Source organism: Oryza glaberrima, chromosome 10 (assembly GCF_000147395.1).
Source record: "Oryza glaberrima chromosome 10, OglaRS2, whole genome shotgun sequence".
Classification (NCBI taxonomy): domain Eukaryota; kingdom Viridiplantae; phylum Streptophyta; class Magnoliopsida; order Poales; family Poaceae; genus Oryza; species Oryza glaberrima.
In genome coordinates, this window is record NC_068335.1 from 17,332,370 (window position 1) to 17,403,420 (window position 71,051).

At 38.2% G+C, this 71,051-nt stretch overlaps 6 protein-coding genes and 1 non-coding gene across 10 annotated transcripts in view; 3 read left to right on the top strand and 4 right to left on the bottom strand.

Moving 5' to 3' along the window:
• Positions 1-4,005: 4,005 nt before the first annotated feature.
• LOC127785988 (protein CUP-SHAPED COTYLEDON 1-like) lies at positions 4,006-6,311 on the top strand. The gene is made up of 3 exons (XM_052313308.1): positions 4,006-4,359; positions 5,032-5,297; positions 5,430-6,311. The coding sequence occupies exons 1-3, from the start codon at positions 4,188-4,190 to the stop codon at positions 5,964-5,966; spliced, it is 975 nt and encodes a 324-aa protein (XP_052169268.1). The 5' UTR covers positions 4,006-4,187; the 3' UTR covers positions 5,967-6,311.
• Positions 6,312-7,536: 1,225 nt separating this feature from the next.
• Positions 7,537-7,610, bottom strand: TRNAN-GUU (transfer RNA asparagine (anticodon GUU)). The gene has a single exon. It is a non-coding gene; the product is annotated as a tRNA-Asn (tRNA).
• Positions 7,611-12,791: 5,181 nt separating this feature from the next.
• Positions 12,792-27,347, top strand: LOC127786350 (transportin MOS14). Its single transcript, XM_052313728.1, has 27 exons — positions 12,792-13,181; positions 14,125-14,202; positions 14,305-14,367; positions 14,629-14,676; positions 14,996-15,142; positions 16,057-16,188; positions 16,698-16,738; positions 16,892-16,983; positions 18,762-18,889; positions 19,713-19,788; positions 19,905-20,025; positions 20,094-20,193; positions 20,287-20,368; positions 20,460-20,542; positions 21,777-21,887; positions 22,059-22,110; positions 22,504-22,659; positions 22,930-23,053; positions 23,148-23,229; positions 23,307-23,395; positions 23,470-23,544; positions 23,640-23,694; positions 24,279-24,398; positions 24,473-24,565; positions 24,673-24,818; positions 24,956-25,133; positions 26,680-27,347. Exons 1-27 carry the CDS (start codon positions 13,053-13,055, stop codon positions 26,965-26,967), a joined length of 2,889 nt encoding a protein of 962 aa, XP_052169688.1. The 5' UTR covers positions 12,792-13,052; the 3' UTR covers positions 26,968-27,347.
• Positions 27,348-27,963: 616 nt separating this feature from the next.
• LOC127786352 (anthocyanidin reductase ((2S)-flavan-3-ol-forming)-like) lies at positions 27,964-32,492 on the bottom strand. Its single transcript, XM_052313729.1, has 6 exons — positions 32,357-32,492; positions 31,434-31,600; positions 30,534-30,764; positions 29,786-29,951; positions 29,448-29,679; positions 27,964-28,369 (listed from the first exon to the last, which is right to left on the bottom strand). The coding sequence occupies exons 1-6, from the start codon at positions 32,487-32,489 to the stop codon at positions 28,225-28,227; spliced, it is 1,074 nt and encodes a 357-aa protein (XP_052169689.1). The 5' UTR covers positions 32,490-32,492; the 3' UTR covers positions 27,964-28,224.
• An 11,232-nt stretch (positions 32,493-43,724) lies between these two features.
• Positions 43,725-45,435, bottom strand: LOC127753530 (protein G1-like5). Its single transcript, XM_052279016.1, has 2 exons — positions 45,133-45,435; positions 43,725-44,809 (listed from the first exon to the last, which is right to left on the bottom strand). Exon 2 carries the CDS (start codon positions 44,800-44,802, stop codon positions 44,176-44,178), a length of 627 nt encoding a protein of 208 aa, XP_052134976.1. The 5' UTR covers positions 44,803-44,809; positions 45,133-45,435; the 3' UTR covers positions 43,725-44,175.
• Positions 45,436-58,576: 13,141 nt separating this feature from the next.
• On the bottom strand, positions 58,577-66,077 carry LOC127753474 (protein CHLOROPLAST J-LIKE DOMAIN 1, chloroplastic-like). 4 transcript variants are annotated; one of them, XR_008012565.1, is made up of 12 exons: positions 65,809-66,074; positions 65,522-65,636; positions 65,290-65,394; positions 65,126-65,203; positions 64,471-64,526; positions 64,032-64,089; positions 63,606-63,731; positions 62,462-62,557; positions 62,273-62,344; positions 61,287-61,645; positions 60,244-60,461; positions 58,577-59,856 (listed from the first exon to the last, which is right to left on the bottom strand). XR_008012565.1 is itself a non-coding variant. In XM_052278958.1 (10 exons), exons 1-10 carry the CDS (start codon positions 65,940-65,942, stop codon positions 61,673-61,675), a joined length of 849 nt encoding a protein of 282 aa, XP_052134918.1. In that variant the 5' UTR covers positions 65,943-66,077; the 3' UTR covers positions 60,490-61,672. The 4 variants fall into 4 exon arrangements, 3 of the variants coding, with proteins under 3 accessions (XP_052134918.1, XP_052134915.1, XP_052134917.1); XM_052278958.1 differs by lacking the exons at positions 58,577-59,856; positions 60,244-60,461 and having other exon boundaries at positions 60,490-61,681; positions 65,809-66,077; XM_052278955.1 differs by lacking the exons at positions 58,577-59,856; positions 60,244-60,461 and having other exon boundaries at positions 60,504-61,645.
• A 3,067-nt stretch (positions 66,078-69,144) lies between these two features.
• Positions 69,145-71,051, top strand: part of LOC127752469 (malate dehydrogenase, cytoplasmic) — a 3,946-nt gene continuing 2,039 nt past the window's right edge. Inside the window, exon 1 of the mRNA XM_052277849.1 lies at positions 69,145-69,302. Within this exon, the coding sequence (XP_052133809.1) occupies positions 69,260-69,302 (43 nt within the window). The 5' untranslated portion in view covers positions 69,145-69,259. The remainder of the gene's footprint in view (positions 69,303-71,051) is intronic.

The window sequence follows — 71,051 nt, forward strand, 5'->3', positions numbered from 1 at the left end:
TTACACTGTAACTTGCATATAACTACAGTGTAACTTGTACGTAAGTTTCACGTAATTTTGAATCGTTAGATCTATTACAAGATTTGTTCTGGTGAGGAAAAAATCACAGCACACACATATGTGAAAGGATTTGTTCCCACGATCTCTATTTTACTGAAATAACATATTACCGAGAGATTCTTGAAAGTTACATACAAGTTACATTATAGTTACAGTATAATTACACTACGATTGTATTGTAATTACATTTGACAAATTTTTAGAGGAAAATTTATCAACAAATATATAGCAAATTCGACATATAAATACAGTACAACTCGAATATACAGTATATATATATACATGCTTATATTTAAGTAATGGACTCCAAAAAATCCTGGAGAAGTAAAATATTGGTTCAAATAAAGCTACGTACGCACGAAACCGTATGCATATATAATTCCTGCCAAATTAATAACGCATGAGAGTATGTAGTTTTCATGTATGTTCCAAAGTGCCCCTTAATTTAATGGTAATCCATGGATGCACTTGACAGGAACACACACACGATTACGATATTAACCACACATAAATCCAACAGCAGCATGCATTTGCAAGAGCTACTAATCAATTGCATTAACAGCTAGCTGAGTGTAGCATTAGCTAATCTCTTGCAATGTCGCCATCCAGAGTAATTAAGGAGAAGAAATTGCAATTAATTAACGCGCTAAAAAATCGATCGATCGATCAGCTAGGCAGCAGCTAGCTGCTTGATCGATCGACACAGGACCTTTGCCTGATGGGCATGGATTTGGACAGACGTAGAGCGCTATCTGATCGACGAGATTCCCCTTCCCTTTTCTAATTAATCCCGTCCTAATCACCCTCTTTATTGCTAATCGCAATCGCGACGTGTTGTTAACTACTGGAGCACTGCATATATGCATGTCTCGTGATTATCGAGCACACGTACTATTGGCTTCTTATGTTTGTGTGTGTAGTGTGTATTCGTATGTGCAATATATATAAATATGTGTGTGTGATTCTAGCTAATTGTTGATTAATTAAGATGATCTTAGTTTGTGAGACGTTTTTAATTAGTTTCTTCCTTCTTTTTTTCGTGTTTTGTTTTGCATAGCCGTGTCGCTTAGAAGCTTAAAAATCGTACCAAAGCTGACAAGAGTCCAACAACCTGAGATCATGTGGAAGTTTGCTATTGCAGTGTTTTGTGTGTTGCTTAATGGGAACTAGCTAGTCAGCTGTTATGGCAATATCATTGTCACGTGAGTAAGATTTTGTTGTTTGTTGTTTGAAAGAAGCTATAATTAACCATCCAAAAAATAGAAAAACTAGGGCACATATATATAGACAACATAGAACAAATTAAGTTATTGAGTTAGCTAGGTTAGGTTAAGTATAGTTTTGCAGCTAGCAAAACTTCTTTATATTGAACAAAGCTAGCCAGGTATGTAAGCATGACTGTCAATTGGCAATGCAGACAGTAGTACTATAGGGGCATGAGGATTATTAAGGAGCATATGCAAAGCTCAATTGTGTCTTCGTATGTTTTCGCATTAATTTAAAACAGCTAACATGTGCTTAGAGGCGGAACCAGATCGAATTTGTCCATGGACTATTGTAATTTCAATAATTTAGCCTATATTTTTTAAAATAAGTTTTGAATTGTAATTTTTCAATGGGTATTTAAGCTGAGTATGTAGGGCTCCTGCCATAACTATCCTACTCCTGTCTCCGCTCATGATCATGTATTGATGAATTAGGACATGCTCCAAGAAAAAAAATATGATATTAAATCTCTTTTTTTTTACTTATGTAGCTAGCTTTTTAAAATTTCAAGTTCACGTAGATTTTGACCACGTTCATCAAACTATATAAGTATGTTTAGTGTATAAAAATATTTATTTTATATTGCTTTCACATAATATATACTGTACTATATATAAGAAATTGTTGTCTCAAGCTCACGGTTCGTATAAATAGTTGCAGTGATGTGAATGTATTGGTTCATAGTTTGTGAACTTAGAGATCAACCTTCATATCACTAATGGTTGATTGCTTCCCCAGTGAGATCTCAAACAGCCGGATTTTTTTAAAAAAAAATGAGATATCGGTGAGAGTTTTTATATTTTAGGATGAACACGAAAAGTTGTTACTATATTATTCTGGAACGGAGGGACTACATGTAGTGCCACTAGGGGATCGAGCACAAATTAAGGTGACCAGCCAGCATGCAAGGAAGAAGGTATCAAGGGTGAAGCTATCTAGCATATATGGTCAGGCATATTTACACACTTGGCAGAAGACGACGGAGATGTGGGGTTTTAGTCTTCTTTCTATATTCTAATTGGTAAACTGCTCATCACTTAGGGCATGTTTAGTTTCCAAACAATTTTTTTTACGATATCACATCGAATATTTGGACACATGCATAGAGTATTAAATGTAGCTAAAAAAACCAATTACACAGTTCGCCTCGAAATTGTGAGACGAATCTTTTAAGCCTAGTTGCACCATGATTTGACAATGTGGTGCTACAGTAAACATTTGCTAATAACCAATTAATTAGGCTTAATAAATTCGTCCTGCAGTTTACTGGCGAAATCTATAATTTATTTTGTTATTAGACTACATTTAATACTTTAAACGTGTGTCCGTATATCCGATGTAACATGCAAGATAGAAAAAATTTCGCCAACTAAACAGGCCGTTATAGCTTGTCCCAAAATTTGCCCGGCCCGTGACAAAGTCCTCACGTGCCATGTAACATTGTCACACACGTAACGACCCTAAAATTTGAGAAAGTATACACACATACGTATGTACATATATATATCGGATTTGGTTTTAATCATCATTTGGTGTGACAAGCTTCCACGTCTCCTGAAGTCTCGTCACTTTCTCGTCTCTTCTCCCTTCATTTATAGCTAGCGTCCGTCCTCGAAATCGAATATATATATTGCTATAGACAAAATCTATTAGTTCCCCGCTTACATTTAGCAGGTTTGGATAATAGTATGTTTTGATCGCTACGTAATTATATTAGTAATACCCCGTGGGTTAATGCTGAAATATAGTAATGGTAGTAGGTGTGTATAAGATGGAGCTTGTGTTGTTAGATGACGTAACTTACTTTAATTAATTTGCACAATGTGCAAACTTCGATCAGTTGGCCAAAAGATTAGAAATAATTGAAATTAAATGATGTGGTTTATGAAAATTTTAATTGGACCTTAATTTGGTTGGTTATCATAGACCATATAGAAAATTAAAATTATCTGCCTAGAGATTCGTGAGAGGAAAAATGGAAAGGAAATAGCCAGTTTGTGTCATAAATTAACCATCTAAGAATAAAAAAACAATTAACCATCTAAGAATTAAAAACAATTAACGTGGTATGTCTTGTTTTTGGTGCATGAAAAGAGAAACTAAAGCATATTTATTATTATTATTATTAGGGAAAAGGCATATATATTATGATCTCTGCTGGTTGCAGAAATAATTTAGACATTTATTTTTCCTAGAAAAAACACGAATATTAGAAAATGATCTAATATCAAATAAATAGAATGGGTGAGACTTCAAACCCAGACCGGCTAGCCCGCCACCTTGTGGAGTTAGCCGGAAGATCCCGGGACATTTCTCTCTATTTTTCCTAGCAGATAAACGCAATGTATATAATTAGATCGATCGATCGATCCCTTGTGAGGAGTGGGCCTGTGCGTGCAGCTAAGCTCAAGCTAAGCTAGCCACCAGCAGCAGCAGCAGCCTCTGACAAATCCCACAAGCGTGATAGCTCAGCTGATCATCGATATGATATAGCTAGCTCAGCTCAGCTCATCAGGCGAGCATCTTTTGGGCCAGATGGCGACGCCGTCGTCGTCCTCGACAGAGACCATTTCAATCTAATTCTATCCCCTCACCCCCAAATCATCCCAAAATCTTAATTATCTAACTAATTAACAAACCCCCGTGCTAGCTAGCCCCCTCTCCCCTCTATATAAGCCCCTCCATTGCTTCGCCTCCCAAGAAGAAGAAGAGATCATATTTAGCTATATCTCTAGCTAGCTGCGTCTCGTCTTCTCCAAGCTATTGTTACTTAGCTAGCTTTAGCTAGGAGAGTAAAAGATCGAGTGATCATTAGTGAGTTTGATTAGTTGATTTTGTTGGGGCTGAGATCGAAGAGATCGATGGCCGGGCTGAGGGAGATGGAGTCGACGCTGCCGCCGGGGTTCAGATTCTGCCCCAGCGACGAGGAGCTCGTCTGCTTCTACCTCCGCAACAAGGTCGCCAACCACCGCGTCGCCTCCGGCACCCTCGTCGACGTCGACCTCCACGCCCGCGAGCCATGGGAGCTTCCCGGTAACCTTACCCTACAAACCTACTTTGTCCAGACACATAGTCAGAAGTACTGTATTTTTTTTTTTACAATGAATTGAGATCGGGTGCGAAATTTCACTGTACACAAGAGAGATACAGTGTTGGTGCATTGATAATTGTTTGATAATTAGTTAATCATTTGGGGTTCCTTGGAGCACAAGCATATAGCTATAGGTGTAGATAGATAGATACAGAATGTGCACGAGATGATCATCAGCTAGCTATTATAGCTTGCAAGCAATCATAAAATTAGCGGCAATAATTTCGTGATGGTTCCTTGGCTAGCTAGCTCACAAGTCACAAGACTCCAAGTCTCGCAAGCTAGAGACCAATAACGACCTGTTTATATGTCCACTTCTAGCTAGCTAGGGCCACTCAGAGAATTATAAAAACGTCACTGTTTGCCAGTAACAGTGACCGCTGTAACACTTCACGTGCAAGCGTATCCAATCCCTCTCTCATGATCTCACGTACCTAGCTCTACAGTGTAGGTACAGATACATCTGAACAGTTAATTAGTATCTCTAATGTATATTATTATTAACTTTGATGCTTTAATGAAGGGTGTAACATAGCACTAAATGGTTATTAATTAGCTGATGATTGGATGCATATGAGAGCTTAATTAGTTTTTATTTTGTTATTTTTTTTCAGAGGTGGCTAAGCTCACTGCGGAGGAGTGGTACTTCTTCAGCTTCAGAGACCGGAAATACGCGACAGGGTCACGGACGAACCGTGCGACCAAGACAGGTTACTGGAAGGCCACGGGGAAGGACCGGATTGTCCATGAGGGTACAACACGAGCGGTGGTCGGGATGAGGAAGACGCTAGTTTTTTACCTCGGCCGTGCCCCTAATGGGCAAAAGACGACATGGGTCATGCATGAGTTCCGCCTTGAAACACCTAACTCCCAACCTAAGGTGTGTGCCTTAGCTCTATATTACCTTTCTCGTAGAAATATTTTTCAATAGCTAAGCACTACTACTTAATTTGGTGTGCTCAGATTCACATAATAATTAATCATGGTTTATATATTCTTTTGTGTCAAGCAGGAGGATTGGGTGCTATGTAGGGTGTTTGACAAGAAGAAGCCATCGACAATAGAAGCCGAGGGTGGCGGAAGCAGTGGCAGCGACCTTTTCATTCCCGGTGCCACCGATGGCTCTACTGACCCCTCCTCGCCGACGACGATGGCACCTCTCCTTGGCTCATCGCCCGATCCGACAGTGGTGGACAGGTTCGACCACCGGTCAGCGGCGGTGCCACCATTAATGGTACTCATGCAAGGTGGTGAGGACCAAATGATCAGTGGTAGCGGTGTCCACTGCAGCAACAACGACAACTCCGGTAGTAGCAGCGCACTGCTTAACCTGACGATGCTGCAATACAGCTTCCTAGAACATCGGCCAACTGGTGACGACATGGCGGTGGGGGCCCACTTTGGAACATGCCAGGGTGGCAACAACGATGCCACGATGGCACTTGGGATGGGGTTTGAGGAGCATGGCATGGGAGAGATCATAGAGATGGAACCAGCATGGCGCCAAGGTGGTAGCAACTGCGTGTACAGGGACGAGCTCTACTTCTAGCAGAAGTAGTACAATGGATTAATATTAATGATTTGCATGTGTTAGAGTTCAGTTAAATTCAGAAAATATGTAGAGCTTAGAAGAGGTTTGCTAGTTTGTGATTAGAGTGTGATTATTAATTAAGGTGGAGTTGAATTAAGGGGTCGATTAGTTCGAGTGGTCGTGATATGCAAATATTTGTGTAATTACTCAGTTTGTAGGTGAGCCATATATCAAACAACTTTAGGGAAAGGGGATGATCAAGAATTCAGAACCAGGATGAATTTGATATTCTTGTACTTTAAAATTGTAATGATGGGAATAATATTTAAATCTGATTGAGCCAAGCTCTTCAGGAAGAGAGAATATATTTTCTGCCACTGAGTTCACTTTGTTCAATGACTTGCGAATTTCCTCCTTATATACTAGACCATGAGTTTGTGAGTCATTTTTCACTCTGTACCATTGGACCAGATGGCTTTTTAGGAAATACCCAGACTGCCTTTATTAAAGAAAAAAAGAGTAACATTCAAAGCCCCCTTGCACAAAATAGATGTTTGGGTTGATTTTTACATTTTTTTTTAATATGGTATTACCAATTATATGATATACATGATATATTTCTGCAGTTTAACGTAAATTATTTTGTTTGTGCCATTTTATTTTGTGTAAATGATTCCTCTTTCATTTCACCCAAAAAAAAAGTATTTTCTTTCAATAAAATTGGGAATATTTTTAAATGATATGCTGTACATATTTTTTTATCTAGTTTTTGTTTATACTTATAAATCTTCTTTCATATGCTACCCAAAATATTTTTGCTCTTTAATGTAAGTTACTTCTCTTTCATATGCTGCACAAGAAAGTTAAAGGATGTCTTGTCTCTGATACATAGATTTCCATCTGTTTAATTTGCAATAAAACCACGCAAAGAATTTTATAAATTTTATAAATCTACAGTGGGGCAAATTAGCTGTCAACCATTTCTTTCAAGTTAATAAGAGGAATTTTATAATGTAAGTAGTCCAATCATATAGAATAGAATAATTATCAAACTCAGTATATATAGATGTTACAGAAGAGAGCAAATTGGATGACAGATTGTTGAACTTGTGTAGTTGCATGGAACAGATATTCTCCAGGGGAAAAAAAGTTGTGTTTGTGTAATTTCATCGGACTTCGGGAGCGCATGCATTAGGGCCGGCCTTCAAAAAACAGATTGGACTAGGCCTGATAAGAAGAAAATATTTTTGGACTAAAGAAAGATACGTAGTAGGAATTAGCCAAGAAAAAGGTAGAAGACCTAATATGTGGCAAAATAGAATGGACTTAAGGCCGGCCTTGAAAATAAAAATATGGGCTAGGTTGGGAGGTAAGAAGCCCAATATGTTGGGCCAGAAACAAAAATAAACGAAAAATATGTTGGACCAGAAAATAAAAAGTGGGCTAGGTTGGGCCAGTAGAGGTAAGAGGCCCAATAAACCTAGCCCAATAGAGGTAAGAGGCCCAATAAAAATTACGCGAGAAGGAGGGCTTGAACTGGGCCAGAAACAAAAATTCTATTGGCCCAATAAAAATAACCGAGAAATAACGCTAGAAGGAGGGCTTGAACCTCCGACCTTGTGGTTAACAGCCACACGCTCTAACCAACTGAGCTATTCCAGCTAGGTGGTGAATTTTCTCATTTCAAGTTTAAATATTGTTTCTCCACCAACCCCCCACCAAATTTACACGTCTTACAAAGTCCTTTATATTTTCTAATATTATATAATATTTAAATATGTATTTGAAACAAGTAAATAATATATATATATATATATATAAATAAGTGTGTGCATTATTTTATACCATAAGCAAAGCATCAAGCATGGACATTTTGCTAGTAAAAAATGAGTGCAGCTTTCTAGCCTTCTACAGGAGTGGACAGAATAAGACCGAGAAACTCGGTTAGTAGTTCGGCCTCAGCCATCAACAGACCAAAAAATTTTCGAGCAATTCGGTCATTAGTTTCAGTTAACCGAATTAACCGAGAAAACCGAATTAACCGAGAAAACCGAATTGTGATCCAATAGACCTAGGAGGCCTAACAAGCTCAGTAAAAACACCAAACCCTATAGGGCATCAGGGAGGGAGTAAGTCAACCTCACACCGCCCTAACCAGCGCTGCCTCCAATCCAACCCATCCATCACGCCGCCGCCGCCGCCGCCTCCATCGCACCACTGCCGCCTCTGTCTCCACTCTCCAAACCTTCGTCTCCACTTTCCCATTGTTGCTTGCATAGAGTCTTTGCTACTTGTCAAATTCAGTCAAACCGAGACCGAGACCGAATTTACTGGTCCTGAGTTTTTTTTACGAAATTCGGTCATGAGTTTCCAAAACCGAAATGACCGAAAACCAAGACCAAATTTTTCGGTCTGACCAAATGCCCACCCCTAGCCTTCTAGGCCTCCTTCCAATTGTAGGAAAAAGAAGGAATTTTGTTCTTATGGATTGGATCACTGTAGTTTTATATTTGCGTTTGGCTATATTTAAGTTAAGAACATTGTAATGAATGATTGTAGCTTTTTGATAAAGTAAAGACCAGATTATCTGTTTAGAAAAATGGATTAGATTGCTGTAACTTTAATTGGATTGAAAATTTGGTCACATGCAGTACAAATGATTTTTTTTTCCTCCTCTGGCGATTCCATAGGAAACGTACGGGAAACAAACCCATTCAGTCTGAACTTATGTTACTTTCCTGGATGAAGAAGGAGCCAATCAAGCATATAATGACAACACTATGGAAATAAGTCGCACAGTCATTGACTAATAAAGTTGTTTGATTAAAAAATATAAGCAAAGCTTTGTAGCAGTGGACCTATAATTTTCCTTGACCTCATCTAAATAGCTGTTTACATAGAATTTCTATGTTTCTAATCCTCTATTTTACATGCCTACCATATTGGAGTATTGTAATTCTGTCTATCCCTACATTTTGTAATCCTGTATTTCAAAGTAGCCCTTAGGTATGGAAAAAATAGAGGAAAGCAAAATTTCCAAGACGCTGAATTTTCCTTTCTTTCCATTTGAAAGAAATTTGCAGGACATTGGATCCTCTAAGAATCTTACGACAATCCCCCATTCTAAGGGCATCACCAATATATATGGCAAAGTGATCCATATAGATAAGACCCACATAAATAGTTTATCCATATGGCAATCTCCACAATATATATGGATACAGGGTATCATTAGGAGAAGAGAGAAGAGTAGAGATAGATAATATAATTTATTCCATATGGGTACTCCATATGCATATGGGTAGTCCATATGCATATGGGTATCTTTTGCTATTTTTTCTATATGGACTAGTTGAACAGTGGTAATAGGTGGCTGAATGGAATATTCTATTACTTACAGACTACTTTTACACCACATTGTGGATGCCCTAAGACCTCATTTGGATTGTAGGATATATTTCAAATCATTTGGGGAAAAGATCGGCATTCTTCCTTCGTTTTGTATGTAGGAAAAACAGAGGATATTTTCTTTGTCTTCAACTATACAAGAATTTGAACACAATTTGAACATCCATCTTGACATCTTTTTTCTTTCCTTCGCTAAGTCCAAGCAAATTGTGTCATATAACACCAAATGACTTTAAGTTGAGCACATATTGACTACTAATATAATTAGTTAGCCAAATTTTGTGTTCCAAACTTCCTATATTTTGAAATTATTTGTTTTACATGTGCATTACTTCATATTCCTCTGAATTTCTAAATTAATTTTTCTTATTACGCATTCCACAGGAGCCCTAAATGGAGATTTAATCTGTCCATTTTGGCTTTTGAAAATAACTAGCCTTTTCAAATGGGCGGGAATGGTCCTTTTATTTTGATTGGAACAACATTTTTCACTCTTTAGATGATGGCTTATGGCACACTGAGGAGACAAAACACAATTGGTGATGAGGAAGGAGTTGAGGTCCTCGAGGTGAAAAGTTCTAAAGAAAGAAAGATTTACCTGGCAGTCATTGTATTTATGGGGATGGTTAGATATGGGTGTAAAGTTTTGGTGTGTCACATTATATATACGGACACACATTTGAAGTATTAAACATAGACTAATAATAAAATAAATTGCATAATCCGCATGTAAACTGCTAGACGAATTTTTTAAGCTTAATTAATCCATCATTAGCAAATGTTTACTGTAGCACCACATTGTCAGATCATGTCGCAATTAGGCTTAAAAGATTCGTCTCGTAATTTACACGCAAACTGTGTAATTAGTTTTTTTATCAATATTTAATACTCCGTACATATGTTCAAACGTTCGATGTGACCTGGAAAAAAAAATTTGCCGGTGGTTCTAAACAAGGCCTTTGTAGCATATCTTGATAATTGTGCATTGATTTGTGATTTCGATCCGTTCTTGTAAGGGGGTGGATGGTAGCCAAGGACGACATTAAGGCTTTTGTTTGGTTTGCAAGCATACCAAAATATTGATAATGCCAAAACATAGGTAAGTTTTTGCCAATGCCAATATTTTTTGACAATATCTACGTGGTGTTTGCAAGTATTGGTAGCAAGCCAAATATTACTAGAATTACTATTAAAAATGCCAATATTTGTATGGCAAGTTTTAGCTTCAAACCAAATCAGCCCATAATCATCATCTCATATGTGACCCTGACCCGCAAAGAGTCAAAGATAAACTTATGGTGCACAATCATGCCTTATTCCACATTCATCTCATATGTTCAATGTTACATGCATACTCTCATTCACCTTCACGCATGAAGCCCCAATTTATTTTTGCAAACCAAATTAACGTACAATCTCCAATATTACCTGATCTGAATTGATGGGCTGCACAAGTCCTACATTTGCACATCATGCTTCATGTGGCTGTCCGCAGAGGATAGTGTGGAGTCCGTCGATGATGGAGGTTGTTTGCTATTTTTCTTTCACTCGTCGTCTCTATGACACGAACGATAATGTTTTTGCATTTTCTTCGTGCTTACTATATAATGGATGGCTGCTACCACGCAACGTCGAGCTCACCTCTATACCACGCCGCTACATCCTTCCATGATTCCATCGTCGATTACTGCTAATCACCCGGTTGCCCTCTTCAGCACCAGTCACAAGACATAAACCAACCTCTCCATCCTTATAGCAAGATCCAACAAAGCCACCAGGATCCCAACTTCACGATGGATTTTTGGCTGAATCATTTTTTTTCTTTTCTAGTTTGATTCACTTGTGAGTAATTTTATCACTCGTGTGTGATTGAGCCTGTATTTTTTTCATTCGTATGAACATTTTATAATACAGATTAACAATACTCTTAGTGTCAATTTTTACTCTTATATTGTGTATTGAACATATCAGTAAACAGTAAACATATTACTACACGGTGGCTACAATATTGTGGGCTATATCGAGAGGAAGGTGGTAATTGTTTTACTCGCAGATCACAAAGTCTGAACAATATTCATAACACTAGTAAAAGAATTAATAGCGTTATAAGCTGGTAGTAATTCCTTTACGACCATTTAGGAATTATGCAGTACGATATGGGGGCATTCATGCAAGTAAATTTGTTACTTTTGAAGGGAGCATTTATGCGAGTAAATTTGTTACTTTTGAATGAGTAGATGTGGAAAGCTGGGAGTAAATGGAAAACTCACTTTAGTAAATTCGTTACTTTTGAAACGCGGAAAGATACTAAAATACAAAAACTCGGAAAGAAAAACTAGACGGTACTAAAATGCAAAAAACAGAAACTGGAGAGAAGGAATGAGAAGGGAAAAAATCTGGATGGTTAATATTTTACCGGGCCTTTTGATGAAGCATGGATAAGATGGAAAATAGAAAAAATAAACACGAGGTGATGTGGTAAAAAAAGAAAAGAAAAACGGACGGAGGGAAGGTGTGATGCGGAGGAATGGTGGTGTGGTAAAAAGGGAGAAAAGCATATGGAAAAGAGAAAAAATAAACACGGAAGGTGAGGTGGTAAAAAAGAAAAGAAAAACGGACGGAGGAAAGGTGAGATGCGGATGAATGGTGGTGTGGTAAACAAGAGAAAAGCAGAAGAAGAAAGCGTTGTGCGGTGCTCAAACTAATATTTTAGCGCTACCGTTAATTTGATGCTATAATTATTGTTATATTTTTATTAAACATAGTCAAACTATTAATAAATTTGACTTAAAAATTAAAACAACTTATAATATAAAACGGATGGAGCACATGCTATGAACCTATGAGAAAAGATGTTAACGGTTATGTTGTGTGCCATCGAGCAGATGATAAATCAATCAAGGTGCTAGATGATTGGTTGCCACCGAATCATTGCTAGACCAAGTCATGATTGTAAAGAGTATCCTTTTTATCCACTTGATCTGTTAATTTTTTTCTCTTTAGAGAAAAAGAGCAATTACAAACCTTACGGCATTTTAACTTCAACAGCCCAACCCACGGTAGCTCTTTTAGGTGGTGTTTTAGATAGATCAAAATAAAAATAAAGTTAGCGTATTCAACCATTAGCCTATAATTAATTTTATAGTATTTAGTTATTACATACTTAAAAATAGATCTATTATATTCAAAGCAACTTTTATATTTAAAAACGTTTTACAAGAAACACATCATTAAAAGAAATGTACTACGTTAATTAAGAAAAACCGGGGACTTAATAATCTCCTAATATTTGATCATCCGGGCCCACGTGCACAGAGACACCCCAGCTCACGCCCAGCGAAGCTCCACTGCCCCAATCTCCCGCAAAAGCCAAAAATAAAACCAGATTTTAATTCGGAGTACTAATAAAAAACAAAAAGAAAACTTAAACAAACTCCTCTCCATCTCCGTCTCCGTCTCGTGTCTTCTCGTCTCGACCCATCCATCCATCCCATCCATCGAAATCCTTCTGCCGCGTTTCAAATTTCTTTCTCTCCTCCGCTCTAAAACCCTACCCACCCCCACCCGCCGGCAGATCCAGCGAACTCGCCGGAGATCGCATCGGCGGCGGCGGCGAGGGTAGGGTTCTGGTGGTGGTGCTAGTGTGTGTGGGTGTGGGAGGAGGGGCTCCCCGCGCCGCGCGTGTGGGGGGGACATATGGAGGCGCAGGCCACGGCGGCGGTGAAGGAGGCGCTGGCGGCGCTGTACCACCACCCCGACGACGCCACGCGCACCGCCGCCGACCGGTGGCTGCAGCAGTTCCAGCACACGCTCGACGCGTGGCAGGTCTGGGCCCCTTCCCCCTTCCCCTTCCTCGAGCCGAATCGTCTCGATCTCGCACCTGTTTGGGGTTCGTTAGTTGTGTTGGTCCTGATGAGATTTTGGCTGCGGTCGTGCTGATTCCGCAGCGGGGTTGTTGTGGAGGGGGCGTTCTCTGGCCCTTGTTGTGTGTGTGTTGGGGGGTGGGAGGGGGCATTGCGATCTGATATTTGTTGGAGCGGACTTCTGTTCCGCTGGTTAGGTGACTGATTGCACATTGTATTTGGTTCCTACGTTTGAGGCTACGGTTGATGCATTAACAGTCTGGTGAACTTAGGGTTAGAGCTTAACCAGCAGCTTTATTAGTATGTTGAATCATGAAGTACCTTTCAAACTAGATTTTATTTTGGATACCGAGCGTAGATCGTGGCATATTTGCTGGGAAATCGAGTTCAGCATCGTGGACTTTTATGCAAGTTGGATGAGTTAAAGCTTGCTAGTGTTTGATGCAAACTTAGGTTCGTTCTCAGTTCTCACCATTGGGTTGTGCTATGATGTGTGGCTTACCAATGTGGCTACACAAGCTTATGGACTGGCTGCCGAAGTGAAACATGGAGGATGATGAAATCAGCATATAGATTTTCGGCGCATGGATGTGTATATTTGTGACTCGAAGAGAATTCCTTAGAATTTTTATGCTCCCACTCACCTTTTTAATTTTGTGTTATTAAATTTTATCATATTCCTTATTTAACTGTTTTACTGTAGGTGTAGTGCGTAACTGTGTACTCCTAGTAAATTTAGAGGCCCCCCTTTAAAACTCTCTTCTCTTCAGTGTTTGGCAGATCCCTGTTTCCCCCTGTTACAGTGACATCTTGTTTGTGTTTGCGGATGCTGTTCTTTTAGTAAATTTATGGATGCTAGTTAACTTGATGACATCCAAATATATTTTTCTATTTTTAATTTGCAGGTAGCTGACAGCTTACTTCATGATGAAAGTAGTAATATGGAGACTCAAATCTTCTGCTCTCAAACCCTCAGAAGCAAGGTAAATAAATTGATATGTATCACTGCTTCTCTTCTAATTATTTAAAAAACTCTGAAATTGGTCTAATTCTTCCTGTTGTCTTTTAAATTATCCCAATACCAGGTACAAAGGGACTTTGAAGAATTACCTTCAGAAGCTTTCCGTCCGTTACAAGATTCTCTATATGTAAGCACCAGTTTTTGAAGTTCTTGTTTTTCTTTTCTTATTAGCATATTATAATCAGTTCAACTAAATGTTGTATCAAGTAGAATCAGTCTTCTATTTGGCTGCCATTTCTGTTTGATAATAGGCGTTATTTCACTTGCTCAAAATAAAATAAAACCAATTTTTCAAAGTTATGTCATGTCATGTTCAGTGATGGATTTGTTTACCTTTACTAGTAAGATTTGGATAATCTTGTGAAGATCTTGTTTTGTTTCACTGCAGGCATTGCTGAAAAAATTTAGTAAAGGACCACAAAAAGTTAGAACACAGGTAATCTATACTACCTCCATTCCTTTGTACTTGTTATTTAGGATATTGATACAATCACCAGTACACAATTTTGACTTATACCTTTTGTAATTATATACTCACAGCATACTAAAAATATAATCATATTAGTAGCAAAAAAAAATATTAGTAGCAAAAAAATCTTAATACGGTCGTGTATATTACTAGCAAAAAAAAATATATCAAAGTTTGATTGCACACATTCTAAGACCACATTTATTTGAGTATATAGCTTGTAATTAAGCAATCAATTTTGTATTTCACAGTTATAATGGCAAACTACCTTTTGTGCCATCTTCAGATTTGCATTGCAATGGCTGCTCTTGCGGTGCATGTACCTGTAGAGGACTGGGGAGGTGGTGGGATTGTGAATTGGCTAAGTGATGAAATGAACTCCCAACAAGACTTTATCCCAAGCTTCCTTGAGCTGCTAACTGTTTTGCCACAGGTACATACATGTCTAGCCTCATATGGACTCCTATCATATACCCTATTGTTTCCATGTCGCTGAGTTCATCCTATCTTTATAATCCTATATAGGAGTGAACAGTTTTACTTCAAGTCTGTCCTGTAGTTTGGTTAACTCATATAGAAGTACCATGAATCCTTCTGACACTGAAGGATTTGCGTTAAAGAAAGCTGAAATATGATCTCAATGCCTTGTAAAATGTGTGCTATTATATTTTGTGCACAGGAAGCACCAAAGTAGTACCATTTTTGTGGTTATTGTCTTGAGTAAAAGAAAATGAGTTGAAGTAAAACAATTCATTTTTTTATTGTCCTTTTGCCATTTCCAAAAAAAAGAGAGATATTTTAGTAATAGTAGATTGTACATGCTGATTGATTCTATTTCTGAATAATAAGTTAGAATTTTGATGAATCACATTAATGACTTTTGACATATTTTCTAAATATTATGAACCTGTAGCCAGATATCTATTTTAAATCACATAAGTACTATTATGCTTGTAATTTTGCCATGTGCATATATGATCATGCTTGAATTTAGAGTTATGTACACCAGCTACCATGGTTCAAGTAGGCGCTAGTCATTAGAGGGTCAGTGAGGCCGGTGCCTAACGGTAGGAGCGTCTAGTTGCTGCCGCCAAGGCGCACCTAGGTCCCAGGACCAACTTGGCTAGGGACTTTGAAGCAGTTAGTGAGCATATATGACATAAAAGAAAGACTGTTCACCATTTATATTGCAAAACTAGATCCCCCAATGCAGAGCAGCTGCATAATGCACCATCAAATGCCAAATTGCTGCGGCTACCTGGTGCCTAGAGCCAATTTTTAGGACACTGCCAGCTACTCAGATTTCTATAGCATATTCTTCATTTTTCTTCAATGATGTCCTTTCAGGAATGTTCTAGTCATAAAATAGCAGCTCGTCCTGAAAGGCGCCGACAGTTTGAGAATGACCTTCGTTCATCAGCCGAAGTTGCACTTAGTCTATTGACTGCTTGCTTGGGTATTGATCAACTGAAAGAACAGGTCAATTTCCTTCTCTTCAAGATTGTTTTTCATTGGCACCTTAGGAGCTTAAGTGGCAAAGAAAATATTTTAAGTTTGCATGTTAGGATAAATATTTTAAGCTTGCATGTTAGGATCTCTTCAGAGATAACAGGCAGTTTATTCACTGCAAAGTTATTCATAACTCATCTCCTGTGAAGCATCTATTACCACATTTCATTGGTTATATTATGACAGATGACATCCTAGGCTAATAGAAAGGTTTGACTGGAGGGCTGGTTTATAATGTGCTATTCTCATTATCTTGGTATATGAGAATGGTGCTATTTTATGTTTCATGTCAATTTCATATTCCACTTTAATATACTTAGATGGTGAGAAACATTCAGCCTTTCCAGACAGCAATATCACATTCAGGCATGCTTTAATATGCTTGATCTCAACCCAAAAATGCATAAAATCTGCAATCTGTAAACATAAATCAATTTATGTGAGGTTTATCTGTAGCTAACCTGATTGTTCCTTTTCAGGTTCTGGAGGGTTTTGCTTCTTGGCTTCGTTTTTGTCATGGGTATGCTTATTGGACTTTAATCTAATAGCACTCTATTCCTTTATAATGTAGCTTTTGTAGTACATTGAGCATTTTCTATTCTTAGTAAATATTAAACAACTGCTTCATGACAGTATTGGCCTCAGGAATTTACTGAGTTATTCTTTCTGCCAGAATCTCCGCATCTAATCTTGCTTCGCTTCCTTTGGTCTATACGGCACTTTCTTCGTTGAACTCTGACCAATTTTTGGAGGCAGCTGTAAATGGTACTGATTGTATATGATCAAAATTTCATTGTATTTTACTTACCCATCATCCGTTAGTTTATTATCACTTTCTCTTCATGTTCTTTTCAATTGTTCAGTTTTTAGTACATTATTGTTACGATAGTTATGTTGATCTCAGTAACATTTTTAGATTTTGTTTCTGTTCACTTGCTGCAGAATTGAGTCTATGCAGGCCAATTTGCAGTGATGTTGTGTAATTCTTGACAATTCTGATGTCAAATTCGTAGATAGTTTAAGTTCAGGAATAAGGAATATTGTATACTCACATTTGGATGTTAACCAGCAATTAACTCTGGTATAACTCATAAAAAGGGAGCTTTCACAGCACAGTACAAAAAGCGTACCAGATTTCAGGTTTTGACATGTTAGTGTTCATGTTTCATGCTTCAATAGGTTCTATAAAAACAAAGTGCAGGTTCCAGGTGTTGACCATAGACAATGCGAGAGGCTTTATTAGGCTTCAACAAGAGTTTCCAAAATTTCAATGTAGTTCTGAACAAGGTCTAATAAAAAGATCAAATCCTGGTGCAGACTTCTAGAGGGTAGTGTAAATGGGTTGGTGTTAGTGCATGCTTAGGCGCTATGGCGATGGGGCCAATGGCGGTGACATGTGTCAACCCAGCTATAGGTGGCAGTAATGTTGTTTGGAGGGAGGTGGTGACAGTTGGGGTTTGATGTGCACTGTGTCTTTGATGCAGCACCAATCCATACGGGGGGCTGCCATACTGGCCTGAGGGTCCATGTTCTCCTTGTCATCGCATGCTGTTGCAGAGCACAACCTTGCGGACTGCTTCAGCACCGCCCTCTTCTTGTCCTTTATGATCTGCAATGCCACCTCTGTGCACTCATTAAGGATAGATTTGTGGATCTACCCCACCCTCGTCTAGCACTGCTCATCATGGAGGTTGCGAAGAACAACTGAGTGTGTATGTAATAGATAGAGCTTGAGCTGTGGCTTCTGTGCTAATTTCAATGATCAACAAGCTTGGTCAAAAGATGGATCTTTTCCAGCTTTAAGTCAGATTCTGAAGCTGAAGCTATCTTCTTTTGGAAAAGCGATCTGCCGAAAATCCAGCTCTTTCAGTTTCTCCATTAGGCCTTCCATGCCCTGTGCGTCCTCCTCGCTCTCTCTCGCTGTGATATCTCACGGCGCATTGAAGAATTCAGGATTTAAAGTGGCAAGTGTGTCTTCACTGCTTTTGCTTCCTGTCGTCAAGTTTGTGGCTTCTGCATTGGCTGTCATCAATCCAGAGCTCATACTCTGTTGCTACTGACATACGTCGTTGCTGCCAAGATCTGGGTTGGCATGCTACTGTGCTGCTGTTTATCTTCAATAAAGCATCCTATTGGCAACGGTAGGCATAGTTAATTTGGTGTTTTCTAAATGATTTGATTCATAGAGTTCTATTAGAGATCAGATGAAAGCTGAGCATGGTTAGGTAATGTAACCTTGTCATTGCTTTCTAGTGGTAGAAATATGCTTTCTAGTGGTAGAAATCTTTGAACTGTTATCCTTATGGTGTCAAACTTCTTCCAAGCAATTTTTTAAGCTCATCACTTATATTGAAATGAAATTTTGGGCTTATAAGCTAAGAAGCTGAAAAAGGATGGCTTATTGAATCAATTAAGCTAGTTTAAAGGACCTCTGGTATTCTATACTCACTGTAATTGGTCGCAGGTAGTTACGTTCAAGATAACTGTTTTTACACCCATGTTTTTGTTGGAAGCTCACTAATTCATTTTATTTAAACTGACAGTTACTTCCGAATTGATACATTTTACGGTATCTCGAGAATCTAATGGCATCACCGAACAGCTTCCACTGATTCAAGTTCTCATTCCTTATGTTATGGGTCTTAAGGAGCAACTCAAAGATTCATCGAAGGTTTGAAATTTCCTACCAATTTTACATGAACATCTGATTTCTCTATTTGCGAAACTTCTCTTGTTCATATATTTCAATGGTTTGGGTGATACAATACATTAGCAAAGCAGTAAAATTTGAATAACTCTATTTTGATTTACAGGATTCAATAGTGATTATTTTTGTTGCCTTCATGTTACCTAAATTATTCTTTTATCCTATAATGGTTTTGTTGATTTTTTATTCCAAGCAACCCACAACAAACCATCTTTTAAAATGAACCTTTGAATTTGTGTAAAGCAGAAACTTTGCGATAATTATGGTGACATTTGTCACCTGTTTGTGCTCATTATCCTCTGGCCATATAATTTGATTTAGATAACAATTAAAAGTTGCGAACTAATGAGGGTGCTGAGCCTTTCAAATAACCCAATGAGTTTAAGGAGAATCTAAATTTTGAAACACACGCTACACTAGTTGATTGTTGCCACATATATTTGATTTCACTTGTGATTGAACTTCATCTTTCTTTTGTTTTCTCTTTGAAATGTCACTTAGTATTATGGGACACAAATTCAAAAGTTTTCTGAAACGCACATTGAACAATGTATAATATTATGTTTGGCATTTCCCTAGTTGGCTAGTTGGACCTATCAAATTTGCTCGTAGTAGACTTTATGTTGATTTTTTTGAGAAAGTTTTATTTCCTATGTATCACTTTCACAATTTTGTGTTGCCCTTTGTATCATTATATTGTTCCTTTTAACTTTTTGTGCCATGAGAATGTGATAAATATATTTTTCATTACTTTACTGTCTATAGTAATTCATTTCTACATTACTAGGATGAAGAAGATGTAAAAGCTATTGCCCGTTTGTTGGCAGACATGGGTGATTCTTATGTTGAGTTGATTGCAGCAGGTAAAGCTTCATGGATGATGCTTACTGTTGTATATCCTGAGATTCATGTTTGAACAAAGTTTATTGTGATCATTTAAGTATGAGGGTATTGTGTTTATTTTTTTATCTTTCTACAGGTTCTGATGATGCCATGCAGATAGTGAATGCATTACTGGAAGTTACTTCTCATTCAGAATTTGACATTTCCTCCATGACATTTAATTTCTGGCATCATCTTATGCGTAACCTGACCGATAGGTACCACTTTACTAAATGATAACTTGTTTTTCACAAGAAACAACCCATTCAATGCTTACACATCTTAGGGGTTCGTACGCATCATATGGATCTGAGGTCTCAATCAACACTGAGAGGAATAGAAGATTGCAGCTATTTCGTCAACCTTTTGAAATTCTTGTTTCTCTGGTATGTTTTTGAGAGGGTGAGGTTTATTAGTATAACTGTCCTCTGTGTATGATGTGTCGTGTAAAAATAAACTTGTCATGCTAACTGAATCAGGTAAGTTTCCGAGTTGAATATCCTGAGCTCTACCACACCTTTTCGGAGGAAGACCAAAGGGATTTCAGACATTCCAGATATGGTATGGTACAGTGTTTCTTTTAACCCAGTTGCTCTTGCAATGTTGGCCTTTTCATACAACTTGTCAAGTAATTGGATCCATTTTTCTTCAGCGGTTAGTGATGTATTACTTGACGCAACTGATGTTCTTGGAGGTGATCCGACGCTGAAAATACTTTTCACGAAGCTGATTCAGGTGAACTTAGCTTTTGACCTGTTCTTGCTTTAAATTTATCTACGGTTCCAAAATAACCTTCCTCACAAAATGTGGAATTTTAGTTACTGGTTGTTTAGGCATGTTTAACTGTTCTGAAATCCTGGCATGAGAATCTCTTTTTGAGAAATGTGCTTAGTGATTCAATGTTGTTTGTCAGAGTTTGCATGTGTTCGTTTGCGGATATTCTGGAGGAAACCTGGGATCTAAGTTAATTGATGAATATATTATGCAAATTCTTTGTGCAAATTTTTCCTATACTTCTACATCTTCCTTCTATTTAATAATTACCTACTTTTTTTTTTCAAAAAAGTTCTTTTGTTTGAACACACTAATTGCAGAAAATCTCATTTCAGACTCCTAAAGCTCTGAACAATGCAAATGACATGGATGTGTACTTCATCCAGTTAGTCTAAATTTTCAGTTATGCATGATGAATATCTTGTGGGACTTCAGTTACTTATGCAAATCTTATTGAACTAGGTGCTTTAAATTGTTACCATCACAAGTTTTGTCCATCCATTTGCTGGCTTCTTATCTTATGCATAATTACACACCTTAGTTCCTTTCTAGCAATCCATGTGCTAGCGCTATTCCTACTTCTATTTATTTTAGTTCCTTTCCCATTTGGTTTGTGTGGTCTGACTAGGGTCTCATCTTAACCACCATCTTGCTTGGGACTAAAGGTTGATGCTGTTGTTGTGTCCATGGCGTGGTGATTCTTTTAACATGGTTACCAAACAGTCTCTATATTCATTGCATTACTGTTGATTATACGATGTGGCACTTGGTTGCTGCCGTCATGGTTGCTGCCTAACCATACAAACAATGGACGGGGGGAAGCCAGGAGAACGTTGGTTGGAGGGAGGGAGAGATCAGCTTGTCTGCTGTGAGTCTTTCATTGGTTAACGAGTCCGTTGGGATCTTTTATGGCCTTCTAATATATGGTCATGTGCTAGTTAAGCTATACACTAGTTTGTAGCCAATAATTCAATAACTGAAATAATTCAACAAATTTGCCATGCATTATGGTGTCGCGTCACTGCATACTCAGCTAACAGGTGTTGTTGTAGTGTGGTGTCTCAGCTTGCTTTTTTGCTATGGCTTTTAACCTCTGCTATATCTGATACTTGACTATTACTTTCCTGGCTTCCTAATCCTGTAAAAGATTTATATTTAGTAATCTATAATAAAAGATTGGACTTTTATATCTCAGGCATGTGGAAATGGACAGAACCAAAAATGGCAGCCTGTCGAGGCTGCGCTGTTCTGTATACAAGCCATTGCTAAGTCAGTCTCAGTTGAAGAGAATGAAATACTACCACAGGTATGTATATCATTTTGGGTGTATTTTAATGTTTTTACTTATGCATCATATGCTATTTAACTGATGGTTAAGATCGCTGTGTGGTTACTTTCTACTGTGCTTAGTGCGTAAATTTACCACCATAGCTTTATACTGGATGCTGGTCATGAAATGTGTTGCTGTTATTTGAAGGTCATGTCACTGCTTCCCAGCTTTCCTCATCAAGAACAGTTGCTGCAAACAGGTATGTTTCAGTTTAATTGAAAGTTCATAACTCATAAGTCCTTGTTTGCAGCTCACTGCTTTGAATTTTATACTGTGACTGGGATTCAGGTTTCACTGTAAGACAGTAGCTCGTTGACACTGGTTGAGATTTAGAGTTCTGACAAGTTAGGGCTGTTTGTTCCTAGATACCAGGATTTATGATAATTTTATTTTGGCATTGTTGTACTTGCCCTAAACCAAATATTATGTTTCCCAATAGTTTCAGATTCGTATGTGTCTTCATATGTTTTCCCTTTGTTTTGGATGGTAGTTATTCTATTGAAGTTTGCGGTCTGAAATGCCAATTGGTTCTTCCCTAGCCTTGTTATGAGTTATGACGATGATTGGAGCTCAAATGTACTTGAAACTGCAGTTTGTTCACTCATTGGAGCATTTTCAAAATGGATTGAAGCCGCACCATCTGAACTGTTGATACTACCACCTCTGGTTGATATTCTCAACAAGGGTATGAGTACATCAGAGGAAACAGCTGCAGCTGCTTCTGTGGCATTCAAGTATATATGTGAAGGTATGACTTGAGTATTCCCATACCTTAACAGAATCTCTGTTATTTGTGTTCATATATTTTTTTTCAAAATTTTGATATTCTTGAGCTATTTCCTGTAACTGAAATGGTTTGTGTGGCCTTGTTAGTCCTTGTAGTTTAACATTTGTAGTTGTGATGTACTGTAGTGTCCATGAGATATTCGTCTATTTCCTTGCTGGTTGAATCTTAACATAAAATTGCCTTGTTGTTACAACTAACTCTGTACCTAAATTGTCTCCTTGTCTATGACAGACTGTAGGAGAAAGTTCTCTGGTTCGTTGGATGGCCTTTTCCAGATTTACCAAATTGCATTAAGTGGAGTTGGTGGTTACAAAGTTTCTTCAGAGGACTCATTGCATTTGGTTGAAGCCTTAAGGTTCGTTTGTTCCCACCAGTGCTTTAGTCATTTGTTGCTACCTTTGTTTTGGTTTTGTTCAAAATCTCACCTTACATGTTCTTGCACTCATCAGTGTGGTTATCACGACTCTCCCACCAGACCATGCTCAAAGAGCATTGGAGTTAATCTGCCAACCAGTAATTAATCCCTTGCAGGTTAGTATTGATCTTTTACAGTCATTTGATGATTTCGATTTTTATCAATGCTAATATTGTATATACCGATATAATAGGAAATAATCCAGCAAGGAGATACAGTGCTTCAGCAAGTTCCTGTTCGGCAATTAACCTTGCATATAGACCGATTATCATGCATTTTTAGGTGGTTATCTCCCACTTATATATTTTTCCACAGAAATTTGTTCTTTATTTACTAAATTCTCTGATTTTTTGCAGCAATGTGAAACTTCCACAAGTAGTTGCTGACGCTGTCAATAGATATTGGCCAACATTGAAAAGTATTTTTGATCAGTGAGTATTTCAACAAAACAGATATGGGGAAGTTACTTTTGGTATTATATTCAGGAAATGTTTCATCTGTTTCTATTGTATTGCTACTTCTGCAGACGGGCATGGGATACACGGACCATGGAGTCACTATGTCGTTCTTGCAAATTTGCTGTGAGTTTACCATTTTATTTTATTTAGGTCTGGAAGTTTTTTTTAATACAATGTACACTCTGATGGAATACAAATACTGTCACAAGTGCATAAGGGTGGTTTGGCTAAATTCTAGGATTAGTTCGACAGCAGTGCGCGCACACTTTCCAAAAGTAGCAAATGCTAAATTTCATGTTAAGTATTTTTCCTCCACTCTGTACTTCACTATAATAGAGAGTGCCCATGTTAGTTGCCTAAATGCCTTATAAATTATTACTACCTCCATATTTTAATGTTTGACGCCGTTGGCTTTTCGTCCAACGTTTGACCATTCGTCTTATTCAAAAAATTTATGTAATTATTATTTATTTTATTATGACTTGATTTATCATCAAATGTTCTTTAAGCATAACATAAATATTTTCATATTTTCACAAAAAAATTGAATAAAACGAATGGTCAAACGTTGGTCAAAATGTCAATAGTGTCATACATTAAAATACAGAGGGAGAGTCTGTCTGTTGGTGTCAGTTGAGCATCGTGCAATTATGAATGATTAAACTTCCATAATAAATCAATAATGAGTTTTTGCTCTGGTGATGAAGGTAAGGACATGCGGGAGGTTCATGGGATTCACCATTGGTGCAATGCTTGAAGAAATCCAAACTCTGTATCAGCAACACAATCAGGCTTGCTTCCTTTACTTGTCGAGTGAAGTTATTAAGGTTATATATGTTGAAAGATCTTATCAATGCATTTTTTGTTGTATCTTTGATTTTCTGACAATATTTTTTATTAGATATTTGGGTCTGATCCAGCATGTGCAAACTATCTTGCAAGTCTGATTCAGGCACTTTTTGGCCATACAATACAGCTCCTTCGGACTATTCAGGTTCTGTTCTCTTCTTCTTTTTTTTTTTAATCTGGGAAATTCAAATATTCAAATTATGATCAACAACATGACAAGTAATTACTGAATTGCGTTATCTATGTTTGCAGGATTTTACAGCTAGACCGGATATAGCTGATGATTGCTTCCTGCTAGCATCAAGATGTATTCGTTACTGTCCAGATTTATTTGTACCTACAGAGATGTTTCCAAGATTGGTTGACTGTGCAATGGCTGGTATAACTATACAGCACAGGTAGTGCCTCGAATAGTCTACCTGACTCGTCAGAGAGAAATGCACTATACATGAGCTTTATATTCTGTGCTCAATTCTTTAATGCGGTTTTGTGATGGCTAATTTATTGTCTTTCTTTTTCTTGTGTTATGTAACAGGGAGGCATGCAAGTCTATATTATCTTTTCTATCTGACGTATTTGATCTTGCAAAATCACCTGAGGGGGAAAAGTACCGAGAATTAATAAATACAGTTATACTTCAGCGGGGTGCAGTACTTACTAGAATAATGGTTGCTTCCTTAACAGGAGCTCTGCCATCTAGTCGCTTGGAAGAGGTACACAATATGATTGTGTGTTATATGGTGTTTCCTTTTTCTTATTGTGCTGCTTACTGAAATTTCATGCTTGAAAAAAATATGAACTAACAAACCCAATATTAGAGTTCCGTGTCACCAATTAAAATAATAATTGATAAGAAGAATGGAGCATTCACTTTTAAAAAGCCTTGGAAAACATGTTCTTTTATCCCTTTTTTTGGGGAAAAATAATCCAAATTCTCACTGTTCTAAAGTGATGAAATGCGGATGAAAACTGACAGATAAATTAAATATTATATATTAAAAACCTAACAAATAGCTTAGAACGAGTGCTCTAAGCAATACAGTAAAATAAAGTTTTTTTTTTAGAAACCATATTTTAATAAGCATGGAGCAAATAATTTGCGGCAATAATCTGGTGGATAAGCGGAAAAGAGCGCTACCTAATTTGGTCTTCAGAATCATCAAGTTCCTTTTTGAGGATTTCATATTTCTGTTGCGTTAAGGTTCAATTTTCTGTTGGATTACTCTCTGCTCATCTTCATTGACATGAAAACGTTATTTAATGTCTACTGTTCTGCTTGACAATCAGACTAAATTTAGGTAAATTGTTTTTCCAACTATTATCCATAATATTTCATCTCAAATGCTCTGGAATACTACAAAACATCCATGTCATGATAATCTACTGCCATCCCAAATAACAGTTAAATCATTGGAGAATTCCCACTTACCACTGTTTTCACCGATTATTTTTAACAAACTGATGCTATTTTTTAATAACATTGAACTACAATGTGGGATGTTTGAGGGCAAATCTGCTGTTGTATCCTCGTTTCAAGCTGTGTTGACAAGATTGTAGGAAGCAATTTTGTGTGTAATTTGAAATTTAGGTGCACAAGATGCATATTGCATCCATAAAACAGGAATAATGAAAAAAATACTAGGTGGCATCTCTTATCAAACAGCTGATGTCACCTCACTATATATGCTCAAATTGTGGTCAACACTTGAACTAGATGTTGAAATGTATTCCGATGATTTACACTTTATTGTATTTGTATGGATGTGTTCTTGAATTCAATCACTGTTCAATGAGCTCTGCCTAGCCTATTATTCCATCCCCTACAGCTCTGTGCGATCAGTTCAGTCCTTTTTATGAATAGAGTGACTGGAAGTGCTATTTGTTCAAATGCTTCCAACTGCATTTTCCAAAGCTTTTCAAGACCTTGTTTGTGTCCCACGCACCTACTATGGCCTGAAGCAACAGGTGTTGGCTAAATTGGCACAAACTGTTCGTACTCATAGCCTGCCTTTTTTTTAGTTCCAATTGTCTTCTCCAGGTTCTTGCTTTTGATTGTACGAACAGTATTTGACAGTTTTGTTAATTCACTGATTTGTAAGAATTTTGATTGTGCTTGTAAAATAGAGATCTTCCCAAGAAAGGCCTTAAGAAACCGTCTTCCCTTTAAAATGTTACAGGAAATGCTAGAAATCTAGATCCTGACTCCACCTTATGTTTGATGCGAGGATGAATTTTCATCTTCTACTTGGAATTTTGCAGGTCTCGTATGTTCTGGTGTCCCTTAGCAGATCATTTGGTGGGAACATGTTGAGTTGGGCAAGGGAATGTATTACCCTTATACCACCACAAGCCTTGACAGATTCAGAACGTTCAAGATTCTTGAATATTATATCTGATGCATCATCAGGATCTAGTCTTGGTTCCATAACAGATAGATTTGCAGAAATCTCAGAAGTTTGTAGAAGGAACAAAACTGTGCAAGACATAGTTCAAGGTGCTTTGCGGCCACATGATTTATCCTTCACGGTTGCCCCCCCGCCATTGTGAGAACAGGACGTTTATACAAGACCAACTGAAAGTCCATGGCGGTTCATCTTTAGTCAGTGTTGGTTGATGCCTCCACAGCTTCTTTGGATCTTTTTTTCTACTTCATACAGGTTTGAGTTGCGGCACCATACTGTTCAGATTTGTTCAGAGGATAGATAGGTTAGTGGTGGTCACTGTAATTCTTTTGTATTTCGTCGTCACTGTACATGTTCCATGCATTGTGTATCTGGGAGGAAAGTTGTGTTGTATTATGTCAAAAACGAGGTGGGTATACATCACTGGGGGAGATCACACGGATGGTGATCTGCCTTTTGGGCCTGATTTTTCAACGGCCGGCCAGCTTCTATCAATTTAGATGGCCTTCAATTTTTTTATTGTTATGAAGACCTCTTCATTTAAAAGGATCCCTTTTATGTTTAAGTAGAGTGATTGGACTTCATGCCAGAGTTATCTCAAACTAAAGTTTTAGAAGGGTAAAATGACTTATCATGCAGAAACGTTCTGGTTGGTTGATGAGCATCAACTGACTAATCTCAGCCTACACTGTGGGACCATGACAACGTTTTCAGCAGTGGACTGCTTCAATTGGCTGGCTGTAAAGACTGGTTCAGTGAATAACATTTCGGTGATCTCTTTTTTACCTCTGTTTCATAGGGCTTGGAAAAATTCGAACCCAATTGAGTGCTCTTTTGGGGGTATTCCATGATTCTCATGGGTGGATAGACTACTTCATAGGACAAAATACAACTAACGTTGAAGAAAGTCGAAACCAAACCCAAAAAATTGAACGAAGCATGCGGAAGATCATTTTACTCAGGGAAAAGTACCCGTTTTGCGCAAGTCATTTGATTTGTTAAAAAAATAAAACAAAATTGAAAACATAGATTATGCTGTTGTATTTCACTACACAAATTTGGATGATCAAACTCGGTCAAAACATCTAGAAAAATAAATCAACTTAGGCAGTAATATAGTCAAGACCATGCACATGTGGGTTCATTTTTCTCTTCATTTGGCATCGAATTTATACATGCATATATGAAATATTGAAGTATGACATCACAATCCATGCTATCAAATTATTTCGATAATGTTCATGATTATTCGGATGGATATGTATAGCAAGGGCATATACTACATTCTATCCACATGTTAGGAACGGATGCAGATTCTCTGCAGCACTGCGGATGCAATAGCAGTAACTCACATGTGGGTCCGGGCCCACACATCAGTCTGCTACTGTATCATCACTACGGCTTATGGCAGCATCCCCAACGCCTTGCCGTACTCGACGGCATCATCGAACATATCGTCCAGGTTCTTGCACTCGTACTCGAACCCTTCCCCGACCAGCTTCTCTGACGAGATCAACATTCTTGGCTCCTCGGCAACGTCGCCAAACCTGCACACCACCATACATGATGACACATACACTCTCCATCTCATAAAAAACCAACCTAGTAACGGATGTGGCATATCCTAGTACTAGGAATATGGGCATACCTATATTTAAATTCGTATTACTGGGATATGTCACATCCAATGCTAGTTTGAATTTTTATGAGATGCAGAGAGTAATATACTACGCTATGATAATCTGTAGAAAATTAAAACAAACTAAAAGATAATTATGAACAATTTTTTTTCATACGTATATTGTGTCATAGAAAACGTTTTGTTAGCAGTATATGTGTCGTAAACGTGTATATTTAGCAGCTTATTAAATCAAGACATACGTTTTTGTCGTAAACGTGTATTTTTTACGACTAATGTATTCTTCATCATCAAAACATGTATTGTCGTAAACGTTTTGTCTTGTTTACGACTAAATGTTCGTACAAAAAGTTTTGTTCATATACTACGTACGCTAACGTAGCCGTGAATATCATTCGTAAATATAAAGACCGAATTAAAGAAAGCTCATTATCAAAAAAAAAATTATACTCCGTATTTTAATGTATGATGTCATTGATTTTTTGACAAACGTGTGACCTTTCGTCTTATTTAAAAAATTATGTAATTATAATTTATTTTATTATGACTTGATTTATCATTAAATGGTCTTTAAGCATGACATAACTATTTTTATATTTACATAAAATTTTTGAATAAGACGAGTGGTCAAATATTGGTTAAAAAGTCAACGACGTCATACATTACAATACGGAGGGAGTACTATAGTAACAAAAATATTTATGTTAGCAGTATTATTAACAAAAATTAGTCATAAACGTGTCCTTTTGTCTCGATGATTCTTTAAGTGGTAGATAAATTTATACGCAGAAACAAACATTAATTACAACCCTGCCCCAAATCAATTTAAAATTTAAATTTTAGCTGCACCTAATATTTCTAAAATATAAATAATAATTGGACGATATATTTCAATACTATAAAGTTGAAAAAAAACTGTCAAGTAATGTGTTCCGTTTAACTATTTTTTTTTATATTTTGGAACGGAGAAAGCATAAGGCACGTACCCATCGGTTTTCACATTGTACTGCGGGAACTTCCCGGCGAGGAAGCCGGCGAGCCGCGCCACGGTGGTGTTGGCGCCGCAGCAGAGGTATCTCCCTCCCGCCGCCGCCGCCGCCTCGCCCTTCTCGGCGAGGAACACCTGCGCGCGGCAGACGTCGCGGAGGTGGACCAGTGGCGTCGTGCCGCCGGCGAGATCCTGGGTGGCCTTCAGCATCTCCGTCGTCGCCTCATGGCCTGATCAATGAACCGAATTACCTTTCACAGTCACAGGTGAGAATTGCAAAAGCCATGGACGAGACGACACGGCGGCCGGCGATCGATCGAGCGCGCGAGCGCTCACCGGCGAGCAAGCTGAGGACGAGGGAGCTGGAGTTGAACCCCCTGGTCGCCGGCGCGGCGCCGACGACGATGACGGGGAGCACGGTGACGAGGCTGATGCCGTTCTCCCGCGCCACCCTGCTTGCCTCCTTCTCCGACCGCACCTTCCCTGCCCCGTACGCGTTAGCCTGTATCTCAAACAACGCATATATGCACGCAATTACCTCCCCATGCAGCACTTCAGCCAAGAGAGAAAGAGAGACTGATTTTTCACATAGATCATCAGTTCAATTCCACATTCCAATACGGTACAAGATTTTTCTGCAAATCAATATAATTATTTTCGGTTGAAACTACAAATTCAAAAAGTAAGTATGGTTATCCTTAGGGGGTATCATAGGATTGAATTTCTCCGAGAATCCTTTGTTTCAAATGAGCCCTTAGTTGGTACATATCAAATCATAAATCATACTTCCATCGATCAAAACAAATAGAGGAGCGGCATAAATTTTCCGATATACTCCCTCCGTCCCTACATATTTGATGCCGTTGACTTTTTTTAAACATGTTTAACCGTTCATCTTATTCAAAAACTTTTATGAAATATATAAAACTATATATATACATAAAATTATATTTAACAATGAATCAAACGATATGAAAAGAATTAATAATTACTTAAATTTTTTAAATAAGATGAACGGTTAAATATGTTTTAAAAAGTCAACAACGTCAAATATTCAGAGACGAGAAAGTATATGTATACATACCCAATTTGCAGATGGGTGGTTGGGCAGGGTAGCGAGGTAGTCGAGGTCGGACCATGACGACTCGTCCACCACCACATGCCCATCGTCGCCGCCTTGCATCGTCGTCCTGCCGTCGTGGAGCACGGCGGCGACCGACGATGTCAGGACCACGCGCTTCACCGTCGCCCTCGCTCTCACGCAGGACCCCATCACGTTCAAAGTGCCTCGGACGTTGGTTTCAGTAATGTCCTCCTGATGGAAAAAAATAATAAAAAAACTTAATTAAGAAAATGCAGCATGCAGGAAATATATATGTGCAGAGTTGGTGCTGACACCTCTTTATGATCAAACAATGATGTAGCTTCTGATCTTGGCGACGATATATATAAAAACCTACCGTGGGTTTCACACTCGGAACGAACATGGACGGCTTACCATGCGAACTAATGAATATTTATGTTATTAAACTACTCCTAGGTAAAGGGTAAAGGAAAAGAACAGTTCATGATCGATTGATAGTTTATTAGCATGAAACAAAGTCTCTTCATTTCTATTAGGTTTAGAGGTATATTACGACTATAATAAAAACAAACCCCGGTCCCAAGCAAAGAAGCATAATATGGAATCAAAATTAACTTAGACTTAGGATTGCTGGTTAGATCAGCCAAATTTCTTCGGTCAAATAACAGTAGGGCGCGCCATCGGTCAGACCTGTTCCTAAGGGTCAGTCAGACGGCTAGGTGCTCAGTCAGACCAGCCCCTGCGGGAAGGCTTTCATAGCTTTCTGAACTTAGCCCAAATTTAGCTTTCTACTAAATTTGGCTATCAACGTTAGCAACAAAATAGTGGTGTTACTGGAAGTTAAGTTAAAACTAATATCTATGTTAATTTTGTGTAATGAATCGATCAATATTCAATTACCTCAAGATTTTCTGAGTCGACGACCACCGGTGCAGCGACGAGGAAGACGAAGACGCAGCCGGTGATGGCCTCATCGAAGCTTCCTTCTTCGTTCAAGTCGGCACGAAAGATCTTCAAGGGGCCAAGTGACTGCAGGTCCTTTAAATGGGAGATCTTCTTCTCGTCATCTGAAATGTAAAACCAGAACGGTTGGTAGTATCAATCAGCCACGCTTCGGCTTAAGAAGTACTAGAGCGGTGAAGAGTACTCTTAATCAGGATTGCAATTTTGTTTTTCACATTTCTATCCGGCCAAGAGACCTTCGAGCTTAAACTAGAGTTTTGTTTGAGGTGTATGGTTTTACCTCAAGGGATTAAATTTTGGTATCCATATTTTACGCACATGATGTTCCACTAGTGAATGAATATTGATTTGTTCATACAAATTGTACACAAACATGCAACTAATATCCTCAGCCTTTGTCCATTCAGTGTTTGTTGGGACGACACATTCGTGGGTGTTTATACATTCATCTTTAGCTACATGTCATGTAAAACTTATGGTCTAATTACCATATAACAATAGATTAAAAATTACTATCTATCACGAAAAGCAGAAAACAATGAAACAAGATTAATACGTAAGGCACAAAACTAGTAAACAAAAATATATATACTCTCTCTGTTTCCAGACATAAGCATGCGTAGGATTTGGATTTTTATATACATTATAAACATTCCTGGGTCATTAATTTCAATAGACGAAGGTCCAAGCATTCTAAGCCATCAGGTACTTACAAAGAAAATATAAACGAGTCGAAATTCAAATTTTAACTAATGAGATGACCGAAAGGAAAAATATTTTATCCTAACCTCAATCTTTCCTAAATAAACCCAGAAATATACTTAAATTTAGAAACGGATGGGAGCAGAGAGAGATCGTACCGGGGTTTCTGACGGTGGTGTTGACGGCATATCCCTTCTCCAGCAGAAACTTGATGAGTCCTGAGGCAATGTAGCCGCTCCCACCGGTGACACACACCGTCTTCCTCCTCTCATCAGCCGCCGCCGTCGACATCGCTTGCTACTCGATCTCTTGCTAGACTAATTCAAAGTTCAAACAAGAGGTGTGTGGTTGTGGCACAATGCAACGGATATGCAATAGTACTCTGTATATATGGACGACCAAAGAGATATCCATATTATTGGTGCTCTTCGTATATTTGGCTCTTGAATTCTGCTTCCTAATGGCCCTGCCCCTTTTTCTGAATAGCTAAATGGCTGCGTGGGTGATTTGATTTTGTGGTAACTATTCTATTCGAGGGTGCAAACGGATAATTAACTACTTCCTCCGTTTCATAATGTAAGTCTTTCTAGCATTACTCATATTCATATAAATGTTAATGAATCTAGACAGAGATATATATTTAGATTCATTAATATTTATATAAATGTAGATAATGCTAGAAAGTCTTACATTATAAAACGGAGAGAGTATTATAAAATTTATAATGGATTTAAAACAGTTTGATAAGAAATTCATATATAAAATTAAGTTTTTTACTTAATCACACGTACTCCCTCCGTCCCAGAAAAAATAACTTAGAAACGGATCGACTGACCTGATTCGTTGTTCTAGATAGTTCTATCTATTTCTAGTTTGATTTTTTTTAAACAGAGAGAGTACTGTTTTAAGAGTCTGGAGAATGTGCCATTTAATAGAACGATCCTATTCTTAAAAATATGAAAGCCAATTTAGAAGATAATCTCTCTCGTGTTCAGTTTTAATTTGGAGGTGTTTTGCCACCACGCACGGCAGCACAGCAGACGTGCCTGCGACTTACAATGATGATAATTAACATGGTGAAAGTTTTGTAACTCAGCTGCGATGATTAACATGATGGCATCGAGTCATTGGCACATGGTACATTAGATTATATATATAAGTCGTCATCATGTGTGGCCACATTTTAATTAATTAGCTGCGATAGTGACACAACAATCTTCAAAACAGTCTTGGGATGTCACCAGGGTTGGTTTTCATTTTTTAAGGGTTAAACCATGATTGTCTTCCTTTTAATAAATGCAACCGCTGAGATCATTGAAATTGTTTTGTGGATATTGGCATCACACGGATCATCACAGTTCTAGTTTCCATTTTATTTAGCTTACAGAGTACGTAGTATATATATGTTGGCTTATTATGTATTACTATCGTGAGAAAACAAACTAAACCAAGGATCCCTTGTGATTCCCTATATCATTTGACACTCAAACTAAAACGAACGTGGGTCATTATTAATTAATCTGTATTAATTCAGCGTATAATAGTCGGGTCTCTATAGTGGCCAAGATTGTAATTTTAGACATGGATTATTAAACGAGCTATATATTTTGGGAGGCCGTTGATATATATTGTAGAAGTACCAGACGCTATATTATAGGGTGGCCATCTGGAAACGTGATATAAATTTTGTTACAGGTGATTACCAACTGGACAGATAGCGATTTCATCTTTTTTTTTCTCTCGAGGAAAAAAAGATGGATCTTTATTGATTAGCAAATTAACGAAGATACAGAAAATGATTGCAAATACCATGTTTCAAATTAAATTCTTATATGTATTAAATGTACTCACTCCGCCCAAAATGAATCAACTAGGATGTGACACCCAGATTGGTTGTCCTAGGATCATAGTAAAAAAAGGGACCAGATCGGCGGTTGAATCGGAAAAAACCGGAACCGGCAACCTTGGCGGCTCGGTTCAACAAAAAGACGGCCCCTGCAATCGAATAGGTAAAAGAACGGTGAATCGGACAGTTTTTATGAGAACCGGTGAACTGGTTGTGATTTTTTAATAATCGAACCAGTTTTTAATTTGTCCTAGCAGTATGGCATTATGAATTTATTATGTTATTATTTCTTTTGACGTTGTGACCATATAATAATATATATACTAGTTTATTTATGCATATTTTCACCAATTGTGATGATTCTATATTTAAAATAATACAAATCAAATATACTATTAATAAATAAAAACGGCGGTTCGACCGGTGAACCGACGGCCAGCGGGTCGACCTCTGGTCCGTTTTTTTTACTATGCCTAGGATAGGTCATATTCTATCGTAGATTGATTCTTTTTGGGACCGAGGTAGTAGACTACAAGAAAAAGAAGAAAGCTAAAATCTGAAATGAAGAAACTGGCTAGGATCTTAACCCAAGAAAACTGTTTCATGAACGTTAGGACTTTCTAGACACGTATCTATGCTACTTAAAATGTTTAAAATGTTGGTAGTGATGCTGTCACTATTAAAAAAAATTTTCCTGTCGGCCATTTTAAGTTTTCTCCAATGGTTGACGCTGCAGCAGCGGCCAAAGCCAATGAAAATGCAATATTTTCGCTGGCGGATAGCGGTCGACGCTGCAGCCAGTGACCAATGGCTAGTGAAAATGCACTACACTGTAACATGAATGATTAACCTGCAATTTTAGGTAGTCTCCAGGCAATCCACCTTATAAGCTGCTGCCGTTAATTCTCTGTTGGTTAGAGAGGTAGGACTAAATTAAGGCCTAGCTTGCTGATGCTGATCGCCGTTTGGGCCAAGGCCGAGAGCCTGCCGCTGCACTAGTACACTACTGCTTGCTTGCGTGGTCGGCCGGCAAGCCCAAGGAACAAGGCAACCACAGCCCACTCGCTCTATACCCAGTAGCTTTCTTTCTTTTCTTTTTTTCCTAATTATTGTGGGGGCGCGTCACAATTTCTTACTTACTCTGTCAAAAAAGAATTAAATCCTAAGGATAAATCTGAACATGAGAATGAGAACGATATATTATGGATGAATCTGGATATGAGATATTTTTTTGACGGAGGGAGAACTACGCTTTCTGCTTCACCACCTGAAACTGAGAGTGGTTATGGAGTGGACGCGCGGCGGTGTGATTAATTGGCACCGGCGATTTGAAAGACGGACGGAGAAATCAGAGAACGAGACGAGGATTAATTCGATCGATGCTTCACTGAACTAGTGTATGCAGATATTTTCTTTGTGTGTATTACTACATTTCTAGGACCCTGATATGAGAGAAAACGATTGGACCATCAAAATGACAAATTAAGCAAAATAAAATACTTATTGAAACATCCGAACAACGTCATATGTAACATTTGGAAAGATTCATTAACTGCAATACAAAATACTTTAATGTCTCCTCAAAATTGTCGCGGTGGGAAATTATATGGGAGGTAGACTCGAAGGTGGGTGCAGCTTTTAAACGCGTCTCATTCGCTCAGACGCCTAATACCAAAAAATATTGATATTTCTAGCTTGAGTTTAGCACTGACACAAATTTCAAATTTTTATATTGTTTTTTTTGGCAGGGTGTTACGATTCGACAATGCACTCACTTGACACTTAACCGTCCGTCTTATTTAAAAAGTTTATGAAAAAAAAATAAAAAGACAAGTCACGCATAAAATATTAATCATGTTTTATCATCTAACAACAATAAAAATACGAATTATAAAAAAATTTCATATAAGACGGACAGTCAAAGTTGGACACGGAAACCCAGGGTTTGTCTTTTTTTTTTTGGGATGGAGGGAGTACACCAGTAAACATACACACATGAATATTAGGAGCACTAGAGTTGTTTTTTCTTCCATATCTTAATTTATGCTAAATAACATAGAACTATATTTCTTTGGGATGGAGAGAGTATTCACTACTCTTCTCTTTGTTTAAAAAACACCTCTATATTTGATAGCTTCAACCTTTTTATCGCGCTTATTTGATCACCATTGCTATGTGGCACCAAACGTGACAACCCAATCAACATTAAAAGTTTAAAAACATATAGGACCCACCTATCATCTCTCTCATTCGTCCGCATCTCTCTCTCTATATATATAGGACCCACCTATCCACCGCACACCCTGCTCTCTGCCCCTCCTCCCCCTAATACTCTCTTGCACGCTCGGTGGGGGCAATATGGAAGCGAAGCTCGATCGCCGAATGTAGCGGGTGAGACGGTGGAGATTAAACTTGGTAAAGCAAAGCATGAGGAGAAGACAGTGCTAAGGGAGGACACAAGCTCGAGGAGAAGACGATACTCGGTGGAGGTAGCTAGAGACGACAGAGCTCGAGGAGGTGGTGGCACTAACTGTTGACAGAGGCAAAGATGACAATGAGTCCACAACCAAATCTAGGGCCGCAACTCTTGCAATACTGCTTAGCTTCCTTCTCCCCCCAGTGCAAAAAAGCAGACCGGACCGGCGATTCAATTGGGAAAAACCGGAACCAACGATGTGGCCAGTATGTTCACGCAAAAAGACCGGAGGGGAAAAAAACTGGCATGCCTAGACGGCTAACACAAAAGGATGGGCCAAATCAAGGCCCAAACTAGCAATTTGCGGCCCAACAGGCAAAAATAGCATTCAATCTAGTGCGCATGGGACTCGAACGTGGGTCTCTGGGGAGATCGCAAACTTTGCTAGCCAATAGAGCAACACATATATAGTGTTTGAAAGGAATATATGGAGTAAATAACGGTTTTTCACCTGCACTTGAACCGGTTGACCTGGCGGTCCAACCGCTCGACCCGTGACCTAGACGTTCGGACAGTTCGCTGGCTGGTCCGGCTTTTTCTACTATGTTCTCCCCTCTTCCATCCTCCTTTCTCTCACCGAATCCCTTCTTTTCGATCAACACCTCCACTGTAAATCTAACGCGCAGCCGATAGCGAGCCCAAGCTCATGCCTTCGACGACGAGATTCCCCCTCTTGCATGGCCACCTAGCTAAGAGTAAGGCATTGCTACATTCGAGTATGTAGATCTTGAAGAAGTTGAGACAGAGGTGTGCTAGGGGTGGGGAGGCCAGGTGACGCGATGATGAATACAACTCTCTAGAAACTAGGGATTGGGCTCCTTCACCACCGTCATTGTTGCTAGCTCGCTATATGTTATTGCCACGTCCTCCTCCATTTGTGGATGCTTCGATGGATATATCGTGGCATAGGCAGCTGAGAACAGTCTAAGTTTGTTGTCATTAGGACCTCCCTTAGCTCACAAAGGAGGTAGAAGAGAAAAGGCAAGGGATGAGAGATTGAGAAGAGAGGTGGAGGAAAAAGATAATTAACAAGTTGTCACTGGTATATATATGGGTTCCAATGAACTAGTTTTAAAATATATTTTTTTAATGGAGTGTTGTATAGACATCTACTCCCTCCGTCCCAAAATATAAGGGATTTTGGGTAAATGGGATGTATCCTAATTCTACGAATCTGGACATGCTCCTGTCTAAATTCATAGTACTAGAATACGTCACATCTAACCAAAATCTCTTATATTTAGGGACGGAGGGAGCATTTAACCACCCTAAATTAGTCTAACAATATTGAAAATTGAATGGTGTCAAAAATACCCAATTGGCCTGGAGATCAAATCGATTTTATCCCATTTACTAACTACTAGTAGTGACGACCGAAACCAAAGTATTCATTAGATTGTTCGTAGCTGGACCATATCATCAACAAACCTAATTAATCAATTAACTATGCATGCATGTTCCTTCTTGCCCGTATATAATTCAATGAGAAATGTACGGAAAACCTTCGTCATGAAATAACGTTCACCACTGTTCTTTGTCTATATATACCGACGCTAATTAACTATATATACTGTATATATATATGTACACACTGAACGTGTGCACGTAGATTTTGAGTAAATACGCAGTGCACACACGTACATATTATAAGCTGGGGTCGGTTATAGTTGACTTCCCTAGATATATATCTGCCAATTCATTGTTAGTTTGATTCTTGCCAATTCATGGTTAAGTAATTATTACTTGTTTGTTCTTGCCAATTCATGGTTAGTTTGTGTTCTTTAGGTAGCTCAATATTTTGTATTGTTAATTACTTTGTTAGTCACCGATAACGACAGTCTGAATTGAATAAGCATAATGATCATGAGCGATTACAAATTAAGTGCTCAATTCACTCATATTATATCTGAGGCAGAATGTGCATATATGCAGAATACTGCTCGGTCCGCTATGGAGTAGGGTTTTTTTTTTTGTGAGCAACATTTTTTTCTAGGAAGTAAATATCTATATATAGCTACCCGACGAGCAATGAGCGATTGACAACAGAACATGCATATATATTTTCTCAAATATTGTATTTGCAGAACAAAGGGGATTTTCCTGCACTAGGCATGACTAGAACTTGCTTAATTATTACCCGAATTTATCGAATAAAGTGTCAAATCAAGCATATATATGAATTCAAATATATAATATGTACTCAAATCAAGCATCGTAGTATAGTACATCTCAGTTTCGCAGGAAAAAAAAAAGAGAATGTGGGAGAGGTACTTTTTTAAAAAATAAAAAACCGGGTAAATATGCTTGATATAAAATAAGATAAGATGTAGTACTATTTTTAGATGAGTTATTAATTAGATGTGTATGGATACAGTGAGAGAGGCACTGTATGATCGACACTGACAGTATCAGCATTTAGCTGGCAAAAGCTCCACGAAGGAAAATGACAGCGAAAAGAAACAAGCGTACAATTTCCAAAGTCACACCCACCATACTATATACCACGAAACTGCCATATAATTAAAACGGAAAAACGACAGAAATGTAGCATCAACAAAATCTAAATAAAGAGTTCGTTGATCTACTAACTAAAGCAACCAGGATGGTATCCAAAGTTGTTAATTGAGAGCTTTATTATCACCCTAAAGAATTAAACTAATTAACTTCTGTAATTCAACTAGTGCCCTAATAATCAAATGTATCAATTCCTGAAGAAATTTTATATATGTTGTAATATTTTGGGCAAAGTACAATTACACGTTTATGATACAAGTACAACATATATACTCTTTTTTTAATCCAAATATAAGTTGTTCTAGATGCAGGGTGTGTTTAGTTTACGCCAAAATTGAAAGTTTGGTTGAAATTGGAACAATGTGACGGAAAAGTTGAAAGTTTATATGTGTAGGAAAGTTTTAATGTGATGAAAAAGTTGAAAGTTTGTTAAAAAAGTTTGGAACTAAACTCGGCCAAAGATGAATTTTAAAGATGGCTGAAATGACTTTGTTGCCCTCCATTCATACTAGAATAGATGAGTCAAATATTTGTAAGAGATTCTGCATTTTCTTTAAGAGTAAATAAGAAATAAATAATGAAGAAAACTAATATATACCAAAACAACTTAAAATTTTCAAATAAGCTAAAAAATACTAAAAATTATTTTCATTTGGGATCGAGAAGAATATTTCTCCTTTTCTTTTCGGGCAAGTGACAGAACGACGATCAAAAGGAATATTTCTTTTAACTCAGAACTCCTGGTATATTTTCGTATGCTGATATTTTCAAATCAAAGATCTAACTTGTGGTGTTTTGTACCTTTACTTCAGTGTTTCTTAATTAAGGCCTTTTATAGAAGACCTCGGTGTTATTCACAGTAACTAGTATTTTTTTTTCCTTTTTGTGTAGATATGGATTTCTATGTTAAATGTTTGATCGTCGGTCTTATTTAATTATTTTATGATTAGTATTTTTGTTGTTGTTAGATGATAAAACATAAATAGTACTTTATACATGACTTACTTTTAAAAAATTTTATAATTTTTTTAAATACGATGAATGGTTAAATGTTATATATAGAAACCTACAGCTGCACTTAAAATGAAATGGAGAAATGAAATGGAGTGAGTATGATACAATATTTAACACAAGATTATCAACGTCAAAATACAGTAAGTTCGAGGGGACAACTCAACCATAATAATACTTTCTAGATCCCCAGTCCCCACACAATTGGCAAAAACAATCGGCGTGAAAATGAAACAAGATCAATGCCCTGAATGCAGCCATTCATTCCATACTCTCTCCCTCCAGTCACAAAAAAATAACCAAAACATATTGTTGATTCTTTTCGACATGTTTTAAGCACAAACTTAGCACTCTAAAAAAATTAACAAAACAAGTATAACTTCCTACCTGTGCACCAACTAAAAATACACAAAGCCATATATATATTTGAAGAAAAAACTTTCTTTGTCAAAAAAAATACTATTCATTAATAGCACTGAATAGTATTTGTAGAAGGAATCATTTTAGGACCCATGTCAATATCGTAAAAAAGGTGTTTTAACAAAAAAAAAATGAGTGTTTTATATCTTTTATCAATACCCCTTCCGTCTCATTTTTAAACGCAGCCATGAGTTCCATGTCCAACTTTTATCATCCGTCTTATTTGAATTTATTTTTTTTAAAAAAAGTTAAAAAAAGTCACACATAAAGTATTATTCATGTTTTATCAACTAAAAACAACAAAAATACTAATGATAAAAGAATTTGAAAAGAAACAGACAATCAAAAATTGAACAAGGAATTAAAACTCGTGGTTGCGCTCAAAATGGGACGGATAAAGTAGAAATTAGTATCAACATTGTTTTTAAAACCATGTCAATATCGTAAAAGAGGAAATTTTTATACAAGAGGTAGGCATCACAAAGGTATTAATGCAGCTGCATATCAAAGAAAATACCGGATTTTTTTCCGACTTGAATGAAGAGCCGCACGGCCATTGTTCAAAGGTCAGAACTCAGCTATACTACTGTACTCCCTCGCCCATAATAAGCGTGAGTTGTGGACCATCCATCTTATTTAATTTTTTTATTATTACTATTTTTATTATTATTAGATGATAAAATATGAATAATATTTTATACGTGAATTAATTTTAAAAAATATATAAATTTTTTAAATAAGACAAATGGTCAAACGTTGGACACAGCCATACACTTAAAATAGGGGAGTACTGTACAAGTACTACAGTAGGGGTAATGAGAAGCTGCAGCAAATCTGACAATTGACAAAGGAGTGTGACAGTGCATAGTACTCCAGTAGTCCAGTTTCCTGTTGGCTAGCTGAGTAATACCTGGTGATGACTGATGAGAGATCACAAAGAGAAGAGAGAGCAGCCTATTACCCCATGAACAAATGGCTGTCCATGCAAGAGAACATCCAATGCAAGGCACTGGCACTTTAGTGTGTGTGTGATCTTTGCAAGCTTTTACAGCCATGCCTTGATTTGATGTGTAAAGAGCAGCATGGAAATGGACATGTACAGTGGTCAAATGCAACCCTTTTTCTCTTTCTTCCTCAGGGCAAACCTGCTAGCCTAGAGCTCTGGTCATGTAGAAGCATGCAGAACTCCTACCAGTCACACACAGAGACCTGCCATTGCCACACCAGCAAGTCTAGTTTTCCTCGATCAGAGAGGAGAGGCACATTGTTGCCACTGTAATGCATTACTCCTGCTAGCTGCTGCAAAGCAAAGCTACTGCAAAGCAAAGCTAGGAGTAAGCAAGTACTCCCTCCGTCTAAAAAAACAAATCTGGGTTTCCGTATCCAACGTTGGACTCTCCGTCTTATATGAATTTTTTTTATTATTAGTATTTTTCATTGTTGTTAGATGATAAAACATGATTAATACTTTATGCGTGACTTGTCTTTTTTTATTTTTTTCATTTTTTTCAAATAAGATGGATGTTCAAACGTTGGACACGGAAACCTAGGGTTTATCTTTTTTTTTACGGAGGGAGTAGTAATAGAAGGTACGAGGCTATTCCCAACCCAATTACTAGAATAATGTCCATATTATTAAATAAACTGGAATAATGTCCATATTATTAAATAAACTGTCACGTAGAATGAAAAATGATGTGGCAAATGAATAAATGTGGAAAGAGAAGGAAACCATGTGTTTGCATGAGACATGATTTCTACACATCTAAGATATCATGTGAGATAAGTAGCATTAAATTTAAGTATGAAATAGTAGTGTTTGTATTGGAAAAGAACATCTAGAACTAGTTTCTTGATGATGAGTTTATGAGAACTATATCTAGTTTCTTGGGTTAGGAATGGCCTAAGATGGCTGAATACTGAGTTGGATAAGAGAGAAGGAGAGAGAGGGAAAGCGGGTGGTAAGCTAGCTTACAGCCGGCTAAGACACAGGAATCAAGAAAATCTGTGAAAGAGACGTAGACCATATATTAATAGTTAAGAGCTAACCACTACTCCCTCCATCCTATCCCTCCTAGTACAATGATGAATCTGGACAAACCTCCATCTAAATTCATTATACTACGAGGGATCACATTCTCTCCTAGATTGCTTTTTTTTTGGGACGAAGGGAGTATATGAGTTGGCTGAGAGGTAGAAGACTGTAAAGATCTATACGGTAAGCAGCTGGCTATATTATTAACCATGCTCTAATTAAGCATAGCTAGAAGCCTGCATCTGCCTGACAAAACTACTTGTAGTCTTCTCCTCTGTACCATTAAAGGCATGCAAGACCATGCATATGAAAGAGGAGCAAGAGAGGGTATCCTAAGCATAACACTAGACAGAAACACTGAGAAACACGTAACTGCATTTGAAAAACTCCCACATCAGTAAGAAATTAAAGCAGCTAAGCTTGGTTGTAAGATCAAACAAAAAATCCAAAGAACAGCAGCACTAACTGCCTTCAAATATGATATGATCCCATTTGGGCATTCCGAGTACCAGTGTAGTTTGGTGTAACTGTGAGATCTAGCTAAGGGTGAAGTTTAATTCGTAGTACTACTAGTTACTGTGAGAAAGATTGAATTTTTCAGTGGTTTCTGTGGGAAAAAAAATTGAATTTTTCAGGAGGCAATCTGTGTGATTGCAGATGATGAGAGGAGAGAGGCAGAGGTGGCCAAGCAAGCCTAGCTACTTATGGTATGAGCAGTACAGGTACTATAAAAAGCAAAGCAAAAGCGCCCCTGAAAGGGCGGAAGCAGGCACACAGCCACAGCTAGTTAGCATCACTCTCTTAACGCTGCTGCTCCTAGCTTAGCTCGAGCTGTACTACTACTACTACTAGTAGCAGTAGCAGCAATTGCTATAGGTAGCCATCCGTGACTCTCCCCAAGAAGAAACAGTACGTCGATTCCCCAAGAAGGACGAGACAGCCACAGTGCTGACATGACTCGACTCTCTCTCTCTCCTCTCGATCGAAATCGAAATCGATCGATCGATCACACTGTGTACTGTACTGCCTGACTGACTGACTCTCTCTGCTTGCAAGAACATGAAAAGAGGAAGAAGACGACGAGGACGACGACCAAGCAGGCCCGGGAGAACAGATCGCACTGTTGGAGACACTGTTCGCAGGGTACCTACTTGTTCGATCTTGTTGCAGCAGCAGAGAGAGAGAAGATGAGATTTTTTTAAGACTGTAATGGCTAGATCAGCAGAGCAAAGAACAGCAATTAATTTTGATCAGGAGTAGGAGTACTACTCAAGTACGACCAGCTAAAATCAAAACGATCGAGTTCTTGATTTGAGAAGCTAGCTAGCTATCATATCATCATCACAAACAGCAGTAGTTGATTACACATGAAGTAGGGAGGAGAAGGCCGAAGAGATGAGGAGAGGAGAAAATTACCAGCAAATAGTAGTAGACGAGACGACGTGCGAGAGCGACCCAGTTGGGAAGAAACGATCAGGAAATAATCAACCTAATTAATTAGATGCAGTAGCAGCAGCAGCAGCAGTAGCAAGCATGGAGATTAATCCGTAGTTTTGCTAGTAGCAAGAGCAGCCTAGCTAGGGATCATAGTGGAGTGGAGTGGAGTAACTAGTGCATGCGTAGTAGGAGGCTAGCAGCTCGTTTTCCGGCGATCTTGGAGCAAGCTCGGCTCGGCTCAGGCGGCGGCGCCGGGAGGAGGCGGCGGCATGTGGTGGTGGTGGTGGAGGGCGCCGTTGGCGGCGTCGTCGTGCGCGGCGGCGGCGGAGGAGGGGTGGGGTGGCTTCTTGCGCTTCTTCTTCTCGTAGCTGACGCCGCGGGCGCGCGCCTGGTGCTCGCGGACCTCGCGGAGGTAGAGGCGGACGGCGCGGGCGCCGAAGGGGTTGTTCTCGGGGCGGCCGCCGTTCTCCTCGTAGGCGGCGCGGAGGCGGCCGACGAGGGCGTCGAGGCTGCCCCACGCCTGGCGGAGCGGGCACGGGCACGGCGCCGGCGGCGCCGGGTGGCCGAAGAAGGGGCACGCCGGCGCGTGCACCTTGGTCTTGCCGAACTGGTCCAGGTAGCGGAGGAACTCCAGGACGTGCGCGCCGCTGCACCGCGCCAGCGACAGCGGCGGCCGGTGGTTGCGGAGGTACTGCCCGAACGTGTTCCAGTCCCGCCGCTTCTGCGACTCGTACCTGCTCGGCGACGCCCCCGCCGCCGACGCCGACGCCGACGCCGACGTCGCCCCCGTCGCCATTCCCCCTCCTCCGCCGCCGCTGTCCGAGTGCGGGCTGTCCGGCGCCGCCGCGTGCGCCACGAACTCCATCGTCGATCTGCACAACACCACAAACACCACCACCACCACCACCACACCATAGCTGAGGAAGACGAACAGATATAGATCTATCTATCTGGGAATCAGTGCGCGCGCGCGCGTTCTTGAGAAGCCGTGGCGACGCCGACGCGCGCCCGCGCGCGCAGTGGTCCAAGAGAGAGAGAGAGAGTGGACGCGCGCCCGCGCGCGCGCGACGTGGGCGCGCGCGTGCGCGGCGTGGCGACGCCGCACCGCACCGCAGCCACTATAAATAGTTCTCTAGCTCCCAGATGCATCTGCACCAACAAATCGATCGAAACCGAAACCGAAAACGAAACTCACCTTAGCTAGCTCTCCGGCGAATTCACCGCCCCCCCAGCTCAGGTCTACTATCTTTCTTCGTCTTCTCCAGCGACGACGACGACGACGACGACCATATGCGCGCCGTGTCGCGGCGGCGGCGGCGGCGGCGAGCTGCAAAAGCGGAGGAGGAAGCTAGTAGCTGGGGGAGAAGGAGAAGAGGTATTAATTGGAGCAAGCAAGCGAGCGAGCGAGCGAGTGGAGGGGTGGAGGTGAAAGGTGATGTGACGTGAGCAAAAGCTGGGCGAGAAGGAGGCGATAGCGAGAGCGAGAGCGAGGAGAAGGGTAAATATATCGGTACGACGAGGGTTTTAAAAAAAAATTTACACGGCGGTGGTGGGCGGGCGGCGCCGGGGATCGATTGAGATTTCATGCGAGTTTTGCTCCGTTTTTGATGGATTTCATGCGAGTTTGCTCCCTTTTTTGATGGGATTCGATCGGTTCGGCGACGGAGCCGGAGGTGGTGGGGTGGGGAGTTTTGGGGTACGAGTGTTTTTCAAACTCGCTGAATTTCGTCGAATTCGGATCTAGTGCATACAGGTTAATTAAGGTGTTGTTCAGATTGGTATCATTTCAAAACATATTATTTTTTAAGCAAGATTGTCAAAGATATATACATTTTTGTTATTTATCAAACTTTTATACATACATAAGGAATCTTACCAAAACTTCGCAATATTAATATCAACTTATCAAAATTTAGATATTACTAATATTTGGTAATAAGGTTTATTATTTCGGCTATAATCTAAACACTACTTAGTCACAGTGATATGGATAAGATTATGGCGTACTGTAGCAGAATACTGTAGAAGAAAATCAGTCATTAGATCACAAAAACGCATGGCTGTGGTTGTGCAGAAGTTGTTGTATATTGTGAACATAATAGCAGCGGCGAAGTTCGTTCTCAATAGCATCTGGCCGACTGGATCTCAATTCGGTTTTGGGGTGGTTGTTTGGTATCTTACTGTAGCATGATGTTTCGTATATGGTGTTTGGAAAATGATACACGTACACAATTTTGTTATCCATCGGCATCTTCAAAAACTGATGTGCCACACCGTGCATTGAATTTTGATTTTGTTTTCATAACTGTCCACTAGTTCTGTCCAACAGTTGAGATCTTTGTTACTAAGCTCAGGGTTTAGTAAAGATTTTTCTAATACTATAAAAGCGGAGTAGTTCTCTCTTTCCACCCCTCTCTCACCAGTGCACGCGGCTCGGCTAATCACTAGATCTAATGTTTGTCGATTACTCTTCTAGCCCATATATGATACACCCTAGTTATATGGGCATGTCATGTTACAACATATATGCATGCTTCTACTGTTAAGAGCTCGTTCACTTTGATGGCATTTTCAACCATATCATTTTTAGCAAAGTTGCCAAAAAAAAATGTCTACGTTTAGTGTTGCCAAATTTGGTAAATGCATAAGAAATTCTGCTAAATTTTTGATAATATTACCATCTTTCCAAAATTTTGGTATTGCCAAAATTTGATAAGGTTTATTTTGACTACAATCTGAATAGGCCATAAGTAATCCAGTTATCACACGGTTGTCAGCTATTTCTTTGCCAATATTGTAAGTAGCAATTTTGAGGTATCTATGATATATAATAACACAAATGTTCGTTCAATAGTTTTGAAACAACCGGTTTACAAAGTCGGCTATCAAATTTTAACCTTAGGCAAGAATATTTTGCTTTCATCGGAATGAGTTGTGCTCCCTAGCTTGTTTGTAAAACACTAGAGAGCCTACTACTACTACCTGTTGGTGATAATAAGCACTGTAGTTGATGTGCTCCCTCTTGCTTGGGTCACGTTAGATTTCCATATGTTTCCGGTTTCTTTTTTGGCTAGGAATTGATTTTGGGGAAAAAAAATCCTGAAAGCTACTTGTTATATTTGTAGGTTTTATAGATACATGAAAGAAAATGTTTTGGCTTATCTAGAAATTGGAAATACTACTGTCGGGGCTCTTTTTTAAATGTAGAAATTTCGCAAGAAATTGTCCATTTTCAACTTCTGTGCTAAAAGAACTCTTGGTAGTAGTCATGAGTGTAACCTATAATTATCCCCTTCATATGTTTTTAACTGAAAAATCATCATATAGATCAAATTTTATGTATTTCAGACAGGTTTGTTCACAGGTCAAACTTTTCACTGGCACCATGAACTAAGCGGAGGTAGAAGCACACAATTATTGTGAAAACTACTGTCAATTATTAACATGTCGCTGTCCTACTATATATGTCAAGTAACAACTGTTTGTTCCCTACCTTAAATATTTCTACATATAGTATACTCCTTCTAAATTAATACTCCAACATAAACATACCCAAAAGTAGTGCCTAATTGTGGCGCAGATATATATGTGCATGCATACGATGCTCTTGTTTTATCCATCTGATGATTGGTCACCTAGATTTCTCTCCCGTGAACATGTACACACTGTGCCTGTGTGCGTGCCGGTAGTTTTGGGGTCACATTTAGTTCATTGGGTGTAAAGTTTTTTAAGTATATGAACACACATTTAAAGTATTAAACGTAGACTAATAACAAAATAAATTACAGATTCCACCTGTAAACTGCGAGATGAATTTATTAAGTCTAATTAATCCATTATTAGCAAATGTTTATTGTAATATCACATTGTCAAATTATGGCGTAATTAGGCTCAAAAGATTAGTCTGGTGATTTAAATGCAAACTGTGCAATTGGTTTTTTTCGTCCATATTTAATGCACCATACATATCTCTAAACATTTGATGTGACGAAAAAGTTGAAAGTTTGAAGAAAAAAATTTTGAATCAAAAACACGGCCAGTTGATTTTGGACGACAAACACACAAGCGCTAGCTTTCATCTATCGATCGTCAGGGGGCGCAGCAAAACCCCACAGCCACAGTGTTTCTTCGCTTGTGCACTCCGGGAGTTGGGTTCAGTGTGAGCGACACTGTTGCTGCTTTGACTGCAGGACGACGAGAGCTAAGCTAGCTAGGGCCGGGGAGCACGGGTGAGATGAATGAAATGAAGAGGAGGAGAGCGAGCTTGGATTGGGCGGGCCAATGGCGCTCGGGGCAAGTTGCGCTTACGGCGGCCAGGCGTACAGGAGATTTGCTGTGCTGCTACAGGGCACTTCTGCGGGGATTGTTCTCCATCGGTAGCTGGCTACGTACACTGCCCAATTAACAATAGCCAACTGCCCAATTAAAATACTTTGGTAATAAAGTAAGTGAAAATAATAATAATTCTAAATTTTTTTAATAAGACGAGTGATCAAACAGTGCAAGTAAAATGTCAAAATCCCTTATATTATGGGACGGAGAGAGTAGTATCTTAATTCACTCAGATAATACACATTCCGTTACATAATTTAAACTGCATTCATGGGTTTTTTATTCAATATTATCGTTCGTCTTATTTAAATATTTTTTATGGTTAGTATTATTATTTTTATTAGATGATAAAACATAAATAATGCTTGACTTAAATAAGATGCACAGTTAAATATTAGAAAAAAAACCAACAAATACACGTAAAATAAAATGGATGGAGTACTACATAAGGTATATGAGGCTAGCTCCATTTTGAAACACGGGAAAACCACATAAAGTTTGAAGGATTTAAATACTACTACTCTCCTATAAGACAATTTTCACTGAGACCCTTTGGATAAAGGATTACAGTAGGTACCTATAATTTCTTTGAAATTTCTATGGATAGATATTTCATTGCAATTTTAGAGGATCTGTAGCATAAACTCCAAACCTCCTTCAAAATTTTCCTTTCTTCCTAGCTACCTCTCAAATTCTTCAAATGATGTGTTTTGCCCGTGTTCAATTCAAATGGTTCTTATGTTGTTTTCCTATGATCTTTGTTGCTTAAAGATTCAAGGTGTGAAGACAGTCTCTAAGGTCTCCTTGGGGAGCAATAATTTTGTAAAGGAATTTAACGAATTGAAATCCTATGAGAAAATTTCCTTTGAGCCCTGTGGATTTTATGAATGGATTTCGAAATTTGGATTGAACGCACACATGCATACCATATCTGTTATCTGTATGAGCATCTCAGAAAGACTTGTCCAGTAAGTCTTGACATTAACGAAGTCATCACGGATGTCTGCCACTAAAAAAATAATTAGCCATAAATACGGGTACCCGTGTTAAGTCTAGAACTTGAATCTATGTGGACTTATTTCACTATAAAGAACCTAACCAATTAAATTAAGTTACATTCACTTCGCTTAAGGACATATAATTACACATACTGCCCTCTTCCCATCAAATATTTTAAGAACTTCTATTTTTATAAAGTAGTAGGTCATACTTCTATCTTTAAGGACTTACTTCTTCCGTTTCATATTATAAAACTTTCTAACATTGCCCACATTCATATATATGTTAATGAATCTAGACATATATACGTGTATAGATTCATTAGCATCTATATGAATGTGGACAATGCTAGAAAGTTTTATAATATGAAACGGAGGGAGTATATGGTAACCAACGAAACATCTCATTAAATTATTTTAGAAAGCAAGTTTTAGTAAAATTGGTTTGTCTTGAAACTTATAAGCTCAAACCAACAAGTTATAGTATCCGTAACAATGCCTTCGGTAGTTTTTTTTAGTACGGTGATAGCACCTTTAAAAAATCTTAGTGCTAGTATTATTATTCTTTTCCAATTTTGGATTTTTGGTTTCCGTTTGCACGCTCCATAAGTTCCTAAATAGTATGTTTCCTAAAATACTTATTTTAAAGCAACTTTTTAATTTGTAGTAATTTATTTATTTGTTTGTGTCCTTAAACATATACTACTCCGTTTAAAAAAAAATCCAATGATTGGATTTTTCTTTTTACCAAGGGGGTAGCTATCAAAAATCAGATAATTCATCTGTCCATTAATTTCAGCTATCTCAGAGGGTTATTATATATACTTCTTCTATCCATAAATTAAATATAAGCATTTAAAGTGTTTTAAAATTATCTATAAATATACAACCTCATAAATTAAATATAAGCATTTAAAGTGTTTTAAAATTATCTATAAATATACAACCTGCTATACGTACTACTCACGTCCTACTGTCTCACGTCTACCAATCACTGAGCTTGTTATCGTGCGGGCCAGACAAGCAACACCTACTTCCTCCGTCCTTAAAACCAACCTAGTACTAAATGTGACCCTAGTACACATATATCCAGATTCATCATATTAGAATATGTCATATCTAATTCTAAATTCGTTTTTTCTGGGATAGAGGGAGTATGCATTTAGCACATGCATACGGAATACTAGGTTGTAAGTTGTACATAAAGATTGGACGCATAGCAACTTTCATAAATATAAAGATTCATTGAATACCATTTGTACTATATAGGAGTATATCATTTCTCATTCTTATTTTTTTCATTTTAACCTGATCACTCTTCCACCCCAACCATTCTCACTAAAGTTTTTCACCTCATCCTTAATCTCTTTAAAATAAACCGGAAACTAGAAATACTCATATATATATATATTAAATTTGTTTGGTGCTCATATATATATATATATATATATATATATATATATATATATATATATATATATATATATAGATATATATATATATATATATATATATATATATATATATATATATATATATATATATATATATATATATATATATATATCGGGTGGAGGGAGGAGAAATAGTATTATCTTATTTATAAATATATATTAGTTTTTTAATGTCCCGTTAGTTAGGGCCTGTTTGGCACAGCTCCAGCTCCACCCCTCCTAGAGCTGGAGCTCAGCCAAACAGTTTCAGTTCCACCAAAACTGAGAGTGGAGTTGGGTGGAGCTCTCTCATAAAATATACTAGAGTTGTGGAGCTGGGTTTAGGCAGCTCCACAACTCCACTCCAGACTCAACTCCTGAAGCAATATTTAGGAGTTGGAGCTGTACCAAACAGACTATTAGACAATCGGTCTCGCTCTATATGATTCAGCTAGTGAAGTCTTTTATAATTTGTTTTCTCTCAGGAATACTTCGTCTTTGTTAATTAGCGCAGTTAGTGAATTACACATCACTCATTTTGCAAAAGTAAGAAAAAAGAATTACACAGCATATATCACTCGCAATTTTCTCCATCTTAGTCAGTCATTAATATTTTGACAGAATTATTGGTCGATGATATGACGCAAGTTGGTACTATACTCCAGCCGGCTGCTAGGGTTTTCCGGTTACTGGCCAACTCCAAGCCGCCATGGCGGCCCCCGCCATGAGAGATCGACAGTGACAGCTAGCTAGCTGGAGCTAGCACGCCGGCAACGGTGGCCCCCGCCGGCGACAGATGCATCCGCCGTTCCAGGACGCCGTACGTCTCGATCGATCGATCTCACTCCGGCGGCCGGTGACGAAGACGAAGGGCCGGTTCAAGTTGAACCAAACTGATTACTACTATTACACTGAAAACTGACGCACACGTGATATGGATCCGGCCACGAAGAAATTAATCGCGTTACAAACGGACAAATTTTCCTACATTGATAATTAAGTACTAGTACGTACAGGGTTGTTTATTTAGTTGCGCTGTTAGTTTAATTTGCTGCTTAATTATTAATTAATCGTCACACGTGGCTGTTCCTCTTGTCTCTTGTGACGACTGATCTACTACTAGCAACGTAGCTAGCGAGGCCATTCCCAATTCAAAATACTAGACACAGACTGTGTTCCCTGAAATTGGAGAGAAGGTTAGAGAAAGTTAATAGTTTGGAAAAAAAGTTAGGAGTTTATGTGAGTAGGAAAGTTTTGGATGTGATGTGATGTGATGGAAAGTTGGAAGTTTAGGAGAAGTTTGGTGTGAACTAACATACCATAGTTTCCATAAACTTTACATCATCAAAAAAAACTATCACTAGATACTACTCTTTCAATGCAAACACCACTTTTTTATATTTAAATTTAATAATACTACTTATCTCATATGATATGTAGAAACTATGTCTCATACAAGACCTAGTTTTCTTCTCTTTTCTCATTTATTCATTTGTCACATCATCTTTCATCGGTAGCAGCTTATTTAATGCTATGGTCACCATTCTAGTCATTAGGTTGGGAATGAGGGTGTGTTCAGTTCACGTCAAAATTGAAGGTTTGATTGAAATTGAAGTAATGTGACGGAAAAGTTAGAAGTTTGTGTGTGTAGGCTGAGTTTCCAAACTTTATCTTCCAACTTTTAACTTTTCAACTTTTCCATCACATCGTTTCAATTTCAATAAACTTCTAATTTTATCGTAAACTAAATATACCTAAAATTTTGATGTGATGGAAATGTTAAAAGTTCGAAGAAACTGTTGGAACTAAACCAGGCCTGACCTGATATGACTTGATTTGCAGGCGCTCCTGACCTGATGCAACGTACCTGCTCCAATTAAATGCAAACAGTGTTCGTACTTCGTACTACTACGATCCCATCAGCTGGTAGGAGTACCGGCCCGTTGTTTGCAATACTCCCCTCCGAACAAAATAACTTGTACTATTTTTTTCCTTAAAATATAGCAACTTGAAATTAAATAGGACAAATCCTAATCAAATAAATATGGCTAAGAGAGTGTGTAGATTCGTTAAACTATCGGCCATTATCTTTTCGCTTATGCTTATTAAGTCAAAATTTAAACTTTCGACCCTAAAATTAGAGTTGATGTAGGGGAGTTTTCATCGAAATTTATTTTTTAGCCTTTACTTTTATGTCGCTAAGAATACATATATAAAATTTTTATTCACAAATTAATTTTTTTGTTTGCAAATATATCGTTTCGCTTATTTGCTGAATAAGCGAAACGATGGAGCCATATGATATGTTTCATCCAGTACTATATTGTTATATTTTGGGACGAAGGTAATAACTTTTTTTTACAGAGAGAGTATGTTATTGTGTATTTCCCTCGTTTCATAACAACAAACCTACGTAATGTAACACATCCTTTACATCATAGTGCTATGAATTTAGATAACAATTTATTCACATTTATAGTATTATGATGTGCGACATCTTATATCATTTATTTTTTATGGGACGAAGGGAGTGTGCTAAATTAAACACAACATGTCTCAAAACATATCTATATAGCGTTTGATTTATGCACGGAGTATATAAAGTGAAGTGGTGGATGGTTAAAATTTGTTGAGATGAGAAGTTTTTTTTTTGTCGACCAGACGGTGTGATAATTCATTGTATAGAGTAGGAAAAAAATTACAGAGCAGATAAGAAAGAAAGAAAGAAATGATAAAGATAGCTGCTACTTCTATAGAACCTAGTTCCATGTACTCCCTCCGTCCCATAAAAAATTAACCTAATACCGAATGTGCACAATCTAGTCCTACGAATCTGGACATACATCTGTATTTATAGGACTCACTAGGACGTGTTACATTCGGTCCTAAATTCATTTTTTATGGAACGGGGGAGTTCCTCGGAGCCCGAAATTAAATACTGATTTAAAAATGTTTTTACTAATATTTGTGTACTAATTTGAAACTTACGTTTGGAAAAATATGCGATAAATTTGTCTCTCGATCGACTCTCAAGGTTATTGCTAAAAAAAAATTTTGGTACTAGTAAAGCTATACACCAATATTCCAGTACTTCGGAAGCTAATCTTTATATTGCTGACTTGGAAAATAGTAGTAGTATGATTCATCAGAATCTAGCTGCATCCGACTGCATGTAGCAGTAATATATATTTTCTTCATGTAATAATATAATTTTTCTCATGGATTATCTTGAAATGGGACAAAGGAATGTTTCCTACTGTTCCTTTCTAAGTTGGCGCGTTCCATTTGACTTCACGCTGCATATACGCTCTTTCTCGAGGACAACCAGTTGAATAGTAGTAATACTCCTGTCGTGAAATTGTACTCTTGATTAAACTAATCCAGTATATTAACCATGTTAACCACTGCTAGTTAAATAAATCAAGAGACGTTAGACGAATAACAGTAACAAGCAGTACAGACGCAAGCAATCTCTCTCCCCATTTCAAGTTCCAACGCCAGCTAGCTGTAGAAATTCTATGCATATGGCTGTATTCTCTCCAGTGGTAAAAAGAAGGGGAACGAGATATCGCCGTCCAAATTAAATTGCATTGGTTTTGGCCATATGTGCAAATTATAGTTGGAAGTAACAAAAACTACGAGTAAAATTCTTACAGTACTATAAACGGACTTAGGTTACGTTGGAGAGTGTTGGAGAGGAGGAGAAAGGAGCTGATTGGAAAATACGTAATATGAGGTTAGCCACTAGTATATAATTAATTGATTATTTAATTATCTTAAAGTTAAAAATGATTAATATGATTTTTAAAATAACTATTTATAGAAATATTTTTGAAAAAAATATATGGTTTAGCAGTTTAGGAAGTGAAGTGCGTGAAAAACGAAGGACATATTTCTCCCCATTGTGCTTCAAATGGACACGCTCTTAGTGTAGCTCGGCCCGTTACTAGTTTCCGTTTATGGAGAAACCTGCAATCCGGATTTAAGTTATAGGCTTAGTACATGATGTGCTTGTATTTACGACTAATTTTTTTTTTCTAAACAACGAACATGTTGATAACAAGGTAGTAATTTTGATGACTCATCGAAAACAATATGTTAGCCTAGTCATTAAAGTTGATTGTGAAGGTAGTTGTGAAGGTTTTCAAGTACCGAGTTTGATTTGTGAAGTTGAGAACCTTTCCCTCCTAGATGTAAAACGAAATAGCTCTTTAGCACATAATTAATTAAACATTAGCTAAAAAACTTGAAAACTAAATTAGTATGATTTTTTAAAAAAACAAATCATTTAATAGCTCAAAAAGCGTGCACGTAAAAAGTTGAAGGTGAGGTTAGGAAAAGTCATCCCCGAACTCTACCTAATTTTTTTCTTCAGCAATAATAAAAATTGCAGATTTTAGCAACTAACAAATACCACTTTATTCATAAGGATAACATCACAGTTCACATATCACTTTGTCTCATACTTTGAGACAATTTCCAGGTAATTTTTCAGAAATTTTCTGACCGATTCGGCTTCCTGACAATGGGTAGTGGCCTTGTTGTATTTGTTTCAGTTTTCGACAAAAAAAGTTTCAAATTTGTTTTCGCTTCCGAAAATTTTCAAACAATGCTTTCCGTTTCTTACAAGAAAACATAGATATTTTTATAGTTCCAATTTGTCTTACTACCTTCGTCCCAAAATAAATTTATTTTTCACCCATTCCACACATAGCAATACAAAACCAAAAAAGACTAAAATACCCCTACTTTATCAAATCATAATATAATTATTCCTCATTTTATCTTCTCTCAATACAACTAATCCCTACTTTCACAAATTGCAATGCAATGGTTGCTCTAAAAATGAATTTATTTTAAGACAAACGAAAGGAGCTAAAAATTAATTTAATATGAGACGGAGAAAGTATATATCTATTTCTCTACCTACTTACTCACCTCACCCAATCACAATTTTCCATCATTCAATTCCATCTCCTTTGGCCCCCATCTTTTGCCCTACAACTAATAAGCCGTTACCAAATTTGATTTTTAAAACTTGATTTTGATGGTCTTTTTTTAATCAAAGTTTATATTTCACCTTTGGCTTTTAAATCACTAAGAGCACATATAAAGTTTTATCTATAAATTACTCTTATTGTTAATAAATCGTACGGCTTATAATCAATCTTAGGCGAATCGATAACACAACCCTTCATCAATTTTCATAAAAACCTCTAAAATTATTTATATTTAGAGACAAGTGAGTACTCTTTCTGTTTCATAAAAAAAACAACTTTTAGCCGGGAAACCAAAAATTAGTTTTGCAGGGGACAAGGGGAGTACTCCCTTCGTAAAAAAAAATGTCAATCTCGCACTATAATGTGGCATATTTTAGTACAACGAATCTGATATAGTATGTTCAGATTCATTATATTAGGATATATCGTATCCTAGTGCGGGTTTGGTTTTTTAGGATGCGGTAGATTTTAAGATGGCATGAGTGCCGCGTCTTTTCTATCTTGTTCGTTCAATAGTCTGACAACTCTACTAAAACACTGTTCTTTCTAGGTTCATGGAGGTATGGAATATTCGCATTACACTTATAAAAAAATGATTTACTAAAAAAATTCTATAAATTAATAATGTAAAATTATTTAGATAACGTACTTTTCACCTACTATTTGCTAATATTATAATCTATAAATTTTAATCAATCCAGCACACAGGCTCAAAATCAGTAACCAATAACCATTAACACGAATCACCTCATCGCACGTTTAACATCAGACCGCATTGAAAAATTACCATTTGCAGGAATACATAATTTCACACCAGAATTGCACATCAACCAGCCACGAAAAGGACTCTTTGTGAGCTTGAGGAAAGGGAAGTGTGCCGACTCTTTGGGCTCCTTGGCTCCACACACCCACGTGAGATCGATGGGGACCTTTGCACAGATTTTTCCTCGCCGGAGAGGTAGCTATCTCCTCCTCCTGTTTCTTCCAAATTCATCTTCCACGACATTGCCAACCAAAGTTCAATGAACATGCATGGACGATGTCACCGTGCAGATACAGTGCTCTCCTTTTCGTGGACGTATACAAAAGCAGATCACCGTTATAGTATATCTGCGTCTTCGTGTCGCGACGACACTTCCCAAGACATAATATCTGAGCCTTATAAATTTTCGGAGGAAATAGTTTTTGTCCTCATGGATAGGGAACATTTCATAGGCATATCACATCGGATCAAATAATTAGGAGGTGCATATAGACATATGGACAACATATTCATTTAATTAAGGAGGATATTTTGTAGGTCATGGTATGAAGTACTCCCCCGTCCCTAAATATAAGATATTTTAATTGGATGCGACACATTCTAGTGCAACGTATTTGGACAGTATATAGCTGTGTTCGGAACTGCTGCTTCCCAGCTCCACCATCTCGTCTTCCGCGTGCACGTTTTTTAAACTGCTAAACAGTGTGTTCTTTGCAAAAAGTTTCTATACGAAAGTTGCTTTAAAAAATCATATTGATTTATTTTTGAAAAAAATTAATATTTAATTAATCACGTGCTAATGAGCCGCTTCGTTTTCCGTACGCACTGTGTGCTTGTTGGGAACCCATGGTTCTGAACACACTTATAGACCTTATTATCACGGTAATATTCAGGGTTTGCCACCTATGGTGGATTTTTAGTTTTTTTTAACCTTTTAGTTTTTAATTTAAAAAATACACTATCCTGAAACTTATTTCTAAATCTGAACTTTTTTCCACGCCACTCCACCAGATGTGGCAAAACAACATTGTCATGTCACGCACAATAGACATGCTAGCGTTGTTTTGCCACATCAACTTAGGCTGTGTTCGGCACCCCTTTTTACTAACTCATCTCCCTCGTTTTTCGCGCACACGCTTTTCAAACTGCTAAACGGTGAGTTTTTGCAAAAAATTTTCTATACGAAAGTTGCTTAAAAAAATCAAATTAGTCCATTTTTGAAAAAAAGCTAATACTTAATTAATCACGTGTTAATGGATCACTCCGTTTTTCGTGCATACTTGTCCGGTTGGGAAACTGATGCCAAACACAGCCTTAGCTGGTGTAACGAAGAATAACGCTATCACGCTAAAGAGGTAGCTATGGAAAAATTGTTCCACCATGCTAGCAAGAATGTCATGGTTAAAAGGTTTAGATTTAAAAATAAGTTTTTAGAATATAGTTTTAAAATGAAAAATGATAAAAAAAAGATTAAAAAATTTCTCGTATGGTGGCGTTTCATGATTCTTGGTTCCATGTATCTATGGTATCTATGACATATGGGTACTAATCCCACAAGGCATAAACACATTAATTATAGGGTTCGGAGCTTTATGTACAACCTCTAAATCCACAGCTTTAACTTGTGAGGAAGGATTAAAAAGAAGTATAATCAGGCACTTTATGTACAACCTCTAAATCCACAGCTTTAACTTAGTGATTTCATCATCTCCGTTACTATGTCTGGGAAAGACAGACAACTTATAATCAGGCCAAGAAAATTAAGAATAAAAATAAAGAGGGTTAAGTCGGTACGAGTTGTAAGATGAATTATATTTAAAGAAACAAACTCATATAAATTGTGCGTATTTTGCAAAGCGAGTGTATTCAGTTAGATTCCTTATGGTGTAACCAGCTCACCCAATTTTAAGATTTTAGATTTGATATGGGTGTTCGCGTTTATGATTAATTATTCTTTTAGTGATAGACCCATCGATGTACCGAACTAGTCAGTTTCAAGATATACTGAACTAATCTTTCGGAGTATTTTTTTTTATTTTTTAGACTTTTTGTTTTTTTAATTTTATTAATAGTCTTTTCCAAAAAGTATGACCCTGGCGTGGCCAAAAGGTTCAGTTTTCGAAAATATTTTTTTGAAACCATCTATAAAAAAAATTTTCAAGAAAAACCTCTTTCAGATGTGCTCATAGGATAGGATAGAGTATGCATGTGTGCTTGCATTGTGTTTTTTTTAAAAAAAGAAAATATTGTACGTATTTTTCATTTTAATGGGAACCAGAATAGGAGTACGAGTGTACAACCTCCACTAGACAAGGGAGGACCGAAGTACTTAAACCAAGTGCATATAGGGGTTGAGAAGGACCAAAGGCTAGGCGCTTAGGTTGATGGAGAGGCTTCAGAGTGCCACCCGCGTGCCATTTTGTCGGTGAAGCGTACTATTTGCGTTGCCAGAAAATGGTGACCACGGTGCCATGCAAAATCGTCAATCTAGTATATAGATGTCTCATTCTCACGCATTCATCAGACATGTGCGTGGATGCATGTTAAGCTTCTCAATTTGTCGTGTGGAAGACTGAAAAGAAATTAAACTCAGCAGATTTTATGGCAATTCTGCTTGGAGGGCTTTTCTTTTTTCTTTTTTGGCTGCATAAGACAAGACAAGGAAGATACACCACCGATATAGTGAAAAGTAATTTTAGGATAAGACTTTTTTACACTTGTACTCGTGGCGGTTAAAAAGTCAAGGCTGAGTTTCAAATTCGACAAAGGAAACCATAATTAATTCTAAAGTTCAAAATTAGCAATGGCTTTTAAGCTCAAACAAACGGGGCAACTCTATTACGATCCTTGATTGGGAGTACTTGGTAGATATATGCAAAAATGAAGGAAGAAGGAAAAAAAACATGGTGGATGGTTGCGGGAGCAGAGTAGTACAGTTTCTATTTTACAGCTCGAGCTCATCCTAAAAACCTCTGTATAGTTGTAGCTGCAGTTTTTCTAAAATATTTTTTACTACTATATTCAATAAAATTGACATATTTTGTGTTAGTTCGTTAAAAAATGCATGTGCTTGTACGATACTGTGAAATAGGATAAATTAGTTCATGCAAAACTGTATTTGTGCAGGTGGTATAGTTTGCTTACATACCTAGCTTCTCTTTGTTTAACTTGGAGTATTTGTTGGAAGTAGGAACTGCAACCGGATCTGGGGCAACAAATAGTATAGCAGACCTTTGCTCTCATAGATTCTGACAAAGACATTTACAAGCATTTCCTTCCAATTTACGATGCCGCAGCAGGAATCCACAACTTCTATTCCGGTACAAAACAATTTACTTTGATTTCATTTTGTTTCTTTCGAGATGGTTGGCCACGTGTTCATCCTGTTTATTTCTGCAAAATAAGGGCTCAACAGGTACTCCATAAAATATGAAAATAGCACCAACCAAGACCCATATCATCAGGACAATGACAACACAACAGCATTTCTTAAATTAATTAACATCGCAAATAGTTCTTTGTTCCATGTGCTTGTGCTCTCGTGTGTCCCAGCACTACGCCCATGTTCTGATCGTTCGAAGAGGACAAGGATACCACTACAACGGTAGCTTCAAAACGCATGAGACAAGATGAAAAAGCGTTTGATTAAGCATGTTAACGTACGTGCGTGTGTGTGCTGTGCGAGCATGGAATTTGCTCGGTTTTAGTGTAAGCTCCTCGGTTATTGCAGCTTAAGAGAAAAGGACTAATCAGGGTGTTGTTAAATGCTGAGATGAGTACCTGTGAATCGTGTGAGATGCTGAAGCCAACAAACAAAACGGGACGGACATGCACCGGTCAAGAATCTTGAATTTGGGGTTTCAAAAATTGGCATCGAACAGAACAATTGGAGATGGTGTGTGGTGCATGTACGAAGCAGCAGCATTGAAAAACACCACTGGGGAGAAGATGTGTTTGCTGGGTGATATTCTCAGTTGAAGTAGTGGCCGTTCTACAGCCTGACATGAAAGCTGTAAATGTTAGTAGGTCCCAAGCATTATTAGATGACACTAAAAGTACGAACTAAAATTTGGGAGGCAAGCAGCACAGCTTAAAAGCCAAAAGTACACACTTTTCTTATCTAAAAAGTACTAAATGTATGGAACATTTCCAGTTATTTGACAGATGCTGTAAAACAGTGGTCAAATTTCTAAAACTTTGAATGCTCTGTTGGAAAAACATATATATATCTATAAATGCATTATGCAAATGATAGGATATTAGTGATTGACTTCCATACTTCCATATTGTTACTTTGCTCGTACAGGGAAAAAAACTCAAACGTGTGTACCAGCACTAAATCAATTGTCAATGTGTCTAAAAAGTCAACATAAGAAAAAAGGAGGTATAGTGGAAGCATACAGAGCAAAACAAATATGTGTGCTGACTAGTATCTGCTACATCACTACGTATTTGTATGAGATCAGATTGGTAGGTAGACTGTTTAACCTTCCCAAATATCCTGTTCATTTCCAGGACTGGATTAGATGCCGATTTCTCATGCCAATTCCAGATTTATTTGGCCATTAAAAAATGGCATCATCCCTTGGATGTGGAGAGTGAGAGAGGAGGCATTGTACCTTAGTTTTGATTAACTAAAGCAAAAGAGGTTCCATGATCAAGTAGGCAGATTCCATAAGGACGTTGTAATTCATAACTCACCAACACAGAGTAATTGTTCAGTTGCAGCTTGCCAGTAAATATACAAGGAACTTGCAAGCAGATTGCAAACTCAAGGAAACTTCTAGGAAAATTGCAGTTAACTTTTTGCTGGAACAACTCACTAGAACTAGATTTTCAGCATCGTCAGGTTTCATGTGACACATTGCTTTGTTAGCTGTCTGTCTCTTGCATGCTAAATTTCAGTTTCAAAACATTGGATAGAACATCTTATCAGTAGCTGCAAAATTTTCCAGATGTAAGAACGATGTAAAACATGCAAGAACAGTGCACTTATATAGTTGATGGGCTCTCATATTCCATAGCAGAATAGGCTCAACTTATCGACCATGGCCCTCATGAAGACAGGTTTATCAAGATTGCAATGCCAAGGGGTGATCCAACACAATTACACAAGTTGCTATCGATAGTACGACGCCAATATGCAAAGCAAAACAGATGAAGCTGTAGTCACAATCAATTCCTGGAATAAGATAGCCACCAATTAGTTTTACTTCACCTGAAAACAACAGCAACAATATTCACTAGCATTCTTCCATTACATGTTCTCCACCAGAAAAACAGATTGCACTTATTGCTTACTCCAGTATTCTTATTAGAGTTTTTAACTTTTAGCCTCCAGCGAAAAAATATTATTTTCAGGAGGCTTGTCTGTCTTTTTAAAAAAACTAACAACTTTCCAGTTTCTACTTTATGACAGAAGTGAAATTTTTTAAGTGTGTAACTTAGCAAATGGGAGAAAATTTAAGTGTGGAACTTATCAGCTTAATGGCCTCATCTTTTCGCTTATGCTTATGCTTATCAGTCAAAATTTGAATTTTCAAACTTAAATTTGGATTTGATTTTGGGGTTTTTTTTAACGAAGTTTATTTTTCAGCCTTTGCTTTTAGATCGCTAAGAACACGTATATAAAAGTTCTATTCACACATTATTTTTCGTTTGCAAATATGCCGTTTCGCTTATTCCCCGAATAAGCGAAACAATGGGGCTGTAAATGTGATCTTGGTAACAAGAATGAATATAAAAATGTGGCACTCTGATCCAATAAAATAATCCCAAACAACATCAGATATGCTCAAGCATAACATACCTGGAAGTTATAAACAACAGATGGAATATACTGCCCAAGAAACTGAGAAAAATTGGCTAGCCCAGTGTAGCCCTGAAAAGGATAAAACATTAGGGTGAGGATACGAATACTGAGAAACAGTAGAGAAAACTGGCAGATAAACCAATAGTTTAGCATCTAGATAGCACTGTATCCGAACAACCCACTAACCAGGGATACAGCAAGTATTGATCCAAGTACCAAACATAAACTACGGAGTACTCGTTTTGCCATGTGTATGCCACGACCTTCAACCTCACCATACTCCTGCCACAAACATTTTATTTCAATATTATATTTAACAATTAAGACTACAAATAATAAATGTAGCGCACCAGCACAGATACAAGGATAAATGGTTTAATATTCCAAACTTTGGACAATATCTACTTGTTCCGAACGATGCATCATTTAATATATTATTTTTGAACCTAACAGCAGGAGGGCTGCCGCTTTGTATTAATTAGCATGCAAGAAACAAAGAGCAAATCCTTTTAAAGACTTTAGAAAACAAACGCATACTGACTACCCGGTAAACAAAAGCTCTAAGCAGGACGCAGCCACCCAAGAGCAGGCATGTACACCCCTCGTCTTTAATTTTGTGAGCAGGGGCTGACAGAGTCAATCGACATTTTTTTTAAAAAAAAAAAGTTGATACAGGCATCATTTGGTTAAACTTGTTGTATATGTAGTTTTGTGATTTTTTCTCTGGAAGCTTCACCACTTCTGTATTGCTATCGTTATTTACATATACATGAGTAGATGGGCCTCTAGCTAATGGGCCAGCACACAAACACACACACACACTATTCTATTTACAGCCCAACAGTATACACATCCATCTTTAGAGTAAAATGTGTATCTTCATGACTAAAAGAAATTGTAGCAAACTCAAAAGAAGGGTACCCTCATGCAATGCTTTCCCCAATCAAGGGGATGCCACATTATCTATCCGGAACATTAGCTAGACTTCTTCTGTGATTCTGTCAAGCTGAACTGCAAAGCTAAAAACTAGTGACCAAGTAATCTAAGATCCTTAATACAAGACAAGTATGCACTTATGTAACTTTGTAACTAAAAAAGGAGCCACATATATCAAATATATGCATTCCCAACTCATGAAAAGTAAGAATTCCATCCCATCTAATAGCTCCATTTCCCTAGTGTACCTTTTGCTCTTATCATATCTGAACTACAATAGAGTAAAGCAAACTGAACCAATTTGATTATTTGATATGCCATTCCTGTAAGTGCAGGGATTCCATAGAAAATGAAAAGGGAACAGCAAATAAAATTATTTAGTAAACCGCCTCACATTGTATATAGGAGTGCTAGCTGACTCGGTAGCCTTCAGTTTGTCAAGTATTCGATAGAAATAGGCAAAACACAAAAACTGCATGGGCTTCCAGTCTGCATGGCCCATGGTAGATATATACATGATCTGCAAAAAAAAGGATAAAAAAATGTCCATTAATAAAGTACCTTTTCTCCATATACAAAATGACTTGCCCAAGATAGGAAGTTTGGCAAGCTGATGATTAAAAAAATCCTATGTGAAATAATGCTGAAATTCAAATTATTTTCTATTGTGTAATTTCAAGTTTAACACCAATGCATATAACAATGTTGAGTACAGAGGAACAATCCACTGGGATTCATAAAACATTGTGTTTGATTAAAAACAGTAATTATTAACATTTCAATGTGGTACTTGGGATGATACAGAAAATAATTTTCTTACAAATGTTGCTGATATTGCCATATTAATGCGCAGGTCCTTCCCAGTGGATCTTGAGTATCTGCAAGATGATCATGAAATGGCAATAGCATAGCACTAAAGCTAACAAAGAAGTGGATAGGTGTTAATGTGTGATGATATTTCCAGTGGCCCAGAGTTTTAATATTTGGAACTAACATGTGAATAATCAACAGTTATGCTAAAGAAAAGTTAAAATTTAAAAACAATAAGGGCATGAGCATTGGATCATCAAGTTTTGCTAGAGAACTGCATTAAGTAACAAGGATGCCCAATTCATGGATGCAGGATTGCAGTCAAGAATTAAGTCTGTTAAGTCTCCTAAGATTCATAGTGTATAGATGCATTGGAAAACAAAATGTACACAGTATATATTGAAGAAGCACATGAAGAGATTGGTTACAAAATGTGAACTGTAAGGTACCTAGGCCCCCAAGGAACCACTGGTTGATTATCAGCATATTTAATGTCCTTTGACACCTAATGTTCAGAAAGAGAACTGAATAATCAGTGAAAGAAAACATCAGAATAGAGAATTATCATGAGACTCATTTCATTATTAGCCATATGTTGGAAGGATCCTCTTAAACATGGCAACCGACAGAGGTCTCATGAAGTTCACTCCAGTAAGGAGACTAGAAGAGTCGATGCAAGATAAGTCATCTAAGATCTCCGTCAAATTCACCATGCTAAGGTAACCATCAAGCTTAATAGCAGGCAATGCGTTGCTTGGTTAGATATCTCTGCATCTCAAACTACGTCGCTCAACAGTAAATATCAGTATGTGTTTATTTTAGCATGAAGGAATTTAACCAAGGAGTACCAAACGAATGGTAACAGTCTGTTACCATATACAGAACAAATCAGTTTTGCAATTACAAATCAATTTTGTGAATATGAATCCTCATATCTAACTCTAATTGGATACATATGCCAAATTGCCGATTGCATGGGATTGAACAGTGCTACCGTAAACGGTGGAGCACATACAAAAAAAGGGCAGTAACGCGCAAGTGCAAACTTTGTTGCTGTAGACCATGCATCATCAATGTGACAAGGAAATAATAGTAGAGAGTAACCTGGATTGATCCATATGCCACCCCATTCTTCCGGTTCTGAAGCTGCTCCATCATGACCATATCGTATGCCCTCTCTAACTGAAATTCGACAAAACTCCATCACTCATCAATACATTAACAACACAACAGTAACCAAATTCTGAACCCCCATGACCCAAAACCACCTTGAACAGGTGCTCGGCATCTTTGTTGCTCTCGGCATCCTTTCGCCTCCGCTTATAGGCCATCTTCACCTGGTCGAACCCATCAAGTGGACTGATCCCCAAAATCTAACAAACAGGGACCAACCATCACAACAAGACCAGGAGCCACATCCAATCACTGAATCACCTGATCACCAACGAAGGCTGATCCTAAACATGAACATAGCCACTCCCAATAACCCAATCATTCTACCTCGTATGGATTCTCACTGTCCCCGGCGCCAAACTGCGCGCTCCCCGCCGCCGCCGATGCAGCCGCAACAACACCACCTCCACCGCGCTTCGCCGGCACCGCAGATAACCTGTTTCTTTTTCCTCATCGTGATTTACCGTGAATTAACAGCTGCTTGTAAAAAAAAAAAAAAGCAAACCCCCACCGACAACTAATAAAGTGTGCGAAACCGACGAACTCTACCAACATTGGGCTACGATTTCACGAGGCACGGAACCAATTATCCCAACAACGCGGGCGTAATTTACCTAGCGGGGCGCGCGACGACAATGGGGGCAACCCAATGAGGCAGGAAGACGTGGCGAGGGGAGGAGGAGGAGAGACTCCGGCGGAGGAAGAGGCTCGCAGCCGCCGTAGCGGATGCGGGCGCCGCCGTCGACATTGGGGAGAAGGTGAGGGGGCACCGGTGGTGGGGGGGTAACGGCTAGCGGCGGAGGCGACTAGGCGAAGGCGGTGGCGGTGGTGGCGTCGCCATGGGAGGGGAGGGGAGGGGAGGTGGCGTGCGCTATCTGCGGCGATCGGAAGAAGGAAGAGAGTGTGGAGGAGTTAGTGGGCCGAGCGGGATGGATGGGCCTGATTGAGCCTTAGCTGGACTTTTAGGCCGTTTGTGTTCGGTTTTCATGGGATTTCAGATTGTGCTTTTGTTGTGATGGAGGTGAATAGTTAAACGATTTTGCTATATCTCTATATATCTCACTTGAAAGATTTTCTTTCTTATCTCTCACTTGATTTTCTCACTCAAATTACTTCCGCAAGTTTTTTTTTGCACTCAAAACTTTCAGATTTGTGCATAAAGGGAAAATTTTGCTAGAAAGAAATTTTCACACATGGGACGTGTAAGATTTACGTGCTAGCTAACGAAACCATAGCTGAATGTATGTTTTACTAGTAAGTTATATCATGGTTACAATATAATTACAATGTAGTTACAATGTATAAATTATATTTCAATTATATTATAGTTATATATGAAAGTTTTTGACTAAAAAATTTGCGGCAGTTTTTAAGATACTCCCTAAATGTATCTTAAAAAGTTACTGTTGTCATATATTAAAAATGGTGAGAGTATAATCTTTTGTTTTTTTACCTTTGAGAATGATAAATGAAGTAGTATGAATTCTATTATATGAGTTGAAATCTCCATAGTGCCTTAGGATGTGTTCGGGAGGCAAGGTTCTATTATAACCTTGCCTCCTGACACAGAAAACGAAACACACGATTATAGTGAGATTAATTAAATATTAGCAAAAAAAACTTAAAAAAATATATTAATATAATTTTTTAAAGCAATTTTCATATAGAAAACTTTTGTAAAAAAAATCCACCGTTTAGTAGTTTGAATAGCGTGTGCGTGGAAAAACGAGGGAAGTAATTTGAGAAAGAGGGGAAAAGAACACAACCTTAAAATGATTGTGATTCTTGAAAGACAGAGAGAGAAGATTGTGTATTGTTTGCCCTATTTAAGTTGTATGGATACAAAGGAAATGCTTGCCTTTATCAATCCTCTGTAATTCCTTCACAATGAGTTTGTTGCAGACGGGACAGCAATATTGAATTGATGTACATTTACAACAAGTGAACCTCCTAATTTCTTAATCTTAATATCTAGTATTTCTTTCTCTCAGCATAAAAAAATGTTTCCCCATGGTGGATTGGTGGTCATCCCCTCTACTATTCATCAATCATATTTCTCTCCATTCATTTTTCCTATAATACAATAACTATGATATTTTTGGGTATTGAATGTCTCAAATTTTGAACCCCTACAGTCTTGTCTTGGAGACACTTGGCCAGTAGTTATTACTTCATCCGGTTATAAATATTTGACATTTAGAATAGGATCTGACTAGGCTTTGAAATGTTGACCATCAATTTTACATCAGCATAAGTTTGTAAAATGAAATAAGCATACGGTATTATGATAGTACTTTTTCAAGAAAAATTCATGCATACCAGTTGTCCTTTTTTTAAAAAAGAGCATTTAAAAAATATCGATGGACAAGGGTTTAAATGTTAGCCAAATCTTATACTAATAAACATTAAATATTTATAGAGTGTATTTCATCACTATAGTCAACTCCTGACCTCCTTCACATACTTGGTCAGTATTAATAAAAGTCAAGTTGAAACAAATTGACATGATAATGATTTGTTGTGTAGCCATATATATAGGACATCTTCAACTAGTGGTTCCCTTATCATCGTTGTACCCCTCCTCGGTAATAGGTTAATTACCGAGCAAAACAGATAAAAGCTAAAATGCTAGAAAAGGTTAATTAAAAACTTTTTTAAATTCGTAACAAACATTTTTCGTTACTTAGCCTTGGTGGTAAGCTACGGTGACCGATGGTCAAACCTTGGTTTCAACGAAGCCACCCATTGTAGTGTAAAAATATTTCTGTAGCTTAATTTAGGGGTTGTTTGGTTGGTGGCCGCAATTTGCTATACCAAAATCTTAGGCACAGTTGAATCAAGCTACACTTTATTAGCATATTGGCCCGTGCGTTATATTGTCATTTTCTAGCCAAAGTTTGCCATAATTGTGGCTAACAAATTGTTGGCCACATTTTGGCTGCGTTTGTTAGGACATGTTCCCAACTTCTCCTTCTCGTTTTTCGCGCGCACGCTTTTTCAAACTGCTAAACGGTGTGTTTTTGCAAAATATTTCTTTACGAAAGTTGCTTAAAAAAATTATATTAATCTTTTTTTAATATTTCTTTACGAAAGTTGCTTAAAAAAATTATATTAATCTTTTTTTTAAAAAAATAGCTAAAACTTAATTAATCTCACGCTAGACGCTGCTTCGTTTTACGTGTTGGGTACCCAACCCTCACTCCCGAACACAGTCTTTGTGTGGCTTACTACAGTTATAGCAAAGCTAGTCTCTATCCAAACAATCCTTTAGTCCATATGACTTCGTATACTCCAAATTCCACTCGTTCTACGGACATCACTAATACGAAGATCAAGTGGAAGATAGATATTTTTAATGACATGTTATTTTCAGTGAACACTTGAGGTCCTCACGATCCACAAACACACATTTTCGTAGATAAGTTCTGAAATACTCCATACGGCGGTTGTCACGATGTCATGATCGTCGTCACCCAAGGAAGAAGAAAAGAGTGGCATCTTCTCCACGCCAGTGTTCCCAACGGAGCATCTTTTCTTCCCCCACACGGCATCGACGTCCCACTTTCTGGTGCAAACTTTAATAATTAGTCCAAAAACAAAAAAAGAATTTCGGCCACATCTTCTCCCGAAACGCCAGGTGGGCCCCACCTGCATCACTGACAGCCTGTCCCCACCACGCGCAGTCGTGTCCCCACCTGTCAGGATGTTAGCGTCTCCGTTGCAGGTTTCCCAGATCCCATCGCCGATCTGTGGGCCAGCGCCCACGGTGTCACGCCCGCGCACACCTGGCTCCAACCCACCCACCACACGCGCTCCGTCGCCGACAGCGTGGACTCACCTAGGTGGGGCCCACCGTCAGTGGGAGGTGGGTAGGGGAGCCCCCACGTGGGAGCAACGGGGGTTCTCCGGGCTCCCCGTCGCCGCGAGGTTAAATAACGGCCACCCGTTTCCGCCTCTCTCGCAAAACTCACCCAAAAGAGCAGCGTCGCCTCTCCTCCTCCTCCCTATCCCCTACGCTTCCAGAACCTTCTCGAAGCTCCCGCTCCCCCCCCCCCTTCCGCTCCAATGGCGAAGGAACCGATGCGCGTGCTCGTCACCGGCGCCGCAGGTACGGACGGCGTCGCGCTCGCCTCACTTCCCCCTCGTTCTCTTGGTTTGCCGACGCGATCTCGTGCGGGGGGCGGTGGCTCGGATCTGGCTGCAGATCCGCGCCGATCCAGTGGAGGGTTTCGAGTGTGGTGGTTGTAGATAGCTAGATCTCGTTGTGTGGCGGTTGATCTGGTTGGGGGGGGGGGGGTGCGGATTATTTAGTGGGAGAAGGTCACTGGCGTGATTTGATTTCGGTACTAAGTTTTGTGGTTCGTGGATTGGATGAGCTCATCTGATGGTGGGTTGTATTAGATCTGGTTATTATGGTCGCTTGATCTGGTTTTTCGGGGGACTGATTTTGCTTAGTTTGTGATAGTTGACTCGAGTTTGTGTTAAGTCTGTGCATGAGGTTTTAGTGGGGGTTTAGTGGAGATCCATGTGTATTTCTTTTGATCTGTAGGGGTTTGAGTGGTTTGAAATGGATCATGGTGTCGATTTGATGAGTGGTAGTGTGGGATTCCATAGTTAGAGGTGGGAGGTTAGTCTTATAGGTTAAAAGGGTTTAGGAGGGTTTACCTATTAATCTGTTAATCAAATGATCCGATGGGAGCTAGTCACAGTTGTGAGCTTGGTTCTCAAAGACATACACTGATAACTTGAGATGTTTGCCTTGAAACATGCATTTAATTTAGTTTAGCTCTGGAGGGTGTGTCCCTTCAATTTGCCCCACAAAACTGTTTGGGATCGGGTTTGTATTCCGTCAAGTTCTGGCATGTCTTATCCCAGCTCAGGATTCAACTGCAAAAATTATCATGCATCCATATAGTGATAGTGACTTTGATCCAAAATTCCGTCGTAGATTCTCCATCTGGGATTTGGCAGGATATCTTGGCATTTAAACATTTAAATCTAAATAATTAAATTGCATTGCACATGCTTAATAAGTGGGATTAGCACCAAATTGTAGGGTACTAATAAGGAAAAGGCTATGCATACTAACTTTTTCTTACTAAATTCTTATTACTAACACTGATATGTCATGCTATGAGTGCGTCTAAATTTTTTATAACTTCCATCTACTAAAACCAAATGGTTGAGATGATTGTTAGTAAAAGTTTAGTAAGAAAAATTTAGTACGTGTAGCAGTGCTCGTACTAAAAATTGATCTACACAAGTTGGGGTTCTTAAACCAAGATATAGATGGTTTTTGTATATCCATCTCATTCTAATCTCTTGTCTAGTGTGATCCATAGTTAGAATTGCTAAATTGCTATAAATATTTTCTTTCAACAGCTGAAAACTATCACTGTCTTGTTAACTTAAACTAGTTTGCCTTCATTGTTATGAAAGCTTCATTTTTCTGATGTATGCTTATGCCAGGTGGGAACCTAGCTGGCAATTAATTGAATTAGTTAGTTCAATCTGATGTGGTGTGCACTTCACAAACACTTTTGTAATGTGGTCTGAGGTCCTCTTGTACGTGGAAAGGGGTGCTTTGTTCTCCACTTGGGAGCTCGGGCATTGGAAATGTAACTGATTGTTGGTTAGTACACTCTGAATCCCACTCTTAGCCAGGTTGGATCAGGTGAAGCCCTGAGGAGGGGCCACTAGCTTTCTTTTGGGTGCTTTCACGAATGATGATAATAGGTGATATGGTAATCAGCATGAAAACAAATGTATTTTTTTATGCTCATCTGGAAATGTAGCAGTATTTGAAAGCTGACGGTTTGCACTTCATATGGAATGCAATACCATTGTTGCTTGTGTG

Excerpts from the sequence above, each read along its gene's own strand:
- LOC127785988 (XM_052313308.1), top strand. The coding sequence starts at position 4,188 with ATGGCCGGGCTGAGGGAGATGGAGTCGACGCTGCCGCCGGGGTTCAGA. Across the intron at positions 4,360-5,031 it reads CGAGCCATGGGAGCTTCCCG|AGGTGGCTAAGCTCACTGCG; the intron begins GTAACCTTACCC and ends ATTTTTTTTCAG. Across the intron at positions 5,298-5,429 it reads CACCTAACTCCCAACCTAAG|GAGGATTGGGTGCTATGTAG; the intron begins GTGTGTGCCTTA and ends TGTGTCAAGCAG.
- LOC127786350 (XM_052313728.1), top strand. The coding sequence starts at position 13,053 with ATGGAGGCGCAGGCCACGGCGGCGGTGAAGGAGGCGCTGGCGGCGCTG. Across the intron at positions 15,143-16,056 it reads TGCTAACTGTTTTGCCACAG|GAATGTTCTAGTCATAAAAT; the intron begins GTACATACATGT and ends ATGTCCTTTCAG. Across the intron at positions 16,189-16,697 it reads TTGATCAACTGAAAGAACAG|GTTCTGGAGGGTTTTGCTTC; the intron begins GTCAATTTCCTT and ends GTTCCTTTTCAG.
- LOC127786352 (XM_052313729.1), bottom strand. The coding sequence starts at position 32,489 with ATGTCGACGGCGGCGGCTGATGAGAGGAGGAAGACGGTGTGTGTCACC. Across the intron at positions 29,680-29,785 it reads CGTCCTCAGCTTGCTCGCCG|GCCATGAGGCGACGACGGAG; the intron begins GTGAGCGCTCGC and ends TTCATTGATCAG. Across the intron at positions 28,370-29,447 it reads TACAATGTGAAAACCGATGG|GTTTGGCGACGTTGCCGAGG; the intron begins GTACGTGCCTTA and ends GGTGGTGTGCAG.
- LOC127753530 (XM_052279016.1), bottom strand. The coding sequence starts at position 44,802 with ATGGAGTTCGTGGCGCACGCGGCGGCGCCGGACAGCCCGCACTCGGAC.
- LOC127753474 (XM_052278955.1), bottom strand. The coding sequence starts at position 65,942 with ATGTCGACGGCGGCGCCCGCATCCGCTACGGCGGCTGCGAGCCTCTTC. Across the intron at positions 64,090-64,470 it reads GTGGTTCCTTGGGGGCCTAG|ATACTCAAGATCCACTGGGA; the intron begins GTACCTTACAGT and ends ATCATCTTGCAG. Across the intron at positions 61,646-62,272 it reads CTGTTGTTTATAACTTCCAG|GAATTGATTGTGACTACAGC; the intron begins GTATGTTATGCT and ends ATCTTATTCCAG.